This window comes from Sceloporus occidentalis, unplaced genomic scaffold (assembly GCF_023333645.1).
Source record: "Sceloporus occidentalis isolate IW3139 unplaced genomic scaffold, rSceOcc1.0.p SCAF_2, whole genome shotgun sequence".
Lineage (NCBI taxonomy): Eukaryota > Metazoa > Chordata > Lepidosauria > Squamata > Phrynosomatidae > Sceloporus > Sceloporus occidentalis.
The window spans coordinates 145,249,950-145,301,275 of NW_028316982.1; the positions used below are offsets into that span (position 1 = coordinate 145,249,950).

The window sequence follows — 51,326 nt, forward strand, 5'->3', positions numbered from 1 at the left end:
GGAGTGACTGCAGATCTGATCTGCAACCCCCACCCCATGTGTGATAAGGTCCTACGTGTCAGGATAGTCAGTATGCTAATCCATCATCAGTAGCCCAGCCATGGTCTAAATTATATTGTTGATTATATGTTATATTACAAACTAGGTCTCAAAGGCAGTAGCTTTTCTCTTGCTAACAGAATTTAAAGTTTATTTCCTGGACTAAATTATGAGGTGATCAAATAATTTTTGGGATGCATCATGTGCTTCTCCCTCCCCTTTTATTAGTCATTCTCTGGATGAGGGCTATTTTCTATTGCAGGTGACCTTTGCGGATGTGGCGGTATATTTCACTGAGGAGGAATGGAAACTGTTGACCAACAAGCAAAGACTTATGTACAATGAGGTGATGATGGAGAATTACGAGAATGTGGCCTCTGTGGGTAAGGAAGCTCAATTCATTGCCCTTACTATGAAGACTGAGGGCCCTTTCATTCTAGATTATCATGGCACTGTGATTCCACTTTAGAATTATAGAATCACAGAGCTGGAATAGATCACAAGGACCATCTGGTCCAACCCCTTGCCATGCAGGAGACACATTGAAAGCATCCTCGACAGATGGCCACCCAGCCTTTGTTTACAGACCTTCAAAGACCCTTAAAGACCTTCAAAGAAGGAGAACTTTAGAAATTAATAATAATAATAATAATAATAATAATAATAAGACGCCACCATGCTCTGAGGGGGTATATTCCACTGTGGCATAGCTCAGGAAGTTCCTTCTAATGTTTAGGTAGAACCCCTTTTCCTGTGGCTTCAGTCCAGTGTCCTTTGCTCTAGAGGAGCAGAAAGCAATCCTCAGTAACTTTGCAAATAGTTGACCAGGGCTATCATATCCACTCTTAACCTTTTCTTCAAATTAAACATTCCCAGCTCCATAAACCACTCCTCATAGAGCTTGATGGTTTCCAGACCCTTCACCATTTTCCTTGCTCTTCTTTGGATACACTCCAGCTTCTCAACATCCTTTTTGAATTGTGGTGACCAGAAGTGGACACAGTATTCCAAGTGAGGGCCTGGCCAAAGCAGAACAGAGTTGCACTATTACTTCCCTTCATCTATTCTATAACATAGAATCATAGAGTTGAAAGAAACTATGGAAGGGCTATCCAGTCCAACCCCCTGCCATAACACTATATCATATTGATGTAGCCTAGAATCACATTCGCCTTTTGAGCTGCTGCAAAACACTGTCGATCCAGGTTCAAGTTGTGGTCTACCAGGACTCCTAGATCCCTTTCACACTTTATTTAATAGTCATAGCAACATTCTGTGAAATCTTGGCATTTGTAGTTTAGTGAGGCACTATTGCTCTCCACTTTCTAAGGGTTCTAAATACCCTAACTTAAACTGTCAATTCTAGGATTTTGTGGGAAGGAACCATGGAGAGAAATGTGTTTTGGCTCCAAATGCTCCTCAGCCCATCCCTGACCATGTTTCCTAGCTTTTTGGCCCCTCTTCCAGCCTTTTGAGACTCTGGAGCGGCTTCTTGGGCAAAATGCCTCCCTTGGCCTTGCAATGGCTTAGAGAACAATGGCAAATGGACATCACTTCCCCAAAGGGATGCTGTTGGATATTGAGGGGCAAAATATTACTTATCCCCCCCCCCTGGGAATACAATGTGGAGGTGCCTCTGAGATCCCCTGGGGGGCAATGTGACCCCCCCCCCATCGCCAACAGTGGTTCATCCCCGTCCTAGAGATGTCATAAGCCTGCTTTCTGGCATTTTACCCTCACCAAAGTTGGCGTCCAGGTCCCAGCCCCTTTGTTCTGCCTTTCCTATTATTTATATATTTATTATCCTGCCTTTCTCAACAAATGAACCTCAAAGTGTCCCTTTTATGCATCAGGCGCTGTGGGTGTGTGTCTGTGATAGAGAAGAGATGCCGAAGGTGAAATGCTGAAGCAGTGCAGATGGGCAAGAGGGAAGGTTGGGGAGCAGAGGGAGAAAGGCAAGGGGATCTGGCAGATGGGAGCCAGGAGGTGAAGGCAGGAGCAAAGCCAGGATCGCCTAGCTCTGTGTGGCGAGGAAGGGACCTCTGGGAAGGGCCAAGAGAGGGGCCTTGGGGATTGGGAGGCAGGTCTAAAACCAAATTGAATGCAATGGGTGCTTGGTGCAAATATATCAGACATAAAGGATTAGCACACTGGCTCTTGGGTCCTTCTTGGCTCTGAATTCTGATTGTGTTCCCAAGCCAAAATACAGCACAATCTGAGGGGGATGCTCCCAGATACAGCTCAACAATAACACAGCAGAGTAGGGAAGCAAATATCCAGATACAGATATTGATAATGAACTGAACACTTTCCACACTTAAAAATAAGTCACCAACACAGTTGATTTCATCTAAATCCTTGGAGGTTCTCTATCTTGAGTTGCTAAATAATACAAATATTTGCAATCTCTCCTCTCCGACTTCCATCAACTTCACCATCTCTTTTACACACAACTCCAGTCCAATCCACACCAATCCCCATTTTAGCTGTATAACGTATTGGTTTTGAGTCATCTCCTGGCACCAAACAGCATGAAGTGACCTCTGCAGTTAGCTTGCATCATGCCATGTGCTCTAACTCAGCACTCTATGGCAGTCTCACAGAATATGATGCCACCAATCAATCCAAGTATTATTGCACATGTTTCATGGGATATTTTTTCCACAGTCCTTTGACTATCTGCTTCCACTGATTCCTTCAAGGCAGTCCCCATACAGTCTCTTCTTTGCTAGCTCCTGTGAGTAAGGATACAGTCGTTCCATGGATTTAGGGGTATAAACAGCAGGGTCACGCTTGGGTTCCTCACAGCAACTTTATTAATTTAATCTCAAATAAGGAGGTGTTAATGAGGGCTAATTCATGGGGTAACAGCCTCCTTTCTTAACTCTGATTTTCAGTCTTATCTGTCATTGTCCTTTACAGAAGAACATTTGATTCATGATAGAGTCCACACAGGAAAGAAGTCACATAAATGCCAGAATTGTGGGGAACGTTTTGCTTACAAGTCAATGCTTGTCATGCATCAGAGAGTCCACACCAGAGAGAAGCCACACAAATGCCAGCGTTGTGGGAAATGTTTTACTTGGAAGTCATACCTAATGGCACATCAAAAAGTTCACACTGGAGTGAAGCCATACAAATGCCAGCATTGTGTGAAATGTTTTTATCAGAAGTCACACTTAGGGACACATCAGAGAGTCCACACAGGAGAGAAGCCATGCAAATGCCAGCATTGTGGGAAAGGTTTTTCTCAGAAGTCAGTCCTAGTGAGACATCAGATTGTCCACACTGGAGAGAAGCCATACAAATGCCAGCATTGTGCGAAATGTTTTTATCATAAGTCACACCTAATGACACATCAGAGAGTCCACACAAGAGTGAAGCCATACAAATGCCAGCATTGTGGGAAAAGTTTTTCTCAGAAGTCACACCTAGTGAGACATCAGATTGTCCACACAGGAGAGAAGCCATACAAATGCCAGCATTGTGGGAAAAGTTTTTCTCAGAAGTCACACCTAGTGAGACATCAGATTGTCCACACTGGAGAGAAGCCATACAAATGCCAGCATTGTGCGAAATGTTTTTATCGTAAGTCACACCTAGTGAGACATCAGATTGTCCACACAGGAGAGAAGCCATACAAATGCCAGCATTGTGGGAAATGTTTTTATCATAAGTCACACCTAATGACACATCAGAGAGTCCACACAAGAGTGAAGCCATACAAATGCCAGCATTGTGGGAAAAGTTTTTCTCAGAAGTCAAACCTAGTGAGACATCAGATTGTCCACACAGGAGAGAAGCCATACAAATGCCAGCAATGTGCGAAGTGTTTTTATCGTAAGTCACACCTAATGACACATCAGAGAGTCCACACAAGAGTGAAGCCATACAAATGCCAGCATTGTGGGAAAAGTTTTTCTCAGAAGTCACACCTAGTGAGACATCAGATTGTCCACACAGGAGAGAAGCCATACAAATGCCAGCATTGTGCGAAATGTTTTTATAGTAAGTCACACCTAATGACACATCAGAGAGTCCACACAAGAGTGAAGCCATACAAATGCCAGCATTGTGGGAAAAGTTTTTCTCAGAAGTCACACCTAGTGAGACATCAGATTGTCCACACAGGAGAGAAGCCATACAAATGCCAGCATTGTGCAAAATGTTTTTATTGTAAGTCACACCTAGTGAGACATCAGATTGTCCACACAGGAGAGAAGCCATACAAATGCCAGCATTGTGCGAAATGTTTTTATCGTAAGTCACATCTAGTGAGACGTCAGATTGCCCACACAGGAGAGAAGCCATACAAATGCCAGCATTGTGCGAAATGTTTTTATCGTAAGTCACACCTAATGACACATCAGAGAGTCCACACAAGAGTGAAGCCATACAAATGCCAGCATTGTGGGAAAAGTTTTTCTCAGAAGTCACACCTAGTGAGACATCAGATTGTCCACACAGGAGAGAAGCCATACAAATGCCAGCATTGTGCAAAATGTTTTTATTGTAAGTCACACCTAATGAGACATCAGAGGGTCCACACAGGAGAGAAGCCATACAAATGCCAGTGTTGTGGGAAATGTTTTTATCGTAAGTCACACCTAGTGAGACATCAGAGGGTCCACACAGGAGAGAAGCCATACAAATGCCAGCGTTGTGGGAAAGGTTTTTCTCAGAAGTCAGTCCTAGTGAGACATCAGATTGTCCACACAGGAGAGAAGCCATACAAATGCCAGCATTGTGCGAAATGTTTTTATCGTAAGTCACACCTAATGACACATCAGAGAGTCCACACAAGATGAAAGCCATACAAATGCCAGCATTGTGGGAAAAGTTTTTCTTCGAAGTCATACCTAATGACACATCAGATTGTCCATACACGGGAGAAGCCACATAAATCTCAGCAGTGAACCAACATTATTTTTGTCAATAAGTAATATTTAAAAATATATTTTAATTCAGTAGGGCTAAGGAAAGGCCTTTGTGATTTTGTTTATAAGGTTTGTCTGTCCATATGTCTGTTTGTGTTTTAAAGGTGTATTTTGTTAAGTTTAGGTTTTAACAGGATTAATAGGATTTATTTATATACCGCCCAATCACTAATTTTAATTGCTAATAGTATAGATAGTTGTTTTGGGTTGTAAATTTGGGTGGGGTTTATGGCTTGTGGTATAGGTTAGATAGATGGGGGGCTGGGATTTGTTGCAGCTGGCTAGAAAGTTATGGGAATGATCGCTTTGGCAATGTGTGGGATGTTGGCTGAAGAAAGTTGGAGGCTGGTATTAGGAGAAAGGGGGCTAGTTTCTGGGAATGGCAAACGTGGCCTTGTTACCTGTGGGGCATACACTATGGGAATTGGAGGTGGGGGCTAGGTTTGGAAGAGGGTGGAGTTTTAGGGGTTTGGGTTTTAATGTATTGTTTGTCTTGGAGTGGGCAGTTCTGGCTTAAACACTGAATTCCTGACTCTGTGTTCTTAATAAAATTCTTTGCTATTTCAAAACACTGGACTCTATGATGCACAGAAGTTCTGAATTTGCGCAAAACTGACCCTTTCCTCTCTCCTCAGTCCTCAGCTCCATTCCCATCCATACGAACAGCAGAGGCAAACACACACACACACAAACATACAGGATACACAGAGAGCTTGATTTCCAAAGCAGAGCCTTCCTTTCCTGCCTTTCCCTCCTTAGTGCAGCTTGGCACCTTGGGCTCCATTGCAGTCTCCTCAAGGGAAGAAAGGAGGGATGGAAAGGGAGGCCGCTGAACCCCCGGCGCATGCTTTCCTTTCCCACAAAAGCCTTAGTGGAATAAGCAGCAACAGAGGGGATAATAGACGATTCCCTGCTCTCAGACTTACAATCTTTAAAAATCCAAAATGTATAACATATACATTTTAAATAATAGCCAAACCCTAACCCTCCCTCCCCCACCCCAGTCCCAATTACGCAAGTAAATGATGTAGGATAAATTACAATAGAGAGAAGGAAAAGGGGGCTAAAATTAGGGTGTAGAGGCTGAGGGGAGAACATCTATCTATTCTGGGTAGCTGGGGTATCAGTATCAATATTAGTGTCAGTGACAGTGAAAGCGGGAGGGCTAATCTGGGAAGGGTTGCTCAAAGAGATGCATCTTAACAGCCTTTTTAAAGGCTTATAAGGGGGTGAAGTAGGTACTACTACAAATAGTCTGGACCCAAGCCATGTACGGCTTTAAAGGTTATAACCAACACCTTGTATCGTGCCCGGAAACAACTTGGCAGGAAACGAAGAGATTTCAGTGCAGGTGCTATGTGGTCGGTTCCAGGTGTTCCAGCGAACAATTTGGCTGCTATATTTTGTACCAATTGCAGTTTCTGAACGTGAAACAAGGGTAACCCAAGGTAGAGCTCATTGCAGAAGTCCAGTCGAGAGAAGTGGGGCTAAGTGGGTTGGTGTGTGTGATTGGATAAGTTTGTGATAGCTTGAGGAACGTCCTTAATACAGGTTCTCCTCCAGCTATTAATTATGTCACACACTGGTTATGGGATTGGTGGAGAGGTGGGGTGTATTGTGAATTTTGATCGTGTTGGCGGAGCTCAAATTGAAGTAGTGTGGGGCAAGGGGAGATATAGCGGTAGGAGGGTGGAATCACAATATAAGGGAAGACAGGATCGATACTTAATACCTATCCTGCCCTCCATCCACCCTGCTAACCCAATAGAACCAAGGGTCAGTCCAATCGTACCACAGATGCTGTCTCTGCTCCTGTGCAATGCCAGGTCAATCAAGAATAAGATCCACATTATTCACGACCTTCTGGAGGATAGGAACTGTGACCTGGCTTGCATTACTGAGACCTGGCTGGGGGCCGTGAGTACTGCAGTGTGGGCACAGGCTCTCCCAGCCGGGTATGTTGTTAAGGAGCACACCAGGTTATGTGGGCGGGGGTGGGGGTGGAGGTGTTGCCTTCGTCCATAAAAACACTCTTACCCTAACCAGGAACCCCGTCCGGAAGATGGACTTCATCGAGTGTATTTACCTGACCCTGAAGGCTAGGGACAGTCTGGGGATATTGTTGGTCTACCATGCACCCCGTGCGCTAACAGACTCCCTAGCCGAGCTGACACAGCTGGTCTCGGAAGTGGTGTTGGAGTCCCCCAGACTTCTTGTTCTGGAGGACCTCAACATCCCTTTCGATGCTGGCTCTCAAGATCTGACAGGTGCAGCTCGGGAGTTCATGGCTTCCATGATGGCTATGGGCCTGTCCCAATTAGTCTCGGGTCCAACGCATTGAGCGGGTAATATGCTCAATGTCATCTTTAGCACGGATGGGGACAATCCGTGGGCAGAGATTGGTGGTACCTCTGCCCTATCATGGAGGGATCATTTCCTGGTTGAGATTCGACTTAAGGCAGCTACCTTAACCCCCCCGGGGGTGGAGGACCTATTAGAATGGTCCACCCTCCAAGGCTGATGGAACCCAAAAGGTTTCAAAAAGCCTCAGAGGGGCTTATGGTTGGATCTGACAGCGACTCTGTTGATGCCCTGACTGACATCTGGGATAATGACCTTTCCATGGCTATATACAGCATTGCTCCTAAGCGTCCTTTCCGGCCCACTTCTAATAAGAAACCCTGGTACACGGAAGATCTCAGGGAAATGAAGCGGGCTGCGCAACGACTCGAAAGCAGCTGGTGGAGACACCACCGTTTGTCCAATAAGACACTCCATCAGGCTCTTTTGAAGTCTTATGGAGTGGCAATAGGTGCAGCAAAACATTCTTTCTATGCTGCAAGTATTGCGTCTGCGGAGTCGCATCCAGCAAAGCTGTTCATGGTGGTTAGGGAGCTAACTCAGCTCACCCCCGCCCTGAACCCTATCTTAGAACCAACTAAGGCCTGCTGTGACAATTTTAACAACTTCTTCGCAGATAAAATCTCTCGGATAAGGGCTGATCTCGAGGCTGGCACTTTATCAGAGAAAATAGTAGAGGTGTCCAGAACTTCCCCTGATAAGAAACAACTATAGGCCGCTTTCACTATTGCCATTTTTAGGTAAGGTGATCGAGAGAGCGGTTGCCTTCCAACTCCAAGCTGTCTTGGATGAAACCGATTATCTGGACCCATTTCAAACTGGCTTCAGAGCGGGTTATGGAACTGAGACTGCCACGGTCGCTTTAGTCGATGATCTCCGTCTGGGTATCGACAGGGGAAGTGTGACCTTCTTGGTGCTCTTGGACATCTCAGCGGCTTTCGATACAACTGACCATGGTATCCTTCTGGAACGCCTGAGGGAGTTGGGCATCGAGGGCACTGTGCTCTAGTGGTTCCGATCCTATCTCTCGGGCAGATTCCAGATGGTGCAGTTGGGGGACACTTGCTCCTCTAAGAGGGAACTCACATTTGGTGTCCCTCAGGGAGCTATTTTGTCCCCCAATTTGTTTAACATTTACGTGAAACCGCTAGGAGAGATAATCCGGAGACACGGGATGCAGTGTTATCAGTATGCTCATGACACCCAAATATGCTTCTCTGTGCCCCCGACTGATTCAGTGACTAAGGATGGGGTCTCTCCTCTGAACACCTTCCTGGAGTCGGTAAAGGGCTGGATGAGGGAAAACAAACTCAGTTTGAATCCAGAGAAAACGGAAGTACTGGTGATAGGTTCCCCAGGCCTGTCCTGAATGGGGTCACACTTCCCCTGAAGGACAAAGTTCGCAGTCTAGGAGTACTTCTGGACTCGTCTCTGCAGTAGACATCTCAAGTAGATGCCACGGTCAGAAGTGCTTGCTATCAATTTCGGTTGATACGCCAGCTGCGACCCTACCTGGGCCAAAGGGACCTTGAAACTGTGGTACATGCTCTGGTAACCTCTCGCTAAGATCTGTAATGCGCTCTACATGGAGCAATGCTTGTACCAAGCCTGGAAGCTTCAGCTAGTACAAAACATGGCAGCCAGATTGGTCACTGGTGTTTCCAGGTTTGACCATATAACACCTATTCTGAAAGATCTGCACTGGCTGCCTATTTGCTTCCGAGCACAATACAAGGTGTTGGTTATTACCCCCATAAAGCCCTACATGGCTTGGGCCCGAGTTAATTGAGGGACCGTATCTCCCCATATAATCCGCCCCACACACTCAGAACAACTGGGAAGAACTTGCTAGAAATTCCATCATCTAATTATGCTACTACATCCCAGAGGGCCTTCTCAGTAGCGGCCCCACAAATCTGGATCAATCTTCCCAAGGAACTCCGCCTGATCACCCCCCTAAAAACATTCAAAAAGAGGCTAAAAACTTTCCACTTCTCTCAAGCCTTCCCCTCTGAAAAATGAAACTAGTGTACTTTGATCCCATCAACTTTCTGCCTCACCATTTCGAATGATTGTTTTAGATTTGTATATTGTATATTGTGTTATTGGTTTTATCTATTTTATGATGTGTTTGTAACTGTTTTAAATTTTGTGTACACCGCTTTGATCTTCTGGAAAAGTGGTATAAAAATAAAATTTATTATTATATTATTATTAATAATAATAATAATAATAATAATAATAATGTGGGTCCTTGTTATCTGCTGGGGTTTGGTTCCAGGATCCCCCGTGGATAGCAAAATCCATGGATGCTGAAGTCCAATTAAATACAATGGCATTGGTATTATTATAATAATAATAATTATTATTATTATTACTGTGGGTCCTTGTTATCTGCTGGGGTTTGGTTCCAGGATCCCCTGTGGATAGCAAAATCCATGGATGCTCAAGTCCAATTAAATACAATGGGGTTGGTAATTATTATTATTATTATTATTATTATTATTATTATTATTGTGGCTCCTTGTTATTTGCTGGGGTTTGGTTCCAGGATCCCCTATGGATAGCAAAATCTGTGGATCCTCAAGTCCCATTAAATACAATGGCATACTGAAATGGTGTCCCTTATATAAAACGGCAAAATGAACGCTTGCTATTTGGAATTTATATTTTTTGGACTATTTTCAATCCATGGATACTTGAATCCGTGGATAAAAAAAAAATCCGTTTGATATTGAGGACTGACCGTTTTCGTGTTTTTAGCTTGCATTTTGTCCTACGTTTTTCTTGAAGGCCCTACATTTCACGGTGCCTGTCCTCCTTTCTGTTTAGAATATCTGGTCACTTGGGTACCATGGCCTTCCTAACAGATTTCTTCGCATATATTAAGCACTCGTGATCAGATGTTAGGATTTTGATCTCATAAAACATCCAACGCCGCTGTGATCCTCAGGGGAGGAACTACTCTGGATCCCACCACCTTCACACTTAATCAGAATGAGGGACAGGGCCTTCTCTATGGCTGCTCCCAGGTTGTAAGAATATGGCTGAAATTTGGCATGGGACTTGGGTCTTTGTAATGTTACTTACATGTGTGGAAAACATAATTAAGTACATTTGCAATATCCATCTTCACCTGAGGGGCTACTGGGACATTACATCATCGAGACAACCGCTGTGCAATAGTTGACGGTGGAGTGACTCATGCACGACGGACCCAATGTGCAACAGGCACTGATGAGCATTGAGGCAATCCTGATGGTCATCCAGACGCTGGCTAGGACCCTTCACCATTTTAGTCGCTGTCCTTTGAACACCGTTCCAGCTTCTCGACATGCTTTTTGAATTGTGGGGCCCAGAACTGGACACAAGATTATTCCAGGTGAAGCCTGACCAAGGCAGAATAGACTGGAATACAGTCGGCCCTCCTTATCCGTGGATTTTTTATCCACAGATTTAAACAGCAAACCTTGATTTTCCATTTTATATAAGAGACACAATTTTGCTATGCCATTTTATTCAGTGGGGCTTGAGCATCCATGGACTTTGTTATCCGCAGGGGATCCTGGAACCAAACCCCAGCGGATAATAAGGGCCCACTGTACTATCATTTGCCTCAATCTAGATACTACACTTCTGTTGATGCAACCAAGAATTGCATTGGCTTTCTTAGCTGAAGCATCACACTGACGGTCTACTAAGACTCCTAGATCCCTTTCACATGAAATTCCTAAGCAACCAGTCAGCTGCCAAGAATTAAATGCTGAGATTTTACTATTGAAATCAAAGGGGTCTTCACGTTTCTGAACTTTGACTGCCAGTAAGTCTTTGGGGGTGAGGGTTTGACTCAACCACACTATTGGACTTGAAGGATCGCCAACTACCTCTTGGCAATGCTGCTTTGCAAAGGTTATCACAAATGGTCAAGAATTCTGGAAGTCCAAACCATCTGTCCCAAGTGTGGAAATCCCTCCCAAAATAAAGGAGATAGTTGTGCAAAGCAGAAGGAGAAAGAGGATTCAGGCTGCCAATGTGGTGTTGGACGAGGAAGTAGGGAGGCAAGGGTTCAAATCCTGCCTCGGCCATGAAAACCCAGTGGGTGACCCTGGCCAAGGCACACTCTCTCAGTCTCAGAGAATAGCCATGGCAAAGACACACACCCCCCCGAAGAAAGATGCCAAGGAAGCCCCCTGATAAATTGGAAACAACTTGGATGGAACCACAATAGAAGCGCAAAGAGGCCCCTGGCCATGTGCCGAATGTGAGGGAGGGGTGACCAACCTCTGCTTGACATCTGAAGTGCCTTCATCCATTTCAGCTTCCAGATCAGAACAGCCGTTTAAGAGCCCCAGCGGCTCTGGCCAGCCAGAATCCTTCTTTGGGAACTGAGCTGACAATGGGAAATGCCCTCACAGCAGCAATTCCATTTCAAGCCCGGGCTGCTGCCACACTGCAGAATCAATGCAGCCTGACACCGCTTTACTTGCCACGGCTCCATCCTATGGAAATCCTGGGATGCCCAGTTTGCTGTGGCACAAAAGCCATCTCACAAAAACTACACATCTGTAGTGAGGCAGAGAGAGAGAGAGCTAGAGGGGCTAATGGGGACCAGGTGGAGGAGAGGGTGGAGGCGGAGCAAGGGGAAGAGTCACGGGACGAACGAGGAGGAGCCTCAGGGAGCTTAAGAGGAGAGGGGCAGAGCTGCGCGGGAGGAGGAAGGAGACGCGGAAGAAGGGGTCGAGAAGTAGCGGTCGGGACAGGGACAGCGGCAGTGACAAGGAGCCCACACAGAGACGGGGGTCCTGCAGCTCTCCAAAGGAGGTCGGGCGGACGAGGACGAGGGCCCCACAAAGAGGTACGGCTAAGAGACCCTCAGGTGGAAGGGAATTTAGCCTATCCCGACGCGGAGTTGTGGAGGCAGACAGAAAGAGAGAACCTGGAAGGACAGTGGTGGGACTTTAAGGGAGATAGATGGGAAGCCGGGCCCGTCCTAGGAAAAAGAGAAAAAGCTGAAATAGAGCCCCTGGAGAAGCACTCAGGCAGCCAGCATAACAGCCAGGAAGACCAGGAAGAATTGCGGGCTAAGAACGCGAGCCCTGAAGAAGCTTGAAGGAGTGACAAGCGAAGGGCCCGAGAGCTGGGTTTGTTTTAGTGTTGGATTGTTGTTGTTGGTTTGAGGGAAGTTCCCATTAAAGTTTCTGTTTCTATTGCAACTGGCGGTGTAAGTTTGTTGCCCACGTGGAGCTGCTTGGTGTTTTGCACACGTGACCTGCCTATCATGCAGCCGGCCCCGCCCACAACATCTCAGGCGTTCTGTAGCGCTGAGCCACGGTGCTTGAAGCAGCGTCAAACTGCATTCATTTCCACAGTGTAGATACAGCCCACGTTTCCAGTGCAGGTTTAACTTTGGGTGCTGTGGCTCCATCTGATAGAAATCCTGGGATGTGCAGTAGTTTGCTGTGGCACCAGGACTCTCTGAGAGAGAAGGCTAAAATATCGTACAAAACTGCAACTCCCAGGAGGCTCAGCTGGTATGAAACTGATCTAATAATGGGATGTAGTGTGATGTAGACACAGCGTTAAGGAGTGCTCTGCTTTAAAGTCTGGAGGAAGGATGCTTTTGCTAATTCCGCAAATACCAATAAATGGCAAGGGGCTCCCATCTTGTGACCCTGATGGACACAGAGAAAGAGAGTTTCCCATGTTCTCTGCCTCGGATCAGCCCCTCCTAACCAACTGCCTGACCCAGGAGAAAAGCAGGCTAGATATACCATGAACACATAAAAATAAAAATAAGTTGGTTTGTTTTGGAGAATCCATGGAGAAGGAGGGGGAACTGACTTTCTCAATACAATAAAACAGATGTTACGGTCTTATGCTATAAGACCAGATATCCACATCGTGGTCATAGTGGCCTCATGCAATTGGACTTTAGGAAAGTTCCTCCTGCCAAATTCACTCTTCCAGTCTCAAAGGTGCTGCGAGACACTGATTTTACAGAGTAACAAGGGCATATATCTTTGAGTCAACCATGACAGCTCAGCAGAACCCTGAGGTCTTATGAAGTCACAATGGGAAATCAGCTACATGGCTGAAAAGGTTCCAGAATGCATCCACTTGGCCAGATGGGCTTTGAGAAGCCAACATGGCTGGATCCAGTCGGCTTCCTCTCCTGGTTCTGCCGATGCTGGTCTTCTGCCTGAGAGGTCAAGAAGACCCCACTGTAGAAGAAGAATCTTTCCGTCTACGGATCTCCCATGGGGCCCTCGAGTCTTTTTGTGGATGTGGATTTTGATGTTCGTGGATGTGGCTGGCTAAGCCACTCCTGCAGCCTTCAGGAAGACCAGAAGCAAGCCTTCCCTCTTCCCCCAACTTAACCAGGAGCACAGAAGACAGCAGAGACCAGGCAGCAGCAGGAGGGCATGGCAAGAGTGGGAAGCTTCAAAAGCCACTCCTGCAGCCTTCAGGAAGACCAGCAGCCAAGCCAGAAGCAAGCCTTCCCTCTTCCCCCAACTTAACCAGGAGCACAGAAGACGGCAGAGACCAGGCAGCAGCAGGAGGGCATGGCAGGAGTGGGAAGCTTCAAAAGCCACTCCAGCAACCCTCAAGAAGACCAGCAGCCAAGCCAGAAGCAAGGCTTTCCTCTTCCCCCAACGCTACCAGGGTCACAGAAGGCAGCAGAGGCCAGGCAGCAGCAGGAGGGCATGGCAGGAGTGGGAAGCTTCAAAAGCCACTCCTGCAGCCCTCAAGAAGACCACCAGACAAGCCAGAAGCAAGCATTCACTTTCCCCCCAACTCCACCCAGGGCACAGAAGGCAGCAGAGGCCAGGCAGCAGGAGGAGGGCATGGCAGGAGTAGAAAGCTTCAAAAGCCACTCCTGCAGCTCTCAGGAAGACCAGCAGCCAAGCCAGAAGCAAGCCTTCTCTCTTCCACCAACTTAACCAGGGGCATAGAAGGCAGCAGCGCCAGGCAGCAGCAGGCGAAGCAGGAGTGGTAAACTTCAAAAGCCACTCCTGCAGCCCTCAAGAAGACCAGCAGCCAAGCCAGAAGCAAACATTCACATTTCCCCAAACTCCACCCGGGGCACAGAAGGCAGCAGAGGCCAGGCAGTAGCAGGAGGGCATGGCAGGAATGGTAAGCTTCAAAAGCCACTCCTGCAGCCCTCAGGAAGACCAGCAGCCAAGCCAGAAGTAAGCCTTCCCTCTTCACCAACTCTACCAGGGGCAAGGAATGCAGCAGAGACCAGGCAGCAGCAAGAGGGCATGGCAGGAGTGGTAAGCTTCAAAAGCCACTCCTCCAGCCCTTAGAAAGACCTGCAGCCAAGCCAGAAGCAAGCCTTCCCTCTTCCCCCAACTCCACCAGGGACACAAGGCAGCAGAGGCCAGGCAGCAGCAGGAGGGCATGGCAGGAGAGGGAAGTGTCAAAACTCCTCCATCCCTCTGGAAGACCATCAGCCAATCAAGAGGCAAGCCTTCCCTTTTCCCCCAACTTCAACAGGGGCACAGAGGGCAGCAGAAGCCAGGCAGCAGCAGGAGGGCATGGCAGGAATGGTAAGCTTCAAAAGCCGCTCCTGCAGCCCTCAGGAAGACCAGCAGCCAAGCCAGAAGCAAGCCTTCCGTCTTCCCCCAGCTCCACCAAGGGAACAGAAGGCAGCAGAGGGCAGGCAGCAGCAGGAGGGCATGGCAGGAATTGTAAGCATCAAAAGCCACTCCTTCAGCCCTCAGGAAGACCAGCAGCCACGCCAGAAGCAAGCCTTCCCTATTCCCCCAACTCCACCAGGGGCACAGAAGGCAGCAGAGGACAGGCAGCAGCAGGAGAGCGTGGCAGGCGAAGGATGCCATCATGCCTTTCCAAGCTGTGCCACTCGGATGTTGGGTGTGGACATTTCTCCATTTGGGGCAGGACAATCCCACCGGTTCCACCTAAGCTTAAAATGTGCCATCCAGGTCGAGCTGCCTTTGCCAGGTTCAAGTGATGGGACGCAGCTCTGCACCAATGGGGAAGACGAGGGGAGCACTAGCACCCAAACCCGGGTCTGGCTTAAACTCTGGGGCTTCAATTCTCAGAGTCCAGCCAGGTGCTTTGAGCGCTGGCTGGATTCAAATCCCGGCTTAACCAAAGAAGGAAGTAACGAAGAGGAGGAAGGGGTGGAAGGAAGGAAGGAAGAGAGAACTATATCTCCCAGCAGCTCCTGCCCACTATGCCCTTCCATCCTGCCACTGCTGGTCAGTTTGCTGGCGCTTAGTAGAGCCCAGCCAACTGACCAGCAATGGCAGGATGGAAGGGCATGGTGGGCAGGGGCTGCTGGGAGATATAGTTCTCTCTTCTTTCCTTCCTTCCTTCCACCCCTTCCTCCTCTTTCCTCTCCCTCTTTCCTCTCCCTCCTTCCTCTCCCTCTTTCCTCTCCCTCCTTCCTCTCCCTCTTTCCTCTCCCTCTTTCCTCTACCTCTTTCCTTTTCCTCTTTCCTCTCCCTCTTTCCTTCCCTTCATCTCCTTCCTCCTCTTTCCTCTATTTTATCTTCTTTTCTCTCCTTCCTCCTCCTTCATCTTCTTCCCCCTCTTGCTTTTCTTGCTCCTCTTTCCTCTTCTCCTTCATCATCTTCTTCCTTTCTTTCTTTTTTAAAAATATATTCGTTATTACATTTTTAAAAAGAAATAATATATAAAATTTAAACACACACATACAATTCATTTTCTTTCATAACAAACCACAGAGAAATCTAATTATATGTCTAAACCATATCAACTCTTCCTTCTTTTTACTTGAGATCTCCTGCCTTCTAGTATTAAATGAGGTCTCCAGACATTATTAACAGTGAAACATATTACTTACAATCTAAAAGTAAACCTACTCCATTTTCAAGAAGTATCTACAATCGCATACATGATTGTAAAGTCCATCTATTTGTGGTTGCTTTAAAGTACAGTAACTATTTTACAAATATTTGTATCACTCCTTTCCAAAAGTAAAGTCTTTTCGTCATTCTGTTTTTAAAATTTTTATCAAAGGCTCCCATTGCTTTTCAGACGTATTCATTGAATTCTTCTTTAATAAATGTCTTAATTCATCAGTTTCTATAACATCATACAATTTTATCAACCGGTCCTTTACATTAGGTATTGTCTTCATTTTCCATTTCTGAGTGTAAACCATTCTGCCAGCTGAAATCATATAAAATAGTAGTTTCCCATATTTTTGTTCTAATTTATCATCTGAGATAATATTAAGTAAATACATTTTGGGGTCTTTTTCTATCTTTTCTTCGAATATAATTTGTCTTGACTTATGTATTTCATTCCAGTATTTTTCAGCACATTCCCAGAACATATGAAATAGCGTACCGTGTTTTTTCCTCACATTTCCAACAAATTTTCTTTGTGTTTTTCAACATTTTTGCCTTTTTAAAGGGGCTATACCAACGTAAATATATCTTACAATAATTTTCTTTGTAATTAACACTAAAAGTATACTTTAATCTCTTCACTCCTGGTTTCTCCCACTGATCAAAATCTATATTTGGTCCCAGATTTTGCACCCATTTCACCATCTGGGTTTTGACTTGTTCATTCTCTAATTCAATTTTTAATAACATTTTATAAAAAATATTGATTCTATCATTATCTTCTTATTGAATTTTTTTTCCTATTCCATATCCGCTTCGCCAATTGCTAAAGTCTAAACATCCATTATTCTTTCTTTATTTATTTCCTTCTTCCTTCCTTTTCATTCCCTCCTTCGATTTTTCTTTCTTTAATTCATTCCCTCTGTCCTTCCTTCCTTCCTTCTTCCCTTTTTTTCTTTCCTTCCTTTCCTACATCCCTTTTCCTCCCTTCCTTCCCTCCTTCCCACTTCCCCTCCTTCCTTCACTCCTTCCCCCTTCCCCGCTTTCCTTCCTTTCTTCCCCTTACCCTCCTTCCTTCCCTTCTTCCCCTTCCCCTCTCCCTCCCTCCCTTCCCATGAAAAAGGAGGGCTCCCAATAATCCAGAAGGCAAGAGAGGCCAGGGAGCAGCAGGAGGGCATGGCAGGAGTGGTAAGCTTTAAAAGCCACTCCTGCAGCCTTCAGGAAGACCAGCAGCCAAGCCATAAGCAAGCCTTCCCTCTTCCCCCAACTCCACCAAGGGCACAGAAGGCAGCAGAGGCCAGGCAGCAGCAGGAGGGCATGGCAGGAGTGGTAAGCTTTAAAAGCCACTCCTGCAGCCTTCAGGAAGTCCAGCAGCCAAGCCAGAAGCAAGCCTTCCCCCTTCCCCCAACTCCACCAACAGCACAGAAGGCAGCAGAGGCCAGGCAGCAGCAGGAGGGCATGGCAAGAGAGGGAAGCTTCAAAACTCCTCCATTACTCAGGAAGAACAGCAGCCAATCAAGAGGCAAGCCTTCCCTCTTCCCACAACTCCACCAAGGGCACAGTAGGCAGCAGATGCCAGGAGCAGGAAGGCATGGCAGGAATGGTAGGTTTCAAAAGCCACTCCTGCAGCCCTCAGGAAGACCAGCAGCCAAGCCAGAAGCAAGCCTTCCCTCTTCCCCCAACTCCACCAAGGGCACAGAAGGCAGCAGAGGCCAGGCAGCAGCAGGAGGACATGGCAGGAGTGGTAAGCCTTAAAAGCCACTCCTCCAGCCCTCAGAAAGACCAGCAACCAAGACAGAAGCAAGCTTTCCCTCTTCCCCCAACTCCACCAAGGGCACAGAAGGCAGCAGAGGCCAGGCAGCAGGAGGAGGACATGGCAGGAGTTTAAGCTTCAAAAGCCACTCCTCCAGCCCTCAGGAAGACCAGCAGCCAAAGCAGAAGAGAGCCTTCCCTCTTCCCCCAACCCCACCAAGAGAACAGAAGGCAGCAGAGGGCAGGCAGCAGCAGGAGGACATGGCAGGAGTGGTAAGCCTTAAAAGCCACTCCTCCAGCTCTCAGGAAGACCAGCAGCCAAGCCAGAAGCAAGCCTTCCCTCTTCCCCCAACTCCACCAGGGGCACAGAAGGCAGCAGACGCCAGGAGCAGGAAGGCATGGCAGGAGTGGTAAGCTTGAAAAGCCACTCCTGCAGCCTTCAGGAAGACCAGCAGCCAAGCCAGAAGCAAGCCTTCCCCCTTCCCCCTTCCCCCAGCTAAACCAAGGGCACAGAAGGCAGCAGAGGGCAGGCAGCAGCAGGAGGGCATGGCAGGAGTGGTAAGCTTAAAAAGCCACTCCAGCCCTTAGGAAAGACCAGCAGCCAAGCCAGAAGCAAGCTTTCCCTCTTCCCCCAGCTCCACCAAGGGCACAGAAGGCAGCAGAGGTCAGGCAGCAGCAGGAGGGCATGGCAGGAATGGTAAGCTTCAAAAGCCGCTCCTGCAGCCCTCAGGAAGACCAGCAGCCACGCCAGAATCAAGCCTTCCCTCTTCCCCCAGCTCCACCAAGGGCACAGAAGGCAGCAGAGGCCAGGCAGCAGCAGGAGGGCATGGCAGGAGTTGTAAGCGTCAAAAGCCACTCCTCCAGCCCTCATTAAGTCCAGCAGCCACGCCAGAAGCAAGCTTTCCCTCTTCCCCCAAATCCACCAGGGGCACAGAAGGCAGCAGAGGACAGGCAGCAGCAGGAGAGCGTGGCAGGAGAAGGATGCCATCATGCCTTTCCAAGCTGTGCCACTCGGACGTTGGGTTTGGACATTTCTCCATTTGGGGCAGGACAATCCCACCGGTTCCACCTAAGCTTAAAATGTGCCATCCAGGTCGAGCTGCCTTTGCCAGGTTCAAGTGATGGGACGCAGCTCTGCACCAATGGGGAAGACGAGGGGAGCACTAGCACCCAAACCCGGGTCTGGCTTAAACTCTGGGGCTTCAACTCTCAGAGTCCAGCCAGGTGCTTTGAGCGCTGGCTGGATTCAAATCCCGGCTTAACCAAAGAAGGAAGTAACGAAGAGGAGGAAGGGGTGGAAGGAAGGAAGGAAGAGAGAACTATATCTCCCAGCAGCTCCTGCCCACTATGCCCTTCCATCCTGCCACTGCTGGTCAGTTGGCTGGCGCTTAGGAGAGCCCAGCCAACTGACCAGCAGTGGCAGGATGGAAGGGCATGGTGGGCAGGGGCTGCTGGGAGATATAGTTCTCTCTTCTTTCCTTCCTTCCTTCCACCCCTTCCTCCTCTTTCCTCTCCCTCTTTCCTCTCCCTCATTCCTCTCCCTCCTTCCTCTCCCTCTTTCCTCTCCCTCTTTCCTCTACCTCTTTCCTTTTCCTCTTTCCTCTCCCTCTTTCCTTCCCTTCATCTCCTTCCTCCTCTTTCCTCTATTTTATCTTCTTTTCTCTCCTTCCTCCTCCTTCATCTTCTTCCCCCTCTTGCTTTTCTTGCTCCTCTTTCCTCTTCTCCTTCATCATCTTCTTCCTTTCTTTCTTTTTTAAAAATATATTCGTTATTACATTTTTAAAAAGAAATAATATATAAAATTTAAACACACACATACAATTCATTTTCTTTCATAACAAACCACAGAGAAATCTAATTATATGTCTAAACCATATCAACTCTTCCTTCTTTTTACTTGAGATCTCCTGCCTTCTAGTATTAAATGAGGTCTCCAGACATTATTAACAGTGAAACATATTACTTACAATCTAAAAGTAAACCTACTCCATTTTCAAGAAGTATCTACAATCGCATACATGATTGTAAAGTCCATCTATTTGTGGTTGCTTTAAAGTACAGTAACTATTTTACAAATATTTTTATCACTCCTTTCCAAAAGTAAAGTCTTTTCCTCATTCTGATTTTTAAATTTTTATCAAAGGCTCCCATTGCTTTTCAGACGTATTCATTGAATTCTTCTTTAATAAATGTCTTAATTCATCAGTTTCTATAACATCATACAATTTTATTAACCGGTCCTTTACATTAGGTATTGTTTTCATTTTCCATTTCTGAGTGTAAACCATTCTGCCAGCTGAAATCATATAAAATAGTAGTTTCCCATATTTTTGTTCTAATTTCTCATCTGAGATAATATTAAGTAAATACATTTTGGGGTCTTTTTCTATCTTTTCTTCTAATATAATTTGTATTGACTTATGTATTTCATCCAGTATTTTTTAGTTTCAGCACATTCCCAGAACATATGAAATAGCGTACCGTGTTTTTTCCTCACATTTCCAACAAATTTTCTTTGTGTTTTTCAACATTTTTGCCTTTTTAAAGGGGCTATACCAACGTAAATATATCTTACAATAATTTTCTTTGTCATTAACACTTAAAGTATACTTTAATCTCTTCACTCCTGTTTTCTCCCACTGATCAAAATCTATATTTGGTCCCAAATCTTGTGCCCATTTCACCATCTGGGTTTTGACTTGTTCATTCTCTAATTCAATTTTTAATAACATTTTATAAAAAATGTTGATTCTATCATTATCTTCTTATTGAATATTTTTTTCCTATTCCATATCCGCTTCGCCAATTGCTAAAGTCTTAACATCCATTATAAACCTTTCCCTAATCTGTCTAAAGTAAACCAGGTACAGCTAAGACCTTCTGATATCCATTGCTTTGTGACTTTATTTGTATGCCTTTTGCCTTTTTGATCAATCAGATCTTCATACCTTACCCATTTTTCTTGGTTTAGCTGGACCCAGTTACAAAACGCTTCCTTTATGGATGCCCATTTCGGAAGGACTGGGCTACATTTAGGTTTAATATTCAACCAATACTCTTAATTGCTTCTTAGAATTTAATTTAGTATAAAATAGATATCCATACCATCCAAAAATAAGTTCTACTCCCTTCCTTCCTTCCTTCTTTCTTTGTTTCCTCCCACCCTTTCTTCCTCTCTTCTTTCCTCCCCCGTTCCATTCCCTTTCTTTCTACCTCCTTCCCTCTTTCTTTCTTCTTTTTTCTACTTCCTCTCTTTCTGCTCCCTCCCTCTTTCCCTCCCTCACTTCATTTTGTCCCTCCTTCCTTCCTTCCTTCCTTCCTTCCTTCCCTCCTTCCCCCTTCCCCTCCTTCCTTCACTCCTTCCCCCATACCTCCTTCCTTCCCTACTTCCCCTTCCCCTCCTTCCTTCCCTTCTTCCCCTTTTCCCTTTCCTCTCTCCCTCCCTCCCTTCCCATGAAAGAGGAGGGCTCCCAATAATCCAGAACTAGACTCTGGGAGCCAGAGGCAGAGGATGATGATGGGTCTCTGCTGGTGCCTGAGACTGGCATGGCCCTTCTGCTGCTCCAGTCTCAGGGGGAACTCTCCTTTTCCTCTTCCTTCCTTCCTTCTGCCTGCCATCTGCAGCAGAGAATGCGATGATGATGAACCAGCTCCCTGTTGATGAGCCCAGCAGCAGGCCAATGAGGCAAAACCAGCAGCAGAGAGTCCAAAAAGGCTGGCGAAAGACAGTTCTAGTATGGTTATTTTATAATAAAAAATGGTTATGTTAAATAGTGATTTGTGTGTTCATGCACTTTGCTGTGTTTTTTCTTCAGACCTTCTGACCTCCCAATTTCTCAGCTGCTTTTAATAATGTGCCAGTTTCTCTTTCCCTTTTCTCCTTCATCCTTAGCTTCCTTCCATTGCAAACTCCCCAGTTATCCCAATTAATCCTTTCCCTTCCCACTGTCTTGAATTATCTGTATTCCTGCATGGCAGAAGAAGGTTGGCTTATATCACCCTTAGTAGTAATTTCCAGCTCTAGGATCCTATGTATTCCTGAACGGCCGAAGAAGGTTGGCTTATATCACCCTTAGTAGTAACTTCCAGCTCTAGGATCCTATGTATTCCTGCACGGCCGAAGAGAGTTGGCCTATATGTCCCTTATTACTAACTTTCAGCTCTAGGATCCTATGTATACCTGCACAGGTGAAGAGGGTCGCCCTATATGGCCCTTAGTAGTAACTTTCAGCTCTAGGATCCTATGTATTCCTGCACGGCCGAAGAGGGTCAGCCTATATGCCCCTTAGTAGTAACTTCCAGGTCTAGGATCCTATGTATACCTGCACAGCAGTAGAGGGTCGCCCTATATGGCCCTTAGTAGTAACTTTCAGCTCTAGGATCCTATGTATTCCTGCACGGCCGAAGAGGGTTGGTCTATATGACCCTTAGTAGTAACTTCCAGCTCTCAGATCCTATGGATTCCTGCACGGCCAAAAAGGGCCTACAGGACCCTTAGGGGCCGTATGTTGTGCAGGCCTGATATAGACATCCGATTTGCCACAACTGCACTGATGGGTCTAATGGACTATTACTGCTGATATACCAAATTTTTAATTTTTATAAGCGCAGTCATTCATCGCCAAAAACACAAATGGATGGCTATTAACATCAGTGAAGACTTTTAAAGGACATGTTTATTTACTAATTTTCGTCTTTGTTTACCACCCTTTCTGTTACAGAAACAGACAGGTCTGTTAAAATGGAGTTCCAGTTGTTGTTGTTGTTATTATTATTATTAGGGGGGCCTTCCTTTACGTGGAGGATCTGTTCCGGACCCCTGAGTAAGAGAAAAAGTGTGTTTGCTGAAGCCCCATTGAAAATAATGGGGCGTGAGCTCACGGTGTGGTGCGGTGCACATGCCATGAGCACGCACGCCATGGCTTTCCCCCACGTGGCGCTGTATAGGCCTATCCCTGGTTTTCCACTCCACCAAATACATCCAAAGGAAAGCCTGGGAAAGCTCATGCTGCCAACTGCTTTCTTTCAGTCCGTCTCAAACGGTGCCACAAGATCTCCATCCATATGACTCACAGGGGTAGTAAATTCAAACAATCCACCAAACAGTGATGCAGAGTTTTATCCCAGGTCTGTTCAGGTCCGTTTGCATCAGTTATTCACACTAATGATGATGTGGAGCTTTAGAAAAAAAACCTCAGAGGGAAACCCAATATTGATTATCTGGATAAAGTGGGGGTTTTGGTAGCCCCAGCCCAACTTAATCTAGTGTGTTCAGGATGCGAGTGAACAATGGAGATTCAACTCAGATTCCTCCTGGATTATTTTCACAGTGTGAATAAACCCCCAAGTTTTTTAAAAAGATCCGCATCATCGGTAGTGTGAATAATCTTTTTTTCTAACAGCCTTGTTAACCAGAGGTTGGATGGCCATCAGTCGGGAGTGCTTTGTTCATGTCTTCCTGCATGGCAGGGGGTTGGACTAGATGTAATATTGGCCCTTGCGGTCTCTTCCAGCTCTATGCTTCTATGAGATTTGTTCAGAATAGGTTTGCCATGGCCCTCCCCCGAGGCTGAGAGAGCGTGACTTGTCCAAGGTCACCCACTGAATCCAAGGCCAAGGGGGGAACTGAAGCCTGGTCTCCAGAGTCATAGGCCAACACTCAAACCACTCTGGCACTCAAAAAGCATGTAGAGAAAGCAGGGCTGACTTCCCACTCTGCAAGCGTGCTTGCCTTCAACTGGCTGGGACTGGCATCCAAGTATTAGGATGCTGCGGCTCAGCTGCAAGCTTAGGTTTACTTCTCCTGGGAACAGGCACCTGGAGAGTTCAGAAATAGTGGTTTCTACACACGTGCCTACCGAAATAATTATTTTATTTATGTGTCACCTTGTTTGGTATTGTTGTTGTCGTGTGCCTTCAAAGTGTTCTGACTTATGGCAACCCTAAGGCAAAGGTATCATGGGGTTTTCTTGTCAAAATTTGTTCAGACTGGGTTTGGCACGGCCATCCTCTGAGGCTGAGAGGAACCCAGTGGGTTTCCATGGCCAAGCTGGATTTGAATTCTGGCCACCAGCATCCTAGTCCAACCCTGAAACCACCCACACCTTGAAATAATTATTTGATTTATCTGTCTCCAAGTAAGTAAGTAAATGTTTTATTGTGGTAATAGGCCAGTATTTAATAGCTGATTCCAATACGATTACAAACATCTGAACATTTAAAAAACATAACAAAGTAAAACAAGGCAAAATTACGTGTGAAATCATAAAAAGAAGGCAATTCCAAATTAGTATTTTCTTGACAGAGGTGGTCGGATTTGCTGCGTTGGTATCTGTGCATCTGGGGAGAAGAAGGAGGAGGAGGAGGAGGAGGAGGAGGCTGGTGGACCTTCTGAGGAGGACCATGAATTATCTGAGGGACCACAGAATCCTGGCTGGTCCCAGAAGGCTCTGACTGAAAGGGCACAAGCTCCTCCTTCCGTTTCCCTTCCTATCAAGAGCAAAAGAGGGGAGAAAGGGAGAAGTTAGTAGCAAACTTGAGAGCAAACTGGCCAAAAAGGCTACTGGCTACTGACAGAGCTACCTGAGGGCAGCCTAAGAATGGAGGATTGTGGTTTCCCTATATTCCCCCTCCCCATATCTGCAGGGCAGTAAATTCACTCTAGGTTCTGATCTCAATTCCTGAGCATCTATCAAAGGTACGACACCCAATGCAAGGAAAGCGCTGGGGATGGTCCTTTAAACTTCCGGAAACCCATATTGTTTCCATTCAGTGAAAAACGTCCCCATGACCGTCAACATATGTCCCTCCCATGTTCTGATTTTCAATCTCACCTCCTCATCCTTGGTCCGCTTCATGCGTGCCTTTTTGTAAACCCTGAACAAGCTCATCGCATCAAATTCAGCCAATTTAGATACGAATACCCATAGGTTCCTGGGAAATCAAATGAATGATATTTTCACTTTGTGCTGACTACTGAGCAGCTATTCGACAACAAATATTCCAGCTAAGTTTCTCTTGAGAAAAATCGCCCTCTCCTGACCCTAAAACAGCCAGGGCCACCTGAAAGTCTGCCAAAATCCCCCCCCCCCCGCCGGCCGCCCTGTTGGTAGGTGGCATTCAAGGGCAATCTGGGAGGTGCAGCCCTGCAAGGGCCCCTGGGGCAACAATTCAGCCTTCTAACCCCTAAACGTCTATAAAGTTGGTGTAGACCTCTAATTCCCAAATGTTGGTCCTTTGGGTGTTTTGGACTTCAACTCCCAGAATCACCAGTCAGTTTGAGCAACAGTCAGGAGTTTGGGGAGTTAAAGTCCAAAACATTGAAGGGATGAAAATCTGGGAATCACTGGTCTAGAATGGCTGGCGGTATAGAGCTGCCATATCAGAGTGTGGCCAGCTGAAGTCGGGTCATCTTGTCAAATTTAGTCTTTGCCAGAATTTCACACAGCAGACCATGGACAAAAAACTCTCATGCCATCTCAGCCCTTAGAGCTTCCAGATATTCTGGACTTCAGCTCCCAGAAGCCTCAGCCATCTCGATCAACGGTCTAGATTTCTGGGAGCCAAAGTCCAAAATACCAGTTTAGGCGTCAGTCCCCTAGAAGAACAATCCTAAATAGAAAGCAATGGCTGCCAAAGGATTGATGATGGTAGAATGGGGTGTTCTGGAAGAGGGCCTCAGTTATGATAAGGGGAGCCACCGAGAGCCAAATCAGCTCCATTTCTATAGCCTTGTCGGGGTCATTGGGTTCCATGGCAAAAGGCCTGGCAGGTAAGTAAGTGAGGCTTACCTTCGCCAGAGTATAGTTTTCTGCTTCTTAGGATAAGCTTTCAAGCACTCTCTGATGTGGTCGCCTATCTCCAGTATGCAGCTGTGCATAAGATTCTCCAGTTCTTCCACCGAGCGCCCCTTGCCTGGGTTGCCCAGATCTTGTATGGCCTTCCCGACTGGCCGCATCTTCTCTTGGCACTGAAGAGGGGAACAAACAGAGAGGAGAAGCTATACTTTAGCCATGTGAAAGTGAAGGGTGGGAGGGAAGGCGGGAGAATTTTTTAAACTTGCCTATCGCATCGGACAGCTAAGGAGAGAGGAAAATCAGTTCATCTAAAATGTGATGCTGGAGAAGAGTTCAACGGATACTCTTTTCTGCATGCTTTCAGCATGCTAGGAGTGGCAGTAAACTTACAATGTCAAATGTTTCCTGATCCAGTAGCTCTTCCTCCTCTTCTTCCTCCTGTTTTGCCATAGCTATGGGCTCGCTCCCAGCTGTAATGTAGACAGGGCCCTGGGGTGGCTTCCCTTGATCTCCAACTTTGGCCTCACTCTCTTTGGCCTGTGAAAGAAGAAAATTGGTCAGATTAGTCCTAAAGCAAAACGAGAGATCTGACCCTTGGAAGAAAGGAGGGGAAGAGGGTGTGACATTGCCTTGTTGTGGTGCTGCTGGTGGTGGTGCTGGCGTGTCTCCAGGTCATTTTGGACTAATGGAGTCCTAAAGGCAAAGCTGTCTTAGGTTCTTCTGGGCTAATTTCTTCAGAGGGGCTTTGCCCTTGCAATCCTATGAGGCTGAGAGTGTCTGATCTGCCCTAGGTCACCCAGTGGTTTTTTGATGTTTGATCAGGGAACTGAACCCTGATCGCTAGGGTCCTAATTTAATATTTAAACAGGCATGCTATACTTGCTGTACCTTCTCTGTCTTGTCCTTGGTTTTTTCCGTCTCCTTCTCATCCTTCTTTTCTGGACTGATTGCAAAAACTTCTTTCTCTTCTTTCTTCTCTTTCTTCTGCTCTGTTTTTGCAATCCTCTTCTCCTGTCCATCCTGCTAGAAAAAGGGAAGAAAAGATGGAGGAAAGGAGACAAAGGGAATCTTTGGGAGTCCTAGTTTAAAACTAAAATAGCCGGCTCGTGCTGGCTCTACCTTCTCTTTCCCCTCTTTTGTTTCTTTTTTTTCATGTCGTCCCTTTCTGTAGCTTTCTTGCTCTCCTCCTTCTTGTCAAGAACAATACCCCTTGTGAAAGAGCTGGCTGGCCCATGGAGGAGACTGGCTGGGGGGACTATGCAAGACTCCATTTGGCTGGCTCAAATGGACCTGCTCGTGAAGTCGCTGCTTAAGGCGCTGTTTATGGTGGGAGGAAGTGAGAGAGGGCCTTTTCTACTAGGGCACTTTCGGGGGTCCAGTTGGCACCGATTTTATTGAACGCCAAATAAAACATGGCTTTTGGATTCCCGGTGCCTTTGGATTTAATCCACATTCCTGCATGTGTTTGGTTTCCAATTGTTTTCAAAGGCTGTCAGCTCTTCTGTTTCAATTTTTTGAATATAGGTTTACCCCACTTAATTCACCCTTCCTTAAATTTGCAAAGAGATCTTGTGGCACCTGTGAGATTTGCTGTTTCAAGCCCTCCTTTTCCTGCTCTTTTTCCTTCACGAAATTCACGAGGTAGTCAAGCTGGGCTTGGAGATGCTTCTCCTGTGGCGTTTTGTCTGTCTGAACTGGCAGGATCTTTAGATGGGAAATGACACAAAAAGAAAAGAAAATCCCATATGTTTTTGTCCCCTGCCAGAGCAAGGCAAGCAAGAATTGGAAGGTGAGATTCTGAACCTGATGCGAACATTGTTTTCTGCAAGAAGTTTGTAAGTGACGCATCTGGTTCACATGGTCATTATGGTATGAATGGTTGTTCCTTTGTAATAGGAACACAACAACACATGATCCATGACTCCACAGTTTTTCTGCCTGTCATTCTGTCTTAATAAGTCTAACAATGAGAAATAACAGTTACTCAAAGGTAATGATACAATATACAAACAAGTGAGTTTGGACAACAATCGCCAAATCAAAATAGCAAAACCCAGCAAGAAAAATCATTTCCACCTGTGTACCTTTCTACAAATAGATGCAGGAGTTTTAAAGGGAAATGTGTCTATTTTTGTTTAAATATGCAATGCAGATATCCCAAATCCCCAACCAAAAAGCAAGATACTCAAATATTCCCCTGTATCTGTTAGCTAGTGTCTTTATTTTTGTTAGGAATTCACTTGCTCTATTATTTTTACCACTAGTAAGGTGGTATTGAAATAAAGCTGACTTGCCTCGTAAAATTCATTGCATGGCTCTCACTAAAGACAAAGGCCTGCGTCCCCCTGTCCAAAGCATTGAATTTACTGGGGAGAAGAGAGTTCGATAACATGTTTCTAGTGGGTTTAATGCTCGCCTGACTCAGAAACCACCACTCACCCAGACAAACTTATAAATTAAATGGCATCCCCAATGAACTCAATGGGATATAGGACTGTAGGGTTAGGTTCTCAGCTTGGAGCCAATTGCCTGGACCACATATTGCTCCAGGCTGGATGACAAACTTTCTTAGGGGTGCGGGGAACCAGCCAAATGAAATGTTTAGATCTCCTTGAAGCAAAATTCCACCGCTAGGATCAATCGCTATCCTTGCAGCAGAATTGAGGAGACTCAAACGTGCTTGGGAGGTGCGAGATAGAGATATTCTGTGCACCAGCAGACCCCTCCCCCCCAAAAGCAGCACAACACAGCCAGATGCAAACATGCTGCCCAAACCTAAAACCCAGCCAAAAATCCATGAGGCTTCTTCTTTACCTTGTCAGTTAGTTTCAGGTCGTGGTCAGATGTCGTGAACTCCAGCTTCCTGTTGTCATGCTTGTCTGTTGCCAGCAACAAATGCGAGTCATCCTTCAAACCCCGGTCAAGATCAAAAAGGGCTGCTTTGACTCGGCAGGTCAGACAAAACCTGTCCATTTGAGCAAAGAGGAGAAAGATGAGGTAGTGCCCCCTTTCCATATTGTGGCTTTCCTCCAAAGGCCGAGAACCTATGGGAAAAAGTTTCCGAGACTCACGTGGCTTTCTCCTTTGGGTCTGCAGGAATGGCCTGGTTCAGGATTGCCATCTCTTCTTCGTTGAGTGTGACGTCTTTCTCCTTCACCTTGACGTCAGGCAATTTCGTGGAGGGAACTTTCTTCTTCCCCAGTCCTTTGTCTGGAGAACAAATTTTGAAAAAACTCAGGTCTAAGAACAGGTGGCCAGAGGAGTGTTTGCGATTTGCAACCCTCCGTGGTCTAAAGATAAGCATCCTCAGACGTTGCGCACTCCCGGTTTAGCAGAGATGGTGCAGATTGTGAAAACATATTTTGCATCATTCTGCCAGTTGAAGAATTCCAACTTAGGTGGTACAGAAACACAGTTCTGGAACCTCAAAGCTCAGCCAAGGATCCTACCTGGAAATTCAAAAAGGTCTTGGGGAGGTTGCTCCAAACCTCTGCCCCATAGACCTACAAAGCCTAATCCACCATCAGGCTGAGGGAGCCCAGGTCCTTTATTTTCCTTCTCTTGCGTCATCGTTCAACTGCTCTTCATTTTCCTTCTTGTCCGATCTGTAGATGTTCTCAAAACGCTCAACCAAATCTTTCAGTTCAGCCTCCGACTTTTCTTGCAGCTTCTCTGCATATTCGTTCAGGGCCGACGCACAGCTGTTATGAAGAAGCTCCCCCAAATATTTCAGATCAGCCACTGACTTGTCCACCAGCTCAGCGTCTCGGGCAATGGACTTGAGACTGGAGATGGGAAAGGAAGCAACCAGGATGTTCAGTGTCTTGGGATGGGGCACTGAGGAGTCCTACCACCTGCAGACTGTCCATGCAGGCTTATCTGCCTCTAAAAGAAATCCAAAGTAAACTGCAACCCTTGCAAGAAGAGAGTCAAACATCCCACCCTGGATGCTTGGAGGTTGCACCTCTGATTTCCAAACCTACCACTCGTATCTAAAAGGTTGCTTCTGGTTTCTTCTAAAACTCTTGGGGAGAACTAAAGACAAAATGGGCAGCTGACATTCCATGCTCTCCTTTTACATTTCAAACCCAAAAGATAAAAAGAAAACTCTGTGATGTTTCTCACGGCAGTGGTTTTCTACCTGTTCTTACTTTCAGACATTACTAAAACCTTTGTTTATTATTCTTAGCTGACACGCTCTGACTTTTTCCTGATGTTATTGATAGTTTCATGTCATTTCACCTGGTATGTTTCAATCATAGTGGGCTTTCCTTCCTCCATTTCAAAATTGCCCAGCGTCCTGCTTTTATCTTATTTATTTTTTATTTGGGGTGTCTCTCTCTGTGTGTGAAGGGGAATAGAAGTAAAGGTTACAATCACAACAATGTGAAGCAACTAAGGGGCAAGTTCGGAGCCATGATACTCCAGGGACACCGTTGAATATTCTGGAAAGTGTAGATGAGCCCCAATTGTCTGTTACGAGCTAATTGCCTAATAGCATTTATTTGGCAACTTTTCAGCCCCTCTGATAATCCTCTTTCTTCATCTCCTGACAGGTTTACCCATTTATTTCACCATTTTTGCTGTCTTATCCTTTAATCTACCAATCATTTGTTATCCTCAAGGCCTTGCAATAGCCATTTCCTGGCACTTATTTGTCCTGGTTTCAATAGCACTTTTTAAAAATGAAAATCAGTGTTCAATAGTATCAGAAACATACATTATGCAGCCTTACAGGTAGTCAGATAATCCACAAATTATGGGGCAGGGTCAGTAGACTGCCATAGATGCATTAGTAGACAGAGTTTACTTAGACAAAAGATGGGAAATGTTTGATGCTCCAGATGTTGTCGATCAGCAACTTCCATCATGCTGGCTGGGGATGTTGCCTGGCCTAAATACCCCAAAGGCACCAGATCCCATGTGATCTTGTATCTAAGCAGGGTCGGCTCTGGTTAATACTTGGATGGGAGACCACCAAGGAATGTCAGGTGCTGTAGGCTATATTGCAGAGGAAGGAACTGGCAAAATCACCTCTGAGTATTCCTTGCCATAAATAGCCCTATAAAATGAATGAGATCACCACCAGTCAACAGACAACCTGAAGGCGCGCACACACACAAGATCAGAAAGGCTATTCATTCTGTATCCATGAATTAAAGATCCCTTGGAGCTCACAATGCCCACCATTTTTAATAGAGGCTGCCCATTGTATTAGTGCACGTTTTAGTGTTTGCGTTTCCCCTCTTTCCAGTCTGTATTGGCAAAGTATGCTTCATTCTCCTTGATGCCATAAGGTACAACAATCATGCTTTATTCCTTTACACCTTCTGTAGAAACACATAAATACAGAACACTTTCCATCACTTTGCTGTAGAAATTCATGTGTATGCCAGTTATCATCAACTGTTTCAGAAAGTGAACCTTCCAAAAAAGTTGAGTAGCTATCCCTCCTGGAGATATGTCCTTCCTGAGAGATGCATCAACACTGTAGAAATAATGCAGCTGGACGCAAGTTTAAGTGCTGAAGTGCCATCCTATGGAATCCTGGGATTTGCAGTTTTTCAAGGTCTCTAGCCTTCTCTGCCAGCGAGCCTCGCAAAACTACAAATCCCATGATTCTGTAGGATAGCGCCATGGCAGTTAAAGCTGGAATAGATGTGCATTAGATGAGAAGTTGACCAAGGCTAGGTTTTTTTTTTGGGGGGGGGTATATTTTTGAAGCTACAAAATGGGTATAAAGAATAATCATCATTAATTTAAGAACTAAAGTTTATGCAATAGCTCCATTTGATGCTAACAGAAAAAATACTACAGAAATGTCAAAGCTTTTGTTTTTCTAAAAACGTTTGGACTAATCCACTGCACCACTGTAAACCATGCTTTAACACTGACTTTTCCCCACAAACCATACTTAAGATTAACAGCTGTGGGGGTGTGACAAGCTGTGGGTGAAACTCAAACAAAAGAAAAGACTTCCAAACTCTTGCTCATAGCCACATCAAATGATAAAATACAGGATAAAATAAAATGACTGCATTCTAAAAGCCGGTTGTTTTTCTTATTATCAATTTAACACTTCACTTGGTTACAGAGAAAATGAGCAAAACAAAGACGGTCACAAATTACTTCCCTCCCCCATAAGATGTACACGTGTGTCTATACATGACGATCATCGGACAGAAAAATGCCCCAAGCATCTCACACTGGATGGTCTGTATTAGGTATTAAACCTGAAATAGCGCATTGATATTGCAACAAGCCAGTCTTCCAGTGGTAGTCATGAGCTCATAATTGCAGGGCTGTCCATTATAATCTCTCAGCCAAGGCTAGTATCAGAACCTTTCTACTGGGAGTAGTCTTTGCCTAAGTTATGCTTTTAAACTCACTTCCTCATTAGGAAGTTTGCCACAGTTTCTAGGCCAAATGCAAAGTGCTGTTTTGATCTTCAAAGGGCTAGATAGCCTGGTTCAAGAATGACTGCAGTGTTCTGCTTTGTGTCTTCAGATCTGCTGAAACACCACTGATCTTCACTGCCAGAAGTATCAACATCATTTGTCAGATCAAGGCTGTTCCCTTCTGTCCAACTCCTTGCAGATACTCAGAGGTTTATGGAAACTTTCCTGTTTGCAGATGGCCGTAGAAATGGTGGTGAGGTGATACATCTGGCCTTGACTTCTCTTCGATTGGGCTGTTTGATATTTTAGTTGCTTTAAAAAGTGATGAGTCAGAATTTGCCATAAATAATTCCTACACCTACTAGTGTACCTTTGAATTCGAGCCTAAATTACTGTGTGAAATACCTATAGCTGTCGGTAGGTAGATTCATTAACATATGCAACCTAAAGGTTACTAAGCAACACCCTCCCACCTAGCAATAGGCAATGAATGGAAATAAAAAATGTTTTCCACTATTTTATTCATTAGATTCAATATTCCTTAGTAGGAGAATGGAATTTTGGCTCCTAAAATATACAAGAAACCATTTTTCATAGATAACATATTAGTTATACAGTATATTACAGTATATAAGTTTAGTTTTAAAACAAAGAGCACTAAATATTTAACAAAAGGTGTAACATTGGTAGTTATATCCCAATATCTCTTAGTTAACTTACCCTGTGTAGCCCATATATCCACATTCTGAGGCCTAGTGGCAGTTCTATCTGCTTCCTACTTCTGCTGTTAAGCAGGACATTCTAGAAATTCAGTCAATAAAAAGTCTTTTTATAGATTGGTTGTGAGTCTTCAGATGTTCTTTCGCATTGGTATTATCTAACAAATCACCAATATCATGTAGGAAATTAGAATGATGATCAACTTCCATGTTTTTTTTCTTAACAAATCCTATTAACTTTCAAAAGAAATACTAAAGGGCTCATTTGATTCAGATCATCTGCTGAGGTGTCATTCAAACCATCTCAAGAACGCTTGCCATTTCCTTGAATTGACTGTAGAAGTTCTAAAACAGAAAGCGGACAAGTGCAGATAAATATTTGCACTAACACCATCAGATATAGCACATTCAAGGATTAGTTTGTACATACAAGTTCAAATTCCGTTCCAGACCATTTTACGCTGTAGCAACATGTGCGCTTCAGTCTTAAATAAAATTTTAATAAAATAATCTTTTTATTTTTATCCCGCTTTTTGCCAAGCAATCAAAGCAGCGTACAACAGACAAAAATACATCCATATATACACAATACCCCCCTTAAAACAAGATTAAACAATATAAAACTAAAACTAACACTTAAAATCCAGACAATAACCATGAACAGAGTTCGATAATTGGGAAGTCTTATTCATGGCCGAGTATTTTATTCCGGGAAGGCCTGCCGGAAGAGAGCAGCTTTAATGGCTTTTTTAAAGCTCTCTAGATTGGTGATTTGATGGATCTCGTCCGGCAGGCCATTCCTTTCCACGTTTCCCATGCAAATTCACCCAGTGTCTGTTTCTGAAACCAGCCATGGTGCACAATTATGTCTGCATTTCATGTTTAGCCCAAACCACTAAAAGTTTATAATTTCATCTCCTCTTACCATTGTTGAAAACTATGGCGGGTTATAGGCCGCCATTTCGGATGTCCTCAGGACGTCCCATTTTAAAAAAGGGGCGTCTCTTCTAGACGCCCCTTTCCCTATCACGGACTCAGTCCGTGACAAATGGCAGCGGCCGTTCCAAACGGCCGCCGCCATGTTTACGTCTTGGACGCATAGCGTCCAGACGGGTCGCGGTGGTTATGATGTCGCGGGTGCGCCATGGGCGCCTCGCAACGTCATAACGGCGCCGCAGGAAGAAGCTCGATTTTGGGCCGCGGTTTGTATGCTGCGACCCCCTCGCGGAGCAAAGAGCAGCGCCGGTCTGTAAAACACCTATGTTTTACACCTAGTCCTAGGCCAGAATACTACTCAGATTTCCCTGTTTTTTAGCTTTCATGTTAATACGGAAGTTCATTCAGCTAGAAGACTGATTCATTTACCAATATGAACTTAATATGCACCATTTAAATTATCTATTACCTGTGAATGTTTTGCTTCTTGTTGTATTAGCTTCACCGATTGGCTACCACAGTAAATAAAGGCTTCAGTCTAATGCTTAGTCCCAACTAGAGTAGACCCACTGAATCAATAAAGTTCACATAAGTGTTCTTACCATTTAGCCATGAATTCAGTTCATCTACTCTACTTGAAAACAGCAATTGGATTTAAGACCAGAGAACCGCTTAATGTTCTACAGTTCATATGTAATAGTGTCAGAATGGGTAACACCCTTTGAAGGATAGCAAGATATATGAAAAATGAGTACCAACCTGAAATTGTGAGACTGTCATTTCAAACGTTTTGCTTGTAATGTGCCCTGAAGCATCTGCCACTTTTACTGCCATGGTAACATATGGTGATTTCAAAGATTTACAGTTGTCAGAACTAACTGCCATTCCCAGTTTCCACTGAAAATCAATAAGCTACAAACAAAAACAAACATTTCAGATGTTTGCTCTGGCAACTGGAATTATTTGGAAATGCCAAATACGAGGCGTTATGTTGAAATTCAACACCAAATTGTGGTTTGGCATTTCATGAATCAGACCTGGGCTCATGGGTCCCTCTGCCTCTTGCATGCTCAGATTCCCTTCTCTATTTTCTGGATCACAGCAATCCAAAAATTGCCAATTCCAATATATGCGTGAACTAAACCAGTGTGACATTTGAAAGGAGGATGGATTTTTGTTTTTAACTAGATTTTACCAAAATGGGACTTCTCAGTAAAATTATTTTAATACTTAAATCACTACATTTCACCCTTTGTAACCTGTGAGAATCTCTTTTATCATTAACTCTCTTGCTGATGAGCCCCTGCGTGCTGCAGATTATTCTAGAATACAGGCTCGGTTTATGTTGGGCACAAGCCAAACCTGCCTGTAAAAATGAATTCTAGACCTGACATTTGTTTGCACTTATACCTGACCAAGGTAAGTCTGTAGAAGAAGACAAAGAACCTTATAACGACCATTACTGCTGAACTTCTAATTCAGTAATCGGTGAGTATGACTATCATTCAATTAGCTACAAAGATGTCCATCCTCTAGTAGAAGAGGAACAAATAGATATTGATAATGATAAATTTCTAAGGAACCTCAAGGTCTCCTGGAGCATGGTTTGTAAGTCACTGTATATTCAGGTGTTCAACATGGGAAATCTCCATTCTTCATATGATTCAGATTTTTTTTCACATGTTCAATATGCCTGATCATTTTATTCCAGCGCTCTAAAGAAATAGGGTAAGTGTAAACCTCTACCAGAAAGAAGTGTTTACCTGTCCGACAGCTACCACATTTTTTGCATCTTCTGCTTCCATGACAGCTCTTCCCTGTTCATTCCATACATGCCGGATAACCTGTACCGCTTGTTTTGGCAGGCTACCAGCTGCGCTTCCTAGTTTGGTGGACAATTCTTCAGGTGACAGTTTGTTTTTTGCTGCTGTGCTATACAAAACAAAAATGGGGGGGGGTGTCAATATAAAAGATCAGTCTTTCAAAGTTATCTTTTGTCAAAAGAAATTAGCACTTAATTTGGTACTTGCTGAAATATTATACTCTAAAGATCTAAATGTTTTATCTTCTCTGCTTCTAAAAGAGGTCAGGACAGCACATCTCGAATTATCCTACTAAATTCTCACAAAGAATATTGTGACAAAGATTGAAGAGAGACATATTAATTTGCCCTCATGTCCAGTCTTTCCAGCTTAGAAAAACCCTTTTACCTTGACATCTGTGTATGTGAAAAATCTCTATTTTTAAATGCTAAACCAATCCTCATTGTTCAACATGAAGAGGCAAATGCATTCTATACCACATCAAACACTTCTATACAAATAGAAGTTGCAAGTAAAGATCAATAATAGGGAGCTTCCTTTTCTGCCCTTTTGCCATTGATTGTGCTACACTGGGAATAAAATAGCAGGCATGCATTTCTTGAGCAACTAAGGCAGCAGGAAGGACTGCCTTTGCTTACCTGAATACAAAAGAAATGGCATTAACTACTTTTGCCAGGTCACTAGCAGTTATTTCAATTCCAGCTGCTTGAAATCTCTAGGAAATAAATACAATTAATAGGGTTTCACCAAAAGACAAATTAAACAGTGCCTAAATCCAACCGTTAATTCCAACTAGAGTAGATTATAAATGAATAAATGAATTTTACATAACTAGTGCCTACCCATTCAGCAACTGAATTATTGAACTTACTATTGTTAAGACTAGCAACTGCAGTTGGAACAATATTGTTTTCATAATACTGCCAGCTGTTCAGTTTACCTGACATAGTTGGATTGTATTTATTGCTGGGATGCGGCACTGCAGATACCAGATAATTTGTTCACACTAAAAGAGAGAGAGAGAGAGAGAAGCAGATTTCACTGGTTAAAAGACAGACAGTAATTATTTGCTAACTGCAAGTTCAACTTGAACATATCTTTTTGTCTGGAAAGCATGTGCTTTTCATACTCATATATTATCAGTGAAAAGATGGCATACAATACCAGAGTTTGTATGTGTCTAGTTCTAGAATTGGTCTAAAAAATTGGCTTCTGAATCAGAAAACCTACATGGTGCTGCACTGTTCCAAGAATAGATAGCTGACAATCAGCTAATTGTCAGCATCATAACAGGAAAACACTGACTAGTCAGCTTTAGAAATCTACTTATGCCTGCACATTGTAGTACATTAATCTGTTTAACCTCTAGCTAATTAATAGACTAATAGCAATCACTGAAGCTGAAAGTTAGGCAAACTAATTTTTAGGCAACTTTGTCACTTTTGTTCCTATAATTAAAAAAATAAACAGAGATTAAGGATGCCCTTTCCTTCTTATTGTAAGCTCTCTCACAAACAGGTATCTCCCAGAATGAGTCCATGGGCCTGTACAGACAGGCCAAAATAAAGCTGCTTCGGGTCACTTTGGCAGTACAGTATGTGGTTTAAATGACACACACATCTTAGGAGGCCAGAAGCTGTACCAAAGCTGTGCTTCACTCCTTAGGACTGGAGTGTGGCTTTGGCACGGTTTCTGGCCTCTTAGCACAATGCATCATTTAAACAGCATACCTCCAAAGTGAACCGAAGCAGCTTTATTTTGGCTTGTCTGTATGGGCTCCATGTTGAAATTTTGTGAAAATTTAATCTGGCAAATGTACAAATTGAAATCAACTGAAATTACTCCAATCAGTCAACAGCTGTAAATATATCTTATAACCACCAAATGAAGTCTTCTGACAAGCAAGCAATCCAACACCTATAAAAGCTTTTTACTTCAAATAAAATATTTTACAAGCCACATAAGTGATTTTTAAATAAAAAAGCATTATCCAAAGAGGCAAAAACTTCAAATTTCAATTCCACTGATTTTCATAAATTACCAATTCATCCATTCTGATTCAATTCATAAAACCATCAGTTCATGTTATGGCACTGGATCTCAAAAAGTGAGGTGGCATCCCTGGTGTGTGTGTGTGTGTGTGTGAGAGAGAGAGAGAGAGAGAGAGAGTTGCTCAAGGGTGGAGCAAGATTTGCAGGCCCTGATCCCAAGCTCTCCTGCTCCTGCTCCTCCTTTTTATGTGTAAAATTTACACATGCATTGATACCGAATTTACTTAAATAAAATTGTTCTAATTTGAGGAATGTTATTTCCTTATAAAATATTAAAACATCAATATACATGAATATGTGAATCAATACTGTGTATGCATACTAAATAAACAAAATATTTTTATTCACATACTACATCAAGGGAGGGGCACCATGTCCACATGTAGCTGTAAAGGAGAGTCCCATGGGTGAAATGTTTTAGTATCACTGTGTCATGGTATTATAACACAACCCATGTACATAGTAGACAAAATAACAAATGAGCAATATAATCCATGTGCAGGTTGAACAATGGGTTTGCAATCTAAAATGGGTACATGAAAAAACAGAAAAAGGGGAAATGGAAGCATGCTAAATTGAAGGAGAATATGAATATGAGTATTTCCGGCTGAAATTGCAGTGAGATACAGGGCCACATAATGGGTCCTGTATGAAATGAGGACAGGAAGCTTGAAGGAGCAAAAGATCATACACTGATTGCTGTCTGGATGAGAAAGCAGAACTTACTGGGGAACAGGTGAAGCAATACTGCAGGGAGAGGGAGACACAGTGAAAAGAAATGAGATTTCAAGATTAATGATGGTGTGTGCCACCAGCAACTTCAATTCAGACCAGAGCATTAACAGCCAGCGCTATTCCTTGAAAGCTGGTATTATATGACTTGTGTAACATTTTCGACTAACTGCAGCTTCCATGCTGCAGTGAAGAGTAGCTCAGTGTTAAGCATATCACAGTAGACTAACCAGAAAGTTACCAGCACATCAACTGTTGTGGCTAGGTAATCCCTTTCCAGGAAAGACCTGTAGCTAATGGACAAGTTGAAACTGGTCCCAGGCGCTCTAAGCCACAGAGTCCATCTGGCCTCCTATGCGAGAGATGGACTTAGGAGTACTTCTAAACCATATACTGTATTCAGGAGAGTGCAGTGCCATCCAGGACAGATAACTTGCCCAATTCCCAGATATGGGAACCAATCGCCCACAGAGCTTCTATCTTACTGGATCCAGAGCGACTCCGTTGATTCTCATCTAGCCGATTACAGCAACCAGACCACCTAACTCCAATGACAAGTAGAGTGGTTAGCAGCCAACCCCCAAACTCTTAATGATCTCACCTAGCAGTACAGTTAGTAAGCAGCATGGATGGCTTTGAATATGGATGACTTCTTGTGACATCCCCCAATAACATTTTCTGGATCTGGAAGTTACACCCAAACAACCCTCTGCCACTTGGACGCTGAATGAGACTGGACTCTGGTGCATTTCCCACAAAGAAATAACTCACTATCAATGGAAGTTGGGAAAATTGTGTCTAACAATGTCATCCAATTCATGTTTACTCATTACATTTATACCCCACGTTTCTTCCAATGAGTTCAAAATGGTATAAGTCAAGTGGTTCCCCCCTTTTCGTTTTAACTTCCCAACAACTCTGTGTGTAACTGGCCCAGAGTCACCCAATGAGTTTCATAACTCAGTGGAAACTAGAACCTACAGTATATACTCAACTGTAAGTCAAAAAATTTGTGCCCAAGAATTGACCCCCAAAACTTGGGTCGAAGTATGCATGGGTCAAGCTGGTAATAGGCTTACCCCTCAAGTCTCTTCAGCAGCCCAGTGCCCTCTGGCTAATACACCTGCCCTCAACTTATACGCAACATCGACTTACAGTTGAGTATATATGGGATATTTCCCATATGAATTGCATACTGGCTCAGATGCGAACCGTGACACTTTTCAGAAGAAAAACATACACGGGATTGCAGCCTAAATCTTAAAGGCAGCCTAAAAAACAGCCTATCAAGCAACATAATCCAATACACCCTTCAAGATGTTTTGGGTTACAACTCTGATTACTTCCCATTGTTGGCGGGTGCAATGGGACTGTTAGTACAAAACAAACGGAGCGCATCAGGTTGGGGAAGGTTGCCTTAAGACAATGTGAGTCCTTGTTTTTCTTTTGACAGGCTAACTTCTAAGAAAAACGACAAAATAACGTAAGACAGATACACAATGAACTCTCGTTTTCTTTTCTTTTTATATGCTACTTACTAGTTCTGCAAACAGATCCTGTGGTATCATTTGGACGGTATCCGTTGTGTTGCCAAAATCTACAAAACAAAGATAGTCACTGCAGGTTCTTGATGATTTTCATATTTTATTACTGTACTTAGCTTTTTTAAAATTGCTGTTACATATACTTTCAGATTACTTAAAAGACAACTATAGAATCAATAAAAGACATTTAATGCAGCAAACGTGATAATTTGTCAAACACTGGAAGCAAGAAAAACAATAAAAACGAGTCGCCTTGCAAGACGTTATGTTCAACAGCGTGTCATAAATTGCAGGTTATCTGTTCCTTGTTCATCGGGGGAAAGGTAGCATCTTTTGCCAGTAATATCATCTTAGCAACAACTAAAATGTTATGATGTAGTAAAAAAGATATCGGTCCTTCATGTTACAGACATAGACAGGAGGTGGAAGGTGGGAAGACAACTAACCTAGAACTGCAGTCGAACTGTTAATTTAGGATTTCAACGGTGTCTCCTTCTTTTGCAAGCCATCAGCCTTGGGGAAGGTTGTGGGGAAGGGAGGCAAGCCTTCAAGTTGTCCGTTGGCTTAAAGTGACCCCATAAACTGTATCTGGGGTTGGCCATGTAGCAAAGTATAGTATCATCCGAAATACACAAAGCAGCGATACCTTTATGGGAACCACCCAAATGCACAAAATACATGACGCAAGCTTTCAAAGCTCCACTCCCAAAGCATAGAGTCGCTCCAAGGGCCAGCAAGCGACAGGGGCCACTCCAGCAACTGATGCCACCAAGCATGAGCTGAAGAAGGGCCTAGTGCTTCTTCATCGGGGAAAGATATCAAAAACCATACAGGAGGGAAAAACGTATGACGATGTTAGTCACAAGCCTGCGCTTGGTCAAGATGTGGCTGTTCTCAGTTTAGGTGTCAATGGAGGGGCATTCACGCAGGCCACCCTCACCTCTTCCTGCCCTGCGGCTAGAGAGAGATCTTGTAGCACCTTTGAGACTCACTGAAAGATAGAAACTGGCCGACTTCAGTCTACTCCCTCAGATGCATTTGGTGGAGGGGAAGCCAGGGACAGACAGATATATCTATGCCACTGGTCTCTGAGGAAATGCATCTGAGGAAGTAGACTGCAGTCTATGAAAGCTCCTGCTGCCAATTTCTTTCTTTCAGTGAGTCTCAAAGGTGCTCAAGATCTCTCTACACACTGATTCCAGAGACTAACATGGCTATACCTTTGAATTCTGTCCCTATGGAAAGCACCACATTTTGCCCTGTGGGTACTTCAGGAAATACTAGATAGATAGATAGATAGATAGATAGATAGATAGATAGATAGATGGTTTTTAATCTGCCTGGTGGAGAGGCCAGTGGCGCTTTGAAAGCTTGCAAGGAGTCTAATGCCTCTCAAACTGGCCCCATAAAGGGATCACGGTTTGGGGGGTCCTGGGTGCCGGAGACCAGAGGTCCTCCCTGGAAAAGAGGACAAGGCACTGCAAAATGTAGGGCCTTCGAGAGAAAAGGAGGACGTTACAAAATCAAAGCTAAGAACACTCCTGGAAATGTAAATTCCTGCTTCTTAGGATGGAAGGCGTCCTGGACAGAAGCTGGAAATGTAGGACATGCCCCAGAAAAGGAGGACCTCTGGTCACCTGGTTATTAATGAGTAATAAGTATTAATTAATCTCTGGCCACCCATTAATTCTACAGGGTTTCCTCAGGCAAGGACTCCTCAGAGGGGCTTTTCCCAGTCCCTGCCTCTGAAACAAGAGGCCCAGAACACACTGCAGCAGAAATACAATCCAGCTTGAGACCTGGCTCAGTGCTAGGGAATCCTGGGAACTGTAGTTTATTGAGGCCCCAGAGCTCCCTGGCAGAGAAGGCTGAGCCTCTCACAAAACTACAGTTCCCAGGATTCCCTGGCACCTGGCCTTTGAGGGCGGCCTCCCACCCAATTACTAGCCAGTGCTGACCCTGCTTAGCTTCCTAGACCAGGCCTCTAATGACTCCTGGGAAGGCTGCAGAAAGAAGAAGGCCAGTCTGAGACGGCTTTGGCTGCCTTGGGCTCACTGCCAGGGAATCCTGGGAACTGTGGTTTTGTGAGGCATCCAGCCTCCTCTGTCAGAGAGAGCTCTGCTGCCACAGTAAACTACAGTTCCCAGGATGCCTAGCGCTGAGCCAGGGCAGTCAAGGCACTGCGGTGCGTTTGGGCTGCTTCCACTCACCCCAACGGTGGCCCAGCATCGCTCCTGCTGCTGCAGCCATGGGCTCCAAAAGCCACGCCCCCTTCAAGCCTCTCCCTCCCGCAGCCAACGACAAGAGGCGCCTGGATTGGTCCTCCGAAGCCACGCCCACTCACTTCGGAACCTTCCCTCTCGTCCAATCAGAAGCCCCGCTTCCCCTTTCCCTCTGCGGTTCCTGATTAGTGGATGTCAGAGCGCTAACCCCGCCCCCTGCTGAGCTGTGATTGGTTGCTTTCGCCTGAGGAGGGGCGGGGAGAATAGAACGTTGTGGGCTGCATCCACACTGGAGAAATAACCCGGTTTGGAAGCGATTTAAGCCTTTGACTCAAGGCTACGGCATTCTGGGAGTTGGAGCACGTTGTGGGGCCCATAGCCTAGAGCCAGTAAAGAGTTAAAGCGCTTCCAAACGGGGTTATTTCTCCAGTGTGGATGCAGGGCCTGAACCCTGTGGAAATGATGCAGTTTGAGGCCACTTCAAGTGCTGCAGCTCCATCCTGTGGAACCCTGGGCTACGTAGTTTCACAAGGCCTCACGGAACTACAGATCCCAGGGTCCTGTAGGCTGGAGCCGCGGTGGCTAACGTGGGGTTTCTGCAGTGTGGAGGCACCCTTGGCCTTAGCGCCTTGTTCTGAGGGAGAGGCGGGATGTATATAAACAACAAGCATTGGTATTAAATCTTAGACACTGGACCTCGGCCCCTTTCGCAGTTATATACAGTTATAGTGCTTTCTTCACTGCTTTGAGGGGTCCTGGGGCTTGTAGCATCATGACTGCCACACTGCCCTCTCACAGAGACAGTGCTTCTGTTCCACCTTCACTGCTCTGGCATCATGCGTCTCTTCAGGGAGAAACCCAACGCACACATTGTACCACACTGTGCCACACTGCACTCTTACAGCGCTGCTGTTACCACTATAGCTGCTCCGGCTGCCTCCCGTTGCATTCTGGGGTTTGTAGTTCCATGAGGCCTAAGAGCTCTCTGGCTGCTGGAGATTCTGAAGGCCCCTCCCTCCCTCAACTGCCAATCCCAGGATTCCCTGGACGTTGCCCTGGCAGTCAGACTGGGATAAGAACAGTGCCATGGCTGTGTATGAGGATGGAGGGGAGGCCGTTTCATCATGGCCTTTTCTGAACCGCCTGGCTCTGGCATCATGTGTCGTCTCTTCAGGGAGAAATCCAATGCACACGTTTCACATTGATAGATTATTGATTACTGGTTATCTTGGCCATAATTCAGCAGGGAGACCAAGGAGTCGATTGGAAAGGAAACGTGTTTATTGTAGCTGCAGGAAATTCCTCCAAGTTCCTGGGACCACGGCTCTAAAACGAACCAAGGTTTTATAGTATTTTGACCAAAGGAAACGAGAAATCACATGTCCATTGGTTACATTGGAATAATCATTGACATCCCTGCATATTCATCGGATGTCTTAACGTACGTCTCTATCCCTGGTGGGTTAGCAGCCGTCAATCAGTCTCTGATCAATATGTTTTGTTTCCCTGTCCTCAAACTGTGTATGCAGTACTTCCTTTTAGTTGAGTTAAAATGATCAGTTAGGAGCCCTTTCCAAATGGTTTACGTTCCAAACCAGAGCGTTTGGCATGACCTGGAGTAACAGCTTTTGCTCTCATTCCAGCACCAGAGCAAGTAAAATGCTGAATGTTAACCATGCCACCACATGATCCAAAGTACTCCTACGACGACATTAACGCACCACCCTCTTACGGTGCGGCTATTCCACTTTTACTGCTCTGGCTGCCTCCTGTTGCATTCTGGGGTTTGTAGTTCAGTGTGGCCCAAGAGCTCTCTGGCTGAGAAACCTAAATGCCCCTCTTTAAACTGCAAATCCCAGAATGCAACAGGAGGAGGCAGCCAGAGCAGCTAAAGTGGAATAGCAAAGCTATAAGTAGTGCATTAATCTATGTAATGGGTAACTTAGTAGTAAACCGGCATCAGAAAAAGCTCCTGGGAATAAGATACTGCTGCTTCCATTGATTGTTTGCTGATGTAATGTTGTTGACCTTCGGGTCAGTATTTACCTTGTATGTTTTGTTTGTTTGTTTGTTTTAATTCCGCATTGGATTTAATACTTTTTTAAGGAGGGGAGGGTACCAGGGATTTTATATGTTCTGTATTTTTAACTTTGTTAGCCGCCCCAATTGTTCTCAGAGGGAAGGGATACAAATAAATTTTACTATTATTAATTTTTATTAAACCTCACTGAACACTGTAATGGGGAGGAAATGTGTTTAAGCTTGTTCTGCATACCAGCTGGGCACCTTTGTACTCCTTTGTCCTTAAGATGCACACAGTATTTCCCAAAATGAGTAGACTCTGGATTTAGCTATGGCAAAATAATGGAAGTTAAAATGGCACCTGGCAATATAAGCTTTGGTGGATCAGAGCCCATTTCATCAGATCTTGAAGACCTATGCTAATATCAAAAGAGGAGTGGACCATTGAGTTGGAAGTCATGTAAGTGAAAACAAAGCAGTGAATATGAAATGAGAAGCAGCACAAACAGCGCAAGCTGACAATTAAAGCTTAAATGTATGCTCTTCTTATATGCTTTGACATCACTTTAAACTTATGCACAGGCCATCTTCTTCTAAGACTGAGAGAACATGACTTGCCAACTTGGTTTTCTGCGACTTGTGCGGGACCATAAGTCCAACTATGGTGGCAACAGGAACCACGTCTAGGGTGCATAGGGTTGCCATGTCCTGGTGGCCCCCTGGACAAACCCGCTTTTGGGGCCCCCTCCCAGTCCCAGTCCGGTTTGGCTCCCAGCCTCTGGTTCGGGGCCCGCGCGGCGCCAACCCATCTTCCCCCACCTCCCCGCGCAGCCGCGCCACCCACCTCCTCCTCCTCCGTTCCAAGCTGTGCGGCCACTGATATTGATACCGATACCCCAGCTACCCAGAATAGATAGATGTTCTCCCCTCAGCCTCTCCACCCTAATTTTAGTCCCCTTTTCCTTTTTCTTCTCTCTATTGTAATTTATCCTACATCATTTACTTGCGTAATTGGGACTGGGGTGGGGGAGGGAGGGTTAGGGTTTGGCTTTTACTTAAAATGTATATTTTACACATTTGAGATTTTTTTAAGATTGTAAGCCTGACAGCAGGGAATCGTCTATTATCCCCTCTGCTGATGCTTATTCCACTAAGTCAGGAGTAGGCAACCTTTTTCAGCCGGGGGCCGGGTTGTTGTCCCTCAGACAACTGGGGGGCCGAAGCCAAAAAATAAATAATTAAATAATTTTAAAATAAATAAATAAACCGGAACAAATTTAGGACAAACATTTCAAATGGAGGACACTTTTTTAAAAATGGAGGACACACTTAAAAATTTACTGATTTTTTTAAAAATGCTAACGTAAATGCATGTTTCGGAGGCTTCTATAGACAATTGCCCCCCTTGCCCGCCGCTTGCCCCCTCCTCCTGATAGGCCAAAGGCCCCACGCCCTCATGCGAGAGGCCAAAGGCTCCGGCAGCAATTGGCGGCAGGATCGGGCTGGGGCCGGTCCCAAGGCCTTGCCGGGCCGCAGGTTGCCTACCCCTGCACTAAGGCTTTTGTGGGAAAGGAAGGCATGTGCCGGGGGTTTCAGCAGCCTCCCTTTCCATCCCTCCTTTCTTCCTTTGAGGAGACTGCAATGGAGCCCAAGGTGCCAAGCTGTAGTAAGGAGGGAAAGGCAGGAAAGGAAGGCTCTGCTTTGGAAATCAAGCTCTCTGTGTATCCTGTATGTTTGTGTGTGTGTGTGTTTGCCTCTGCTGTTCGTATGGATGGGAATGGAGCTGAGGACTGAGGAGAGAGGAAAGGGTCAGTTTTGCGCAAATTCAGAACTTCTGTGCATCATAGAGTCCAGTGTTTTGAAATAGCAAAGAACTTTACTAAGAACACAGAGTCAGGAATTCAGTGTTTAAGTCAGAACTGCCCACTTCAAGACAAACAATACATTAAAACCCCAACACCTAAAACCCCACCCTCTTCCAAACCTAGCCCCCACCTCCAATTCCCATAGTGTATGCCCCACAGGTAACAAGGCCACGTTTCCCATTCCCAGAAACTAGCCCCCTTTCTCCTAATACCAGCCTCCAACTTTCTTCAGCCAACATTCCACACATTGCCAAAGCGATCATTCCCATAACTTTCTAGCCAGCTGCAACAAATCCCAGCCCCCCATCTATCTAACCTATACCACAAGCCATAAACCCCACCCAAATTTACAAACCAAAACAATTATCTATACTATTAGCAATTAAAACCTAATCTTAACAAAATACACCTTTAAAACACAAACAGACATATGGACAGACAAACCTTATAAACAAAATCATAAAGGCTTTTCCTTAGCCCCACTGAAGTAAAAATGATGTTAGTTCACTGCTGAGATTTGTGTGGCTTCTCTCCTGTGTGGACTCTCTGATGTCTCACTAGGTTTGACTTCAGAGAAAAACATTTCCCACAACGCTGGCATTTGTATGGCTTCTCTCCAATGTGGACTCTCTGATGTGTCACTAGGTGTAACTTCTGATAAAAACATTTCGCACAATGCTGGCATTTGTATGGCTTCTCTCCTGTGTGGACTCTCTGATGTGTCACTAGGACTGACTTCTGATAAAAACATTTCACACAATGCTGGCATTTGTATGGCTTCTCTCCTGTGTGGACTATCTGATGTGTCACTAGGCCTGACTTCTGAGAAAAACCTTTCCCACAACGCTGGCATTTGTATGGCTTCTCTCCTGTGTGGACTCTATGATGTGTCACTAGGACTGACTTCTGAGAAAAACCTTTCCCACAACGCTTGCATTTGTATGGCTTCTCTCCTGTGTGGACAATCTGATGTCTCACTAGGTGTGACTTCTGAGAAAAACCTTTCCCACAATGCTGGCATTTGTATGGCTTCACTCCTGTGTGGGCTCTCTGATGTGTCACTAGGATTGACTTCTGAGAAAAACTTTTCCCACAATGCTGGCATTTGTATGGCTTCTCCTCTGTGTGGACAATCTGATGTGTCCCTAGGTTTGACTTCAAAGAAAAACATTTCCTACAATGCTGGCATTTGTATGGCTTCTCCCCTGTGTGGACTCTCTGATGTATCACTAGGTGTGACTTCTGATAAAAACATTTCCCACAACGCTGGCATTTGTATGGCTTCTCTCCAGTGTGGACTCTCTGATGTGTCACTAGGTGTAACATCTGATAAAAACATTTCGCACAATGCTGGCATTTGTATGGCTTCTCTCCTGTGTGGACTCTCTGATGTGTCACTAGGACTGACTTCTGAGAAAAACCTTTCCCACAACGCTGGCATTTGTATGGCTTCTCTCCTGTGTGGACTCTATGATGTGTCACTAGGACTGACTTCTGAGAAAAACCTTTCCCACAACGCTTGCATTTGTATGGCTTCTCTCCTGTGTGGACAATCTGATGTCTTGCTAGGTGTGACTTCTGAGAAAAACCTTTCCCACAATGCTGGCATTTGTATGGCTTCACTCTTGTGTGGACCCTCTGATGTCTTGCTAGGTGTGACTTCTGAGAAAAACCTTTCCCACAACACTGGCATTTGTATGGCTTCACTCCTGTGTGGACAATCTGATGTGTCACTAGGATTGACTTCTGAGAAAAACTTTTCCCACAATGCTGGCATTTGTATGGCTTCTCCTCTGTGTGGACAATCTGATGTGTCACTAGGTTTGACTTCAAAGAAAAACATTTCCTACAATGCTGGCATTTGTATGGCTTCTCTCCTGTGTGGACAATCTGATGTTTCACTAGGATTGACTTCCAAGAAAAACATTTCCCACAATGCTGGCATTTGTATGGCTTCTCTCCTGTGTGGACAATCTGATGTCTCACTAGGATTGACTTCCAAGAAAAACATTTCCCACAATGCTGGCATTTGTATGGCTTCTCTCCTGTGTGGACAATCTGATGTTTCACTAGGTTTGACTTCAAAGAAAAACATTTCCTACAATGCTGGCATTTGTATGGCTTCTCTCCTGTGTGGACAATCTGATGTTTCACTAGGTTTGACTTCAAAGAAAAACATTTCCTACAATGCTGGCATTTGTATGGCTTCTCTCCTGTGTGGACTCTCTGATGTGTCACTAGGTTTGACTTCAAAGAAAAACATTTCCTACAATGCTGGCATTTGTATGGCTTCTCTCCTGTGTGGACAATCTGATGTTTCACTAGGATTGACTTCCAAGAAAAACATTCCCCACAATGCTGGCATTTGTATGGCTTCTCTCCTGTGTGGACAATCTGATGTTTCACTAGGATTGACTTCCAAGAAAAACATTTCCCACAATGCTGGCATTTGTATGGCTTCTCCCCTGTGTGGACAATCTGATGTTTCACTAGGTTTGACTTCAAAGAAAAACATTTCCTACAATGCTGGCATTTGTATGGCTTCTCTCCTGTGTGGACTCTCTGATGTGTCACTAGGTTTGACTTCAAAGAAAAACATTTCCTACAATGCTGGCATTTGTATGGCTTCTCTCCTGTGTGGACAATCTGATGTTTCACTAGGATTGACTTCCAAGAAAAACATTCCCCACAATGCTGGCATTTGTATGGCTTCTCCCCTGTGTGGACTCTCTGATGTGTCCCTAGGTTTGACTTCTGAGAAAAACTTTTCCCACAATGCTGGCATTTGTATGGCTTCTCTCCTGTGTGGACAATCTGATGTCTCACTAGGATTGACTTCCAAGAAAAACATTTCCCACAATGCTGGCATTTGTATGGCTTCTCTCCTGTGTGGACTCTCTGATGTCTCACTAGGTGTGACTTCTGATAAAAACCTTTCCCACAACGCTGGCATTTGTATGGCTTCTCTCCAGTGTGGACTCTCTGATGTGTCACTAGGTGTAACTTCTGATAAAAACATTTCGCACAATGCTGGCATTTGTATGGCTTCTCTCCTTTGTGGATTCTTTGATGTGTCACTAGGTGTGACTTCTGATAAAAACTTTTCCCACAATGCTGGCATTTGTATGGCTTCTTTCCTGTGTGGACTCTCTCATGAATCAAATGTTCTTCTGTAAAGAAGGACAATGACAGATAAGACTGAAAATCAGAGTTAAGAAAGGAGGCTGTTACCCCATGAATTAGCCCTCATTAACACCTCCTTATTTGAGATTAAATTAATAAAGTTGCTGTGAGGAACCCAAGCGTGACCATGCTGTTTATGCCCCTAAATCCATGGAACGACTGTATCCTTACTCACAGGAGCTAGCAAAGAAGAGACTGTATGGGGACTGCCTTGAAGGAATCAGTGGAAGCAGATAGTCAAAGGACTGTGGAAAAAATATCCCATGAAACATGTGCAATAATACTTTGATTGATTGGTGGCATCATATTCTGTGAGACTGCCATAGAGTGCTGAGTTAGAGCACATGGCATGATGCAAGCTAACTGCAGAGGTCACTTCATGCTGTTTGGTGCCAGATGACGACTCAAAACCAATACGTTATACAGCTAAAATGGGGATTGCTGTGGATTGGACTGGAGTTGTGTGTAAAAGAGATGGTGAAATTGATGGAAGTCGGAGAGGAGAGATTGCAAATATTTGTATTATTTAGCAACTGAAGATAGAGAACCTCCAAGGATTTAGATGAAATCAACTGTGTTGGTGACTTATTTTTAAGTGTGGAAAGTGGTCAGTTCATTATCAATATCTGTATCTGGATATTTGCTTCCCTACTCTGCTCTATTATTGTTGAGCTGTATCTGGGAGCATCCCCCTCAGATTGTGCTGTATTTTGGCTTGGGAACACAATCAGAATTCAGAGCCAAGAAGGACCCAAGAGCCAGTGTGCTAATCCTTTATGTCTGATATATTTGCACCAAGCACCCATTGCATTCAATTTGGTTTTAGACCTGCCTCCCAATCCCCAAGGCCCCTCTCTTGGCCCTTCCCAGAGGTCCCTTCCTCGCCACACAGAGCTAGGCGATCCTGGCTTTGCTCCTGCCTTCCCCTCCTGGCTCCCATCTGCCAGATCCCCTTGCCTTTCTCCCTCTGCTCCCCAACCTTCCCTCTTGCCCATCTGCACTGCTTCAGCATTTCACCTTCGGCATCTCTTCTCTATCACAGACACACACCCACAGCGCCTGATGCATAAAAGGGACACTTTGAGGTTCATTTGTTGAGAGAGGCAGGATAATAAATATAAAAATAATAGGAAAGGCAGAACAAAGGGGCTGGGACCTGGACTCCAACTTTGGTGAGGGTAAAATGCCAGAAAGCAGGCTTATGACATCTCTAGGACGGGGATGAACTACTGTTGGTGATGGGGGGGGGTCACATTGCCCCCCAGGGGATCTCAGAGGCACCTCCACATTGTATTCCCGGGGGGGGGGATAAGTAATATTTTGCCCCTCAATATCCAACAGCATCCCTTTGGGGAAGTGATGTCCATTTGCCATTGTTCTCTAAGCCATTGCAAGGCCAAGGGAGGCATTTTGCCCAAGAAGCCGCTCCAGAGTCTCAAAAGGCTGGAAGAGGGGCCAAAAAGCTAGGAAACATGGTCAGGGATGGGCTGAGGAGCATTTGGAGCCAAAACACATTTCTCTCCATGGTTCCTTCCCACAAAATCCTAGAATTGACAGTTTAAGTTAGGGTATTTAGAACCCTTAGAAAGTGGAGAGCAATAGTGCCTCACTAAACTACAAATGCCAAGATTTCACAGAATGTTGCTATGACTATTAAATAAAGTGTGAAAGGGATCTAGGAGTCCTGGTAGACCACAACTTGAACCTGGATCGACAGTGTTTTGCAGCAGCTCAAAAGGCGAATGTGATTCTAGGCTACATCAATATGATATAGTGTTATGGCAGGGGGTTGGACTGGATAGCCCTTCCATAGTTTCTTTCAACTCTATGATTCTATGTTATAGAATAGATGAAGGGAAGTAATAGTGCAACTCTGTTCTGCTTTGGCCAGGCCCTCACTTGGAATACTGTGTCCACTTCTGGTCACCACAATTCAAAAAGGATGTTGAGAAGCTGGAGTGTATCCAAAGGAGAGCAAGGAAAATGGTGAAGGGTCTGGAAACCATCAAGCTCTATGAGGAGTGGTTTATGGAGCTGGGAATGTTTAATTTGAAGAAAAGGTTAAGAGTGGATATGATAGCCCTGGTCAACTATTTGCAAAGT

General features: G+C 44.8%; 3 protein-coding genes across 5 annotated transcripts; 1 reads left to right on the plus strand and 2 right to left on the minus strand.

Moving 5' to 3' along the window:
* The first annotated feature begins 388 nt into the window (after positions 1–388).
* Positions 389–4,847, plus strand: LOC149319111 (uncharacterized). Its single transcript, XM_089508385.1, has 2 exons — positions 389–422; positions 2,962–4,847. The coding sequence occupies exons 1-2, from the start codon at positions 389–391 to the stop codon at positions 4,845–4,847; spliced, it is 1,920 nt and encodes a 639-aa protein (XP_089364511.1).
* A 7,088-nt stretch (positions 4,848–11,935) lies between these two features.
* LOC149319112 (ATP-dependent chromatin remodeler CHD2-like) lies at positions 11,936–29,298 on the minus strand. Its single transcript, XM_089508387.1, has 10 exons — positions 29,178–29,298; positions 28,800–28,938; positions 28,543–28,693; positions 27,307–27,432; positions 26,617–26,748; positions 26,119–26,265; positions 25,723–25,901; positions 24,766–24,865; positions 24,187–24,421; positions 11,936–12,273 (listed from the first exon to the last, which is right to left on the minus strand). The coding sequence occupies exons 1-10, from the start codon at positions 29,296–29,298 to the stop codon at positions 11,936–11,938; spliced, it is 1,668 nt and encodes a 555-aa protein (XP_089364513.1).
* A 3,166-nt stretch (positions 29,299–32,464) lies between these two features.
* LOC149319113 (COMM domain-containing protein 6-like) lies at positions 32,465–42,240 on the minus strand. 3 transcript variants are annotated; one of them, XM_089511128.1, is made up of 7 exons: positions 42,142–42,240; positions 39,926–39,984; positions 36,545–36,610; positions 36,243–36,319; positions 35,545–35,713; positions 34,541–34,693; positions 32,465–33,190 (listed from the first exon to the last, which is right to left on the minus strand). In XM_089511128.1, the coding sequence occupies exons 1-7, from the start codon at positions 42,179–42,181 to the stop codon at positions 33,140–33,142; spliced, it is 615 nt and encodes a 204-aa protein (XP_089367254.1). In that variant the 5' UTR covers positions 42,182–42,240; the 3' UTR covers positions 32,465–33,139. The 3 variants fall into 3 exon arrangements, with proteins under 3 accessions (XP_089367254.1, XP_089367256.1, XP_089367257.1); XM_089511130.1 differs by lacking the exon at positions 42,142–42,240 and adding an exon at positions 40,378–41,105 and having other exon boundaries at positions 32,473–33,190; XM_089511131.1 differs by lacking the exons at positions 36,545–36,610; positions 39,926–39,984; positions 42,142–42,240 and having other exon boundaries at positions 32,473–33,190; positions 35,545–35,708; positions 36,243–36,275.
* Positions 42,241–51,326: the final 9,086 nt, after the last annotated feature.

Excerpts from the sequence above, each read along its gene's own strand:
- LOC149319111 (XM_089508385.1), top strand. The coding sequence starts at position 389 with ATGATGGAGAATTACGAGAATGTGGCCTCTGTGG. Across the intron at positions 423-2,961 it reads CGAGAATGTGGCCTCTGTGG|AAGAACATTTGATTCATGAT; the intron begins GTAAGGAAGCTC and ends TGTCCTTTACAG.
- LOC149319112 (XM_089508387.1), bottom strand. The coding sequence starts at position 29,298 with ATGACGCAAGAGAAGGAAAATAAAGGACCTGGGCTCCCTCAGCCTGAT. Across the intron at positions 25,902-26,118 it reads ATCAGGAAACATTTGACATT|TGCCAAGAGAAGATGCGGCC; the intron begins GTAAGTTTACTG and ends TCCCCTCTTCAG. Across the intron at positions 24,422-24,765 it reads AGCGGACCAAGGATGAGGAG|GAAGGGAAACGGAAGGAGGA; the intron begins GTGAGATTGAAA and ends TGCTCTTGATAG.
- LOC149319113 (XM_089511128.1), bottom strand. The coding sequence starts at position 42,181 with ATGGCTGCAGCAGCAGGAGCGATGCTGGGCCACCGTTGGG. Across the intron at positions 36,611-39,925 it reads AGGATCTGTTTGCAGAACTA|TGTGAACAAATTATCTGGTA; the intron begins GTAAGTAGCATA and ends TCTCTCTTTTAG. Across the intron at positions 34,694-35,544 it reads ATGTGGTAGCTGTCGGACAG|CTTATTGATTTTCAGTGGAA; the intron begins GTAAACACTTCT and ends TTTTGTTTGTAG.